The sequence below is a fragment of the Papaver somniferum genome, chromosome 8 (assembly GCF_003573695.1).
Source record: "Papaver somniferum cultivar HN1 chromosome 8, ASM357369v1, whole genome shotgun sequence".
Lineage (NCBI taxonomy): Eukaryota > Viridiplantae > Streptophyta > Magnoliopsida > Ranunculales > Papaveraceae > Papaver > Papaver somniferum.
Window position 1 is genome coordinate 25,541,402 of NC_039365.1, and position 72,089 is coordinate 25,613,490.

Consider the following 72,089-nt stretch of genomic DNA (forward strand, 5'->3'; position numbering starts at 1 on the left):
GCAGGGTATAGATTTTATAAACCTTGATGTATATATGGTGTGAATCATGGGATTCCATCTAATAAACTCCAAAATATGGAAAGAACCTGAGTGGATTAGTAGTATGTTGGGGGACCACCTGTATAGAGTTTGGTTCTGCAGCTGTTGGGGGTGTCCTCGTGTTAGCTAGTCCAAACTGGTAGCTAGGATTATCTTTTAAATTTCTATATGGTAGATTGATTAGTCCTATTTTGGCAAACTACTGCAATGATATTCAAGTGGTATAGGGTAGGAGTATCGTAGCTTGTGGATTGGTTCCTTGTTTGTCTTTAAAATGCGGAATACTGCGAATGTCTCCATAGAATATGATGGCTGTTACGGCTTGGGATGGATGGTTTTTATTTCAAATACAAAATAAATTCCATTGGGTACTGATGATAAGCTAGGAATTCTTCATGTTAAATGGATTGTCTCCCAAATTTATTTAAAATGTCAGAGTGTCTCTTTTGATTGTGTATACTCTATTTAACTTGTAAATCTTGTTTTCTAGATTTAGACCATCCTCATCTTAACGTACATTTTTAATATCAGGGGTTTGTTATATGTGACCTAGGATGCAATTTATAAAGATTGGCAATGCGAAAACTCGTGTTGTCTGGCTGTTCCTAAAATTATACTTGGTTATCTATGAGCTTTGGTTTATTTCATACTCAAACTGATGCATAATGGTCGATTTTGCAGCACTTGGGAACTGTAATCAAGTCTCGCATCCCAGGCCTCCAGTCGATAATTAATAAAAGTATTGCTGAACTAGAGGCGGAATTGAGTCGTTTTGGCAAGCCTGTTGCTTTTGATGGTGGAGTAAGTCTAACTTAAATCTCAGTCTTCAATTCAGAGCCTATTGTCTTTAGTCTTCAATATGCACTTATGAGAAAACATGCACTCAGTTATGGAGATTTGTCGTCTTTTGGCCTAATCCACTACTTGTGGTTTTTTGCAGGGTAAACTGTACCTGATTATGGAGATTTGTCATCTTTATGATGGAATTTACAAAGAACATCTTGACGGCATGTATGTAGCTGGTAGATTGGAATGTAGCTGGTGTTACTTTCGGGTAGATTGGAATGTAGCTGCCCCTGCCCACACATGTGAGTTGACAACAAAACTTGAACCTCCTTTTGTGATTTGATTTTGAGTTTTATCTGTTGCCTTAGAATGATCTATCTGTTCCCCTGTGATGTCGTTACTTACAAAAAATAAAAACACATGAGTTTCCAAAGGATTCAACCCATTTCTTTGTATCTGCCTTCGATTTCCCTGTCAGCTACAGATATTAATTTTGACTAATGATCCAACTGTTGTTTACATGATCCTTATACCTTGAACATTACATTTATGGTATTGGTGGTTGGTGTATGTTGCAGGAACGACGTTCTTTGTCGTATGTGAACCAGGGACACAACACATGGATGCTCTACTTGATATCATTTATGAAGTATTGGCTAAGTTCATCGTCATCGGAGGATCTTATGGTTTTGTTGTTTAACATGTTGTTTTTAGCTTATTGTCTATTAGTTTAGCATCTTGTTGTTAGAACTTATTAGCTACCTAGCTTGGACATGTTTTGTATTGAGCCAAAATTTCATCTTTTTTGTGTAATTTTAAACCAAATGGATAAAGTGAATGAATGTGGAATTCTCAAGTTTGAGTTTAAATTTGGATTTCATTTGAGTTCCATTTTACTTGACTTGACTTTTTTTGAGTTTCATTTGACTTAACTTTGAGTTCCAGTCAGATTATTTCAGATTTAGCCATTCAGGCATTTCAGCAAGTCTGAATTTATATTTTTTTTATATTATAATTTAAATCTGAGACTCACGGCTAAGGGTCTGTAGCTCGTAACCCTTAAAATCCGTCGTTATTTGAGACCCACGGTTAAGGGTCGTACAAAACAGCGGCGCTTTATCAGAGACCCCAACAGAGACGGTTGGAAATGGTCGTATAACTCGTATATATGACATGTCCTGACGGTCGCGGAACATCTGTTTTCCACTAGTGTATCAGACCTTGCATGTCGAAATTAAGCTTAGGAAAACTAGGTAATTAAATTCGTCATGGATTAGTGGGCGCAAAATCTTGCTCAGAATCAGAAAACAAGAAATAAAGGAGCCGCGGAACAGAAGCAGCAGCAAAGGGAGGCGTGGCCATGCCTTAGGCCAGCCGGCGCCATTTGCCATTGGCCACGCCCCATGTTTCCAAAACCATCCTATTTCCCTCGACCAATCAGGTCGCCTTAAATCCGCCACACACATATAAGTTGTGGCTGGGCCCATACTTGCCGGCCATGTTTCCCAATGACCAATCAGGTCGCTTTAAACTTGCCACACCCACGTTAGTAGTGTGCCCACTCCCATGCTTGGACGGCCTCTCTTATGTTGACCAATCAGGTTGCTCTAAACTTTCCACAGTATTAAAAGAGGCAAAAGTGCGCCAGAGGGTCATAAAGCCAATTGGCTTCCCAAAAATCGCACCAACATGCCAATGGCATGCCAAACGTGCCAATGGCATGCTAAATGCACCATTCCGTTCCGCATACTAATGGCATGCCAAACATGCCATGCCGAGCCGATGCACTAAACGTGCATGCAAAAGGTGCTACTTTTCCGCAGTAGCAAGCCAAACGTGGCAACATACCATAAATAGTGCACCAACGTGCCAACACATCTTTTGTTCGTGGCCAACGTCATAACATACTTCAATGTGGTTATTCTAACCAGAAACATGACCTTGCATGCTCGAAACCCTAATTTCCAGTCATGGCACAAATTATGCCACTTTGGGCCCCACAACATGCCACGAGCCGTGCGGGACCCAGGAAACCCTAATAAAGACGCCATATCATAGCCACCCGTGGCAATCCTTGCTCCTGTGGCCGTTTCCATATGATGGCCTAGTTATGGTTCCTTTGGCGTGGCTGTGGAACCATTTGCACAAAATGTCGATGCGCCACGGCCACATGCCGCACCTCGCATGCCGTATGCACTAATTAGGGTTTCGGCACGCCAAACCCTAATTTAGGCAAAATTGCTACGCCAACCAAGGCAAGTAGCATTTTTGAGAGCATTAGGATTGATGTGGCAACATGGTCAATGTTGCCGGAGCCATATTTGGGTCTAACACCAATATGCCATAACAACTGCCGCTATGTCATGGCTACGCCAGGCGCCACCTTGCCAATTATTGACGCCACTTTTCTATATAACAAGATGTGGCCATAATCAAAACAACAAGATAAGATCACACAACTACAGAGAAAATAGTTGGGTCTGGCTTCACAATCCAAATGAAGTCCTCAAGTCGTTAACCTACAGGGTTTCGTGAAAAACTTAAGGTTAAAGGAGAATCGACTCTACTCGCAACTAGTGTCACACAAGAGGTGTGGGGATTAGGTTTCCCAGTTCCTAGAGTTCTCCTTTATATAGTCTTCAAATCAGGGTTTCAATCAATGTTACCTTGGTAACAAAGAATTCAATATTCGTCGTTAGATGAAAACCTTATTGGACTCAAGCTAATATCTTTCAACCGTTAGATCGAACTTAGCTTGTTATGCACAAATGAAATGTAACTTCAATTAGATATGAGTAACCGTACCTAAACGTGTACACCTTGTTGGCTCAAAAAAGTTAACCAATCAGTCATATGAACACTTTCATATCAACTATATTCATCTTAACCATAACTAGTTCAAATGACTCAAATGAAACTAGTTTTTTAGTTGTTCAATTGTTTATATTATCATAGAAGTATATAAGAACAAAATTGAAGCAAAATCGATTTTGATTCACTCGAATGAAGCCATGAACATTATAGCCACGTTTTTCAAAAGATTGCATTCCTTATTATATAAATGTATTAGTTCATGAACAAACCGATTTTCAAACATCATCCACTCAGGTATGAAAATGGGTACGCATACCTTAGTGGTCAGACTAATTTGGGTTCGCCAGTATGAGAACAGGTACGCATACCTCCAAACTCAACAGAAATTCACAGAACTAAAATTTATGCCAGTACGCGTACCGGTATGTGTACTACGTACTTGGACTTTCACAAACCAACCGGTACGCATACGGGTATGCATACTATGGTTCCCGGACATGGATTACATATATGGAAGTACGCATACTATGCTTATATCCAATTGTTCTGAACTCTATTTTAATCATTGAAACATTCTTAGAGGATGACAGTAGTTGTTTTCTCTAATTATTAGCATCAAAGCAATTTTCAAGTTATTGAAATAATCAATACGAAACATTCCAGGTCTACATCAAATGATTGTGTCACACAAATCATGTAAGATGTTACCAGGCGATTTTCACATGATCATCTTTTGACTTTCGTCAAGAATATAAGATGAACTTGGTTAAAGCGAGAGCTTACCAACACATATTCCGAGAAATATGTAAGCGAGTTAAACTCAGCTCGAAATATCAAATGTGTATAGTTGAAGTCTATATAGATATACGACTTTTGTCTCAAATAGGAGATAAAGTAGATAGACTTTTGAGTGATAGATGAGTTCAAGTATCCACATACCTTTTTGTAGATGAATTTCCACAAGCTCCCCTTAGTAGTTCTTCGTCTTCAATATATGAACGCCGTGAAGTGTAAGCTCAATAACTCTTTCTATCCTAATCCGAGACTTAGCTATAAGTAAACTAGAAATCAAGACTTATAGTTTTGGCAACTAAACTTGACAAACAAGGTTGAGATAGAAACGCTTGCGAGTTCGACCGAGCGGTGCTCTAATAATTTCATTTGGTCTAATAAAATAAAAAATTTAGACTTCATAGAAGCCAGATTAGATAGAGCCCTTGCCAACAATCAATGGTTAAATTGCTTCCCCGCTGCTCTCCTCCATCACCTACCTCCAATTGCCTCTGATCACAGTCATATTATTGTATATCTTCCCCCGTCTGTAAAGATGGTGCTAAACCTTTTAAATTTTTTGGATTCATCCTCGAAGATCCTTCCGTTTTGAGGTGATTGAGGAAGATTGGAATATTGAAATCCAAGGCTCCTTTGCTTTTGGTCTAGTCAGCAAGCTAAAAAATGTTAAACAACTGATAAAGAAATGGAATCGAGATTATTTCTGTAATATCCAACATCACATTGAAAAAACCACAAAAGAAATATAAGTCGCCAAAAACACTAAGAAATTACCTGATAATTCGCCCATCTTAATTTAGATGAATTCAGAACTTGAAAAATGGTGTAACTTTGAGAAGGCCATTTAAAGCTCAAATCCACTGAAAACTCTATTAGATTAGGTGATCATAGGCTTCTTCCACTCATCGAAAAAACAAAACTATAGGAGGCTTAGAATTGACATCCTGAAAGACAAAAATGATAATTGGTGTAAGGACAGAAAGGAAATCTCTAATGTGTTGTTCTCCCATTTCCATGAGATGGCAACTTCTGAGAAACAAAAAATCCCCACACATATCCTTAATTTGGTTCCTAAAAGTATCACATAGGAAGACAACATTTAGCTGATGTCCTCACCCACCGAAGAGGGGATTAAATTTGTCTTGTTTGGAATGCACCCAAACAAGGCCCAGGGACCAGATGGTTTCCCTACCATTTTCTTTCAAAAAAATTGGAATCTGATAAAAAAATGATCTCATGTCCGCCATCTCTGATTTATTTCAGGCTAGGTCTCTCCTTAAAGAAATCAATGCCACTTTCATCAGTCTCATCCCCAAAATTAATTTTCCCACCTCTCCGGAGGACTTTAGACCCATGTATTTGTGTAACACTGTCTATAAGATAATTTAAAAAATCTTAGCAAACAGGTTAAAACCTCTCCTAGATAACCTTATCTCCCCTACCAGTCAGCTTTTGTCCCAGGCAGACAGATTTCTGACAATGTCATTATTGCTCACGAGATTATCCACACTATGAGGAATAAAGGAAAAAATAGGCTATATGGGTTTAAAAATTGATTTGTCGAAGGCTTTCAATAGAATATAATGGGAATTTCTTCTTCAGTGCGTAGAATCTACTTCTGCGGCAGTCCTAACCAACAGATCACCAACACCCTTCTTTAAACTCTCGAGGGGATTAAGGCAGGGAGATCCCCTATCGTCGTATCTCTTCATTATATGCATGGAAGGTTTGTGTATGGTGATTAAAAAGTCAGAGGATGATGGAAAAATCCATGGGATTAAGGTGGCAACTGGAGCCCCACCCATCTCTCATCTGTTATTTGCAGATGATTGTCTCCTTTTTGCTAGGGAAACCACAAAGGAATGCAAAACCTGATCTTCATCCTAGATTCTTTCAGCAAAGGATCCGGACAACTGATAAATTACCATAAATCTGGCATATTCTTTGGCAAAAGTGTGGGTAAAAATGAAGCTAGGAAAATCATCGAAATCATGAAAATAAGGAGAATCAAACTCGAAGATAAATATCTGGGGGTGTCACTCTTCACCCACAGATCCAAAAATGAGTGATTTGAACCTATTCTTGAAAAACGGAAATGGAGGTTACCAAGCTAGAGGGGTAAGCATCTTACCCCAGTTGGTAAAGCAATCATGATCAAGCATGTTGCTGACTCTTTGGCTACCTATCAAATGACATGTTTTGTCATATCGAAAAACATCACAAAAAAATGGATGATCTTAATAGAGCTTTATTTTGGGGTCATAAAGTTGGGAAGGCACGAGGTTGGTGCCCCAAAAAATGGTCAAAAACGTGTTCGCCCAAAGAGTTGGGTGGTCTAGGTTTTAAAAACTACTCTGAGTTTAATTTGGCACCTTATCCATAACAAGTATTGTCTATGGAGGAAAATAATGAAGTCGAAATATTTTAAATGGGTCTCTCATCTTCTTCTTCTCAACAAAAAACCTAGCAAAAACAGTTCTTGGTCGTGGAGGTGTCTTTGGAAAGGCCTAAAAGTCATTCAGAAGAACGTTGTTTAGAGAGTGGGAAATGGTGAGACTATTCAGACTTGGAGTCATAACTGGATTCCTCTAAATCACCATAATTCCATAACAAAAGAAGATATAACACCAAAAATCCAAAATACTTTGACTACTGTTAGTCAACTGATCAACTTCATCTCTAAAGAGTGGAATGCTAATCATCGATCAAATGTTCCACCCTATTGTTGCTGAAAATTTAAAACACATATCATTAGATTACCATCAAAATGATAGGGACCAGTTAGTTAGTAAAGGTGGCATCTCGGTAAGAAAAGTATACAATTTCTTGGTTAAGCCTAACTCCCAATTAGAGACTGAGGAGAGTAACCCTGGTACTTGGAAAAGAATCTGGGGTTTGAAAACTGCTCCCGGAATCCAAATTTTCATTTGTAAGGTCCTTCATAACATTTTGCTTGTCAATAAAAATCTGAATAACAAGATTAAGGATATAGCTCCTCTCTGCATCATGTGTAGAAGAGGTGACGAAACATTAAAGCATATCTTTCTCAATTACAATTTTAGTAGAGATGTTTGGTTTGGAATAGGAAATCAACAATGGTATAACCAAAGATTAGATTGGACTATATAAAGTTGGTTTTTATTTTGGTTTGAACAAAACCTTCCGGGAAACCAAATATGAGATGATTTCCCGGCCTTATGTGCTACATATGCTGGTGCATTTAAAAAGCGAGGTGTCTGCATTGTTTTGAAGGGGTCAAGCCAAATCCCCAAACAACCATGAATCTGGTCAAACATTACCTAGTGACGCAACAAAAGTCCCTTCAACATTTTTTACCTGTTAGAAACCACACTATACAACAGAGAAATGAGTTACAATTACATGTTCAAAAAAAGGAATGCAAGATACATATCCACACTACCATCGACACTAAAGATCGTCTGGATGCAAGAATCTTAACAATAACTAATGAAAATGATGATGTTTCAGCTATTGCAGGAGTTCTTTACAACACAAGATGCTTCAAGGAATCCCAGTCAGTAGGAGTGCTAGCTGCTATGTTGATATCAAGGAGAAGAAAGATGAAGGAACTTACTGTGACAGTTGAAGACACTAAAGTTGGAAGAAATTTTCTAAAGCAGGTCCAGAAGAGAGAAGAAACTACTGAAAATGTGGTTTTAAACTCAGTTAAAAACTTATTTAATTATTTCACTTTACTAAGATGTAACACTTCTAACAGGCCAGTAAGGCCATACCTACCTAGAACGTCATGTTTCTCAACTCTCCGATTACTAGAGTCATATGGGAACATATGATGCCGAGAAATACACTGTACCTAGTTTGTAATGCTAGGTGAGAATTTTTCTATCCCACTTACACCTTGTTTGTTTGCAGCTGACTCGGCGTCTGGGTCTGAGTCAACCCCTGACTCACGCCGAGTCGGTACTCAGGCTGTTTGGTTTGTAATTTGGTAACCCCTGACTCGGCACCTGAGTCAGATCTAACCCCTGACTCGGGCCCTATGGAGTCAGGCATAAAAACTTGGTAGGCCTCAAAGATGGTTCCCGGCAAATTATCATGGTATCTACTCTATAAATGCAAGATGGTTCCCGGCAGCGGCGCCAAAAACTTGGTAGGCCTCAAAGATATTATATTTAAATGCAAGATGGTCCCCGTCAGCGGCGCCAAAAACTTGGTGGACCCGGAGGAGTGTGTATAAAATTAAAGCGAAATAAAACGCGGGCCTACAGTAATACCGCAAGTGCACGGTCGTCAGTTGTAGCTCGTGCAAATACGGGTCGATCCACAGAGACTGGGTGTGTTTGGAGTTTCTAGCTATTTGGGCTCTAAATTGTTATTGGGCTCTAAATTTGCTTTGGGCTTAGTGGGTTTGTTTGTAATGATGAAGTGCTTTAGGCCTTGGGCCTTTGAATTGAACTGAGCCTTGGACTCAGTTGGTCTTAAAATGAATTGAACTGGGCTTGATAATGAACAGTTCACTTGTGAACTGGGCTTGGTTTCAGTGAACTGAACTTGGGCTCAGTGTTGAAGTGAGCTTTGGGCTCAGTTGGCTTGTATGAGGATATGGGCTTGACAGTGACAGGCCTTAGGCCTTAACCTGAACTGTAGTCTTTGCTGAGCCAAGCTCAGTTGCAGCAGCAGCAGTGGGAAGAGGAAGGAAAGCAATGCAGCAGTGCAAGGCAAGTGGAAGAAAACAGCAGCAGCAGCAGTACTGCACAGCAGCTGCACAAGCAGTGGAAGGGAGGCAGCAAGCCAAGGGGAAGAAAAGGCAGCAGAACAAGGCAAGGAAGAAAACAGTGGGAAAACAAGGCAATAAAGCAAAGGCAATGCAGTAAATAAAACAAGACAATGACTAAACAGCAAAGAACTAAACAACAACAATGGAAGTGAACCAAGGCCTAAGCCAAGGGCAGGGGAGATGGTGAAGCTAACAGTGGTGACAATGCAAGGCCAAGGCAGTGGCTCTAGGCACACAAATAGAATGGAAAGAGAATTAGCTTGCTATGAGCACTAATTTCTCCCATTGCTCAATCAAAACAGTGCATACTAAGCATACAAATGGAATGGAAAGAGAATTAGCTTGCTATGAGCACTAATTTCTCCCATTGCACAATCAAATCAATGCTTCAAAGCTCTAACCTAGCATTCCACTTCTTGACAGTGAATTAAAACAACAGTTGAGCATTTAAACTAACATTAACATTAAACAGAATTAAAACATGCACATCAACAGGAACATAACAAACATGAACATCAACAGGAACATAACAAACATGAACATCAACAGGAACATAACAAACATGAACATCAACAGGAAATTAAAACAGGGAAAGAAACTAACATGCAATAAACTGAAATTGAAGCAGGAATTGAAATTGAAAATTAAATTGAAACAGAAACCCTAAATTGATTTTGAAATTAAAAACAGAAATTAAAACTAAGGTATCCCATATTAGGGGGTATCTCGGCTAACCCAAGCACACCCTGAAATTGCTCTACACACTCTCTATTTATAGCATACAAATACCCAATTTTTTCAAACCCTAAAATTAGAAATTAGGGTTTTTCAATTCCTAAAATTTTTCACCTAAACTTTGAATTGACGTCGACCCATGTCTCTTTTCTTCTCTCTCGGTCCTTCTCTGCCTCCAATTGCGTCAATTGCTCCCTAATTCGAGGTGTTTTATCAACCCTCACCTAGGTCAGTTGGTGAGAGGAGTTAAAGCAACTCGGCTAGGGGGATGGTGTGGTGTCGGGTGATGATGGTGAAGAAGTGATGGCGCTGCAGAGGTGAGGTGGTAGAGATGGTGGAGCAGGTGGTGGCAGGGATGATGATGGAGTTGCAGACGAGGGTCGGGAGAAAGAAGAAGAAAGAAGGAGGAGAAAACGATTTGGGTTAGGGTTCTCTCTTTTGGGGTATAGGGTAATTAATGTTTGGGTGTGAGTCAGTTTCATCAAACTTCTATGTCTTGCGATGTTTAGCCGTGGGATGTGTAGATGAAGAATGATCTAACAGCCAAAAGTGAAGAGGCTGGCAGAGACCGTTGGATGCAGATATACAACGAAATTAACGGCGCCAGATGGAGTTAGGTGTTGTAGTGTTAAGCGGAAGTATCGAGGTTTGATGCGCAGGCAAAGAAGCGACCGTAGGATCTAAATGTGATCTAATCTGAAGGCTTGGAATTTAGGCACTATGGTGTTTTGCAGGAGCTTCAGATTTTGATGCGCGATGAAGGAGCGACCATCGGATGATGAGATGGATCCAATCCGACGGCTGAAGATGGAGGCGGTTTTGGTTATAGAAAATGGGTTTGGGTAAGGGTTTTGGGCCTTGGGTATGCCAAGCCCATATCTTCTTTAAGAACAATTCTTCCTTCTTGAGCCCATTCCTAGCTTTTGGACGTGCGCTCCATTCTTTGCGGCTTCCTTGCGTAATTTCTTCCGGCTTTCACTACTCTTCAGCTCTTTTCCGCTCCGCAAGTCATCCAGACTTTATTTATTACCTAAAAATGCAAAATTAAGTAAGAAAAATATTTATTCTTGAAAACAATGAAAATAAATAGATATGGGATAAAATGTAGAATTAATGCACAAAAGATGAGTTAAATGCCAAAAAAAGGGATAAATATATACATTATTTGGCACTCATCAAATACCCCAAACCTGAATTTTACTTGTCCTCAAGTAAAACAAAACTAAGGAAATCCTAACTATACCACTGTCGCTGGTCTCTCGAATGCATTTAGCGTATGCACTAAGCCTTTTAAACCACTAAGTGTCCCTAGTGGACGAGTTGAAGTCTCGTGAAGGTTTGCTTAGAACGTACCTACAAAGTTCTAGGTCAAAATATAAGCTCAGATTCCATCAAATGTGACATGTGCAAAACAGTTTAAGCTCACAGCAAAATGGAGATGTCAATCTAGCTATCGAAGGCACAATCCTAGCACTGATAACAAAAAAGACATGTGATAAGAGTGTAAAGTGTATCTACACATGTGTAAAGAAAGATCTGAAGTTATGACTACTAATCACCAAGAGATAGTTTCTCAGGCTAAGAACCAAGGTCGAAATCTAGCTAGCTGTCCGGACTTTACGAGAATTGTGAATGAGTTGGAGGTATTTCACAATTACTCGCGTTGTACATCAATGGCATACACCCTCCTTGCTTATTACAATGAAACAACAAAATGACTATTTACATGACTCTTATTTACATTGACTATTCTCTTTTATTTTTGGAACAAGAGATGATGGAATTGATAAATACTTGATTTTTTTGTATTTTTCTGATTTTTTTTTTTTTTTTTGAAAGGAAACACTTTTGATACATATACAAAAGGAAACAAAAGATTACATGACACTTTGCAAGAGGTAGCCCTTTTTGATGCACCCAGTTAAATTCGATGGTTGTCTTTCTTAATGTAACCTCCACCTTCTATCCCAACCAACCAAAGAACAAGCTAGTCAAGTTTCGTTCAGTATTCTAAAGTGATTGGCAATCGTAACTTCCTATCAAACACCTTGAAGATCGAGGCCATACATGTATTGGTAGATCGTGCGCGTGCAAATTTCTTATCACTATGTGAATTGTGCTAGAATCAGGGTGCCTAAATATCTAGACTAAGACTCCTAATAAAATACATATTTGCACAAGAGTCAACATTTCAAGGTAAATGAGCTCCATTTTTATGATTTTTTTCAATTTTTAATTTTTTTGAATTTTGATTTTTCAATTTTTTTGGAATTTTTCAATTTTTTTCAAAAAGAAGAAGGAGTTCGTTTTCAATTATGGCAAATTATCATGGTATCTACTCTATACCCCCAAACCTAAACTAAACATTGTCCTCAATGTTTCAAAATATGGAAAGAATTAAATGCAACATATGGAAAGGGACATGCTGAGTAGAGTAAAAGGAGAGAGAATACCCGATTTCGGCGAAAGCAGAATTAAAACTCCGTTATTCAAGGCAAAAATCCAACATATTTCAGCCGAGATCATATTGGATTAGCAAAATATATACAAAAGGAACAAAAGGGTTTTTAAGAAATTTATCTACTGGATTATATACAAAAATTCACCATACACCAAAATCTAAAGAGTTGAGGATCAACCCAAAAGAAAAGTGTAGGTTTCAACAGCTTCACACAATATAACAGGAAAGAAACGCAAGTGAAACTGTGAAACAAAATGAGCTACCCCCAAACCTGGATTTTACAGAAGATAATTTTGAAAACAAAATCGCGCAGTTTCGGGGGTTCATCATGCAAAGGTCTAGCTCGAAATGAACTGTGCTAGGGACGGGCAAACATGCAATTCCAACTGTGGTTCCTCAAAGTATTATACTTAGAAGCAAAATAGTCCAAAGGACTTGGGAAGCACACAGTTCCAACCTAGATTAGGAATTTCAGAAAAATTGGTTTACAATATTGGTACAAACCAAATCTAGGTTGGGTGGAAGGCCACAGATTGTGACTCATGTAGGAGAATAGGTGCGTCATTATTAATCAAATCAAAATCTCCTAAATCATCTACACATGTCACATCATGCTCACAATCAAATCAGTTTAGCAAGTTCACACTCAGAATCATCAACATCATCAACAAATTTATTCTCATGCATCGGCAAATCAGGAGAAATATCACAATGTGACCTAGGTAGAGAATCAGACACATCAAATATATTTTCATGCATATTAGTGTCTACAGAAGATTCAACTATTCCTATGTCATGCTCATCTTCACAGAATAATTGTACGAATCCCATGTCAATATCAAAATCATATGAATTACAATGAGTATTAGAAAAAACAACATTCATGAAGGTCGAGGGCGAGAAGCCATATGTTTTGAACCAACAGGTTCCACAATATTTTCATGTTCTTCTAACATATCATCATAATCATCATAATCATCATCATGGTAGCATGCATATTGGTCCTCATTAACAGTGGTGGTGTCATTAGTCGATTCATGTTCCTCTAAATTAGGTTCATATTCAACATTATTTACATGAATGGGACTAGACACTTCATTAGGGACAACATACATTTCCTCATGAATTTCCTCCTTTTGTAGGTGAAGCAAAATCTGATCTAAAGTGCATGAATTCGTGATGTAGATCTATCATAGTCTTGCTCAGAGTCTAAAGCTTCTGTGGTGGAGTCTAAATTCATGGGAGTACAAAATTCTTCATGTTCAAATTGTGGTGAATGGTACATGTGTGCATGGTCATTAGGGTTTACAAAATATTGATCGCAACCCTCAAAGGATTGATTATGGTCCCAATGACTACCATTCTCACAATTTATGGGCATTTCATACATTGGATTTTCTCTAGATTGCCTAAAATTATGCAAAATATGACAATTCTCAACAGGGTGGTCTAAACTACCACATGCGGGACATGCATAGATTTCAGGTTGCCTAAGAAAATTAGATGTGACAGATTCCTCATGTGATTGCATTTCTAAAGCTGTGATTCGAGCTTCTATTTGATCCATAAGTGATGATTGTGTGAGTGAGGCACTAGCAAAATGTTCATTTTCACGTTGCGATGAATGATGCATGTATGAATAGTCATTAGGGTTCATGTATTGCGGCTCGGGACTTTGAAAATGTCCATAATAATTCCTATGACTATTGACATCATGGTCCGTGGAAGGTTCATAACGTGGCACATGCCCATAAGCAAGTTCTCTAAGAGTTTTATTTCCATCCCCAGGAGCAGACCAAAATCCAGACATGATTGGCTCAAAAGCTAAGTAACTATGTTACAAAGCCCACTATTTGGTTTTAATGGGTTTGGATTTTTGGGAAAATTTTGGTTTTTGATGGGATATTTGAAAATTTGGTTTTGAAATGGGAGTAAAATAAAACTTTTGGTTTAAAATGGGAGCAAGTAAAATTTGGTTTTTGGATGGGAGAAAAGTAAAAATTTTGTTTTTTATTATTTTTTTTTTTTAAAAAAAAAAAGAAAATAAAATTTGGTTTTTTTTTTTGAATGGGAGCAAGCCCACTGTGCAAGCCTTTTGTGTTTGCTTTGGCTCCGCTTGGTTGAAAACTTTTGGTGGAACTGAGTCCAAAATCTCGGCCTAGAATTTGGGTACTCGGCCCACTAACGAGTTCAACTAGCGTGATCGGTTACAAGCTCAGCTGGGTTTAAAAACCCAGAATACAAAATACAAGTCCAAATTAAACAAGCTCACAAAAATTAAATACAAGCCCACAAATTAAACAAACAAGCCCACAAATAAATTATTACAAACCCAACAGAAAATAAGAGAAGCCCAAAAATTGGCTTTAATATTACATGCCCACAATTAAAAAAATTGGAAGCCCACAATTCGGGTTCTCTTAAATGGGTTACCTTTTAAGCACAGCCCAGCTGCTCTGATATTGTTGCAAAAACCCAGTTGGGCTTTGGTTCTTTTCCTTGGTGGCGTCCCAGCAGAGGAAAAAAAGGTTCAGAACAGCAGGTCCAACAGCAAATGAAGTGAAGCAGATGCAGATGCAAATGCTATGCAGTGAAATGCAAAAATAGCTAATAAAACAACAAGAAAAACACAGCACCAATCCCCGGCAACGGCGCCAAAAACTTGGTGGGCCCGGGGAACGTGTATAAATTAAGTGAAATAAAACGCGGGCCTACAGTAATACCGCAAGTGCACGGTCGTCAGTTGTAGCTCGTGCAAATACGGGTCGATCCACAGAGACTGGGTGTGTTTGGAGTTTCTAGCTATTTGGGCTCTAAATTGCTATTGGGCTCTAAATTTGCTTTGGGCTTAGTGGGTTTGTTTGTAATGATGAAGTGCTTTAGGCCTTGGGCCTTTGAATTGAACTGAGCCTTGGACTCAGTTGGTCTTAAAATGAATTGAACTGGGCTTGATAATGAACAGTTCACTTGTGAACTGGGCTTGGTTTCAGTGAACTGAACTTGGGCTCAGTGTTGAAGTGAGCTTTGGGCTCAGTTGGCTTGTATGAGGATCTGGGCTTGACAGTGACAGGCCTTAGGCCTTAACCTGAACTGTAGTCTTTGCTGAGCCAAGCTCAGTTGCAGCAGCAGCAGTGGGAAGAGGAAGGAAAGCAATGCAGCAGTGCAAGGCAAGTGGAAGAAAACAGCAGCAGCAGTACTGCACAGCAGCTGCACAAGCAGTGGAAGGGAGGCAGCAAGCCAAGGGGAAGAAAAGGCAGCAGAACAAGGCAAGGAAGAAAACAGTGGGAAAACAAGGCAATAAAGCAAAGGCAATGCAGTAAATAAAACAAGACAATGACTAAACAGCAAAGAACTAAACAACAACAATGGAAGTGAACCAAGGCCTAAGCCAAGGGCAGGGGAGATGGTGAAGCTAACAGTGGTGACAATGCAAGGCCAAGGCAGTGGCTCTAGGCACACAAATAGAATGGAAAGAGAATTAGCTTGCTATGAGCACTAATTTCTCCCATTGCTCAATCAAAACAGTGCATACTAAGCATACAAATGGAATGGAAAGAGAATTAGCTTGCTATGAGCACTAATTTCTCCCATTGCACAATCAAATCAATGCTTCAAAGCTCTAACCTAGCATTCCACTTCTTGACAGTGAATTAAAACAACAGTTGAGCATTTAAACTAACATTAACATTAAACAGAATTAAAACATGCACATCAACAGGAACATAACAAACATGAACATCAACAGGAACATAACAAACATGAACATCAACAGGAAATTAAAACAGGGAAAGAAACTAACATGCAATAAACTGAAATTGAAGCAGGAATTGAAATTGAAAATTAAATTGAAACAGAAACCCTAAATTGATTTTGAAATTAAAAACAGAAATTAAAACTAAGGTATCCCATATTAGGGGGTATCTCGGCTAACCCAAGCACACCCTGAAATTGCTCTACACACTCTCTATTTATAGCATACAAATACCCAATTTTTTCAAACCCTAAAATTAGAAATTAGGGTTTTTCAATTCCTAAAATTTTTCACCTAAACTTTGAATTGACGTCGACCCATGTCTCTTTTCTTCTCTCTCGGTCCTTCTCTGCCTCCAATTGCGTCAATTGCTCCCTAATTCGAGGTGTTTTATCAACCCTCACCTAGGTCAGTTGGTGAGAGGAGTTAAAGCAACTCGGCTAGGGGGATGGTGTGGTGTCGGGTGATGATGGTGAAGAAGTGATGGCGCTGCAGAGGTGAGGTGGTAGAGATGGTGGAGCAGGTGGTGGCAGGGATGATGATGGAGTTGCAGACGAGGGTCGGGAGAAAGAAGAAGAAAGAAGGAGGAGAAAACGATTTGGGTTAGGGTTCTCTCTTTTGGGGTATAGGGTAATTAATGTTTGGGTGTGAGTCAGTTTCATCAAACTTCTATGTCTTGCGATGTTTAGCCGTGGGATGTGTAGATGAAGAATGATCTAACAGCCAAAAGTGAAGAGGCTGGCAGAGACCGTTGGATGCAGATATACAACGAAATTAACGGCGCCAGATGGAGTTAGGTGTTGTAGTGTTAAGCGGAAGTATCGAGGTTTGATGCGCAGGCAAAGAAGCGACCGTAGGATCTAAATGTGATCTAATCTGAAGGCTTGGAATTTAGGCACTATGGTGTTTTGCAGGAGCTTCAGATTTTGATGCGCGATGAAGGAGCGACCATCGGATGATGAGATGGATCCAATCCGACGGCTGAAGATGGAGGCGGTTTTGGTTATAGAAAATGGGTTTGGGTAAGGGTTTTGGGCCTTGGGTATGCCAAGCCCATATCTTCTTTAAGAACAATTCTTCCTTCTTGAGCCCATTCCTAGCTTTTTGGACGTGCGCTCCATTCTTTGCGGCTTCCTTGCGTAATTTCTTCCGGCTTCTCACTACTCTTCAGCTCTTTTCCGCTTCGCAAGTCATCCAGACTTTATTTATTACCTAAAAATACAAAATTAAGTAAGAAAAATATTTATTCTTGAAAACAATGAAAATACAGAATATGGGATAAAATGTAGAATTAATGCACAAAAGATGAGTTAAATGCCAATAAAAAGGAATAAATATATACATTATTTGGCACTCATCACTCGCTGCAATTGACGAATTTGGCCTCGACCCTTTATATCATTTTCGTCTCTTTTTCTTCGTTTCTTCCGTCGATAGCATAAGCAGAAATGGGAGAAAACCCTAGATCCCCTTAATATCTCAAATGATCTCGTTAATCTCCTAACTCATCTCTGCTTCTCCTTAATCTCAAACTCCTAGTGTCACATGGTTAATCATTTTGGGTTTTCTTTTGGCTGCTTAATTGTCATATATTGCCAACGAAAAACTTCGTTGGTTGCAGGTAATGAATGACTTGGATACTGAATGTTTTGTAATTTCGGTATGATTATAAGACTTGGGTTCTGCTTAAAAGTTGAATTCGGATGTGAAGGAGTTAATAAAGGAGACGAATACAACAAGGAAAACGCCAACAGTACTGCACATGAGTTGTTTGATATAAGGCCTCAAAGAATGGGAAATGGATGGATTAAGTGATTGTGTCTGATCACTTGAGGTAATGTCATTTAGACCGTAGTTTCCTTATGTAAATAATGGATTATTTATTTGGATGATTTATTTGTGTAGTTAATGATGGGAGGAACATTAACTAATTGGTTAAGTTGATAGTTATTGATTCATCCATAATATGTATTCTTCATTTTAGAAAAATGGGTTCCTTTTTTTTGAGTTCTGATTTGATATTAGCATATAATTATCTCGTGTAAGAAGTATTTGATTTGAGCCTAATGTTCTCTTAAAATGGTTAGAGAAATTTTAGTATAGACTTATATCTTTAAGGTAAACGTCATACAGGTTCCATGTATGTTTCATTTGTTGGCCGTAGCTAACCTCTATAACAACCTTTGAATTTGTTGTGACCTATTTGGAGGGTGGATTTTGCAATCCATGCGTGATAGAATGAATGTTTAAAGCAATGTCTGAGTTGACAGTGTTGATTTACATGAATTGTTGTGAGTGGCGGGAAATTAAGCGTATTTACTGTATACCCGTAATTCTTGTGTGTTAGTATTTGGAAATGTTAAAAGTGGTGTTTGAGGCTTATGACTCATGAGAAGCTAATTTGGCAGAGAAAACAGAGACAAGGGCACTGATGTATAGACGGTGTATAGAACTGCATCTAAAAGCATTCCTTGCTTCTATAGTAGAAAGGTATATTGCATGATCTTTGGTTGCTGATAACTTTTGCAAGCCAGTGTTGACTACATGTTTGTCATTTGAGATTTATGAATTATGTTTTCAAGGCAATCAAATAACATGGTTGCAGGAGAGTTACATCCATGGTGACTCCTACACATCTCTGTTAACCATTGATTGCAATTATGTATGCTGTAATATTCCAAGTTGTAATCCTTAGGTAGACTCTGATTTCATCTTACTACTACCGTGGTAGTTTTTTTCTTTTTGTTTTTTGTTTACATGTATATATAAATCTCTTTTGTCCACAACTTGTTTTTCAGTTCAATCTTATTACTGAAGTGAGCAATAAAAAGTTAACTCAGTATACCTAAGGGTGTTTTCTGTCCAAACATTATCAGTCAGCTGAGTCAGGTCTGACTCACAAAACAAACATATTTTCTGAGTCATACCTTAGTGAGTCAAATCCAGATAAATCAGGTGATTTGACTCAGATCCAGACGACTTAGATGAGTCAGCTGCAAACAAACATGTTCTTAGTCGGTTTTAATGCGTCATTTGTTCAAAAAGAATATAGATGTTTTTCCTTCGATAAAATAAAAGTAAAAGTAAGTTTGTAGGCTTGTGTGTATGAGTTCTTAGTGACATTCATCTATGAGTTGATGGACGACACAAATTTGTTGGCCAATGTGTATGGATTCTTGATGACATTCATCTGTGAGTTAATGTATGGCGCGTGCCTCTTATAAATTGTGGGGTATAAGAAGAAATAGAGAAAAACGAAAAAAAAAGATAAAAAATCGGTGAACAATTTGAAGTGATTGTTGTTGTACAGGGCCAGAGGCAATACTGAGACCGTGAGTTTTGTGGTGCAGACTAGCTAGAGGAACACAATGTGCCATTTTACATCCATGAAAGTTGCGGTCTCGACTTAAGGGTGTGATACCTTCCATGATCCGTATTGACCCCATGTCTCACCGTAGGATAGAAATCCTCAACAACAACAACAACAGATTGTTTTGTGACTTTTGTCTTACAAGGACTACAAATCCCATTCCGAACATTTGAGCCCCTAGAACAATTCTCACCAGAAAAGCCAACTCCAAAAATTGAGATTCTTAATTTTAAATGATAAAGTGGAAGTGCGTTCACAGCTTCATACTCCTAGCCTAGGAGTACATCAAACCAATATTTTGACAATCATATGTAAACCACAGCTTAGTTGTGGTCACGTCTTAATATAAAAGAAAACAAAAAATAATTGTCAACTACCATTGCCTTATCAATACAAGTAAACTAATGCTATAAAAAGAATTGAAATAACAAATTCTATCTGATTGATATTCGTATCCTCTAAGGGTTATTTGCATTAAAAAAAATTGATTGGTTCATTTCATATATTTCTTAAATTTGTCAAATGTACCTTTGTCGTCTCGGACTCAGCAGTCAGCACTCTCACCAAAAATTGCTGCCAAAATATTGGCCTAGAAGGACCGGCCTACGTGGGTATCACTAAGGCATAATGACTTACCATCACGTTTGTTTTTGTCAAATCAAAATGTATACATTGGTGCAGTATATAAACACCACATTTGTAACTCAATTCATACCAAAACCACTTCTTCACTGTAGGATCCCAAATATTTTCAATCTCCCTTTCTGAATACTTCAGCATGGCTTTCTCATTCTCCTTCCACTCGTGGAACTTCATCAGTTTCTTATTTATCATCATCAGCTTCAGTTTGATGACCATGGAATCAACAGTTACCCAAGCTGCATCTTATGGTTCCGTCATTCAGTTTCGTCCTTCCTCATGGAAACTTGCCCATGCTACATTTTACGGCGATGAAACTGCTCGTGAAACAATGGGTATGCAACTGAGTCATATTCTGCTAATTAACCTTGTCTATGTAGTTTCATCTAAATCTTATTTGTACGTTTTTTTATCGTCAATATTGTAGGTGGAGCTTGTGGTTATGGGAACTTGTTTGACAGTGGATATGGGACTAACACTGCAGCATTGAGCACAACATTGTTTAACAATGGCTATGCTTGTGGAAGTTGTTTCCAAATGAAGTGTGTTAATTCTAAATGGTGTTATAAATATTCTCCCTCTATAACTGTTACTGCCACAAACCTTTGCCCTCCTAACTGGGCCCAAGATAGTAACAACGGTGGATGGTGCAACCCGCCTAGGAGCCATTTTGACTTGGCCAAACCAGCTTTTATGAGATTTGCACAATGGAAAGCCGGCATTGTCCCTGTCATGTACCGCAGGTACTTATCTCTCGAACTTGAGCACATTGGTAGTTCAAATTTAATTACTACTTTCCTCCTGCATTTTGCTTAAAATATCTGTTTACTGAACATAGTTATGTTATTGTTTTGTAGAGTACCATGTGCGAAGCCTGGAGGACTCCGATTCAAGTTCCAAGGAAATGGGTACTGGTTATTAGTCTACGTTATGAATGTAGCTGGAGGGGGAGATATTTCAAAAATGTGGGTGCGTGGAAGTAAAACAGGGCAATGGATCAGTATGAGCCATAACTGGGGTGCATCTTACCAAGCATTTGCAGTATTAGGAGGACAATCTCTTTCATTCAGGGTTCAATCTTATTCCACTAAGGAAATCATTACAGCTTCGTATGTCGCACCTTCCAACTGGAACACCGGCATGACATACAAGTCTAACGTCAATTTCCATTAAGGGAAGTTAGTACGAGCAAGTAAGAAAACAAGAAATCTCCCTTTAAGAAGAGGAGTTGGTCTCAAGTAAGAAAACAAGAAGTCTCCCTTTAAGAAGAGGAGTTAGTCTCTATCGTGGTTAGGATTTTATATTGTGAAGAACGCCCCGCAGACGGTCGACCTTATTTTTACGACTGTGTTCTGTTGCGAGCTTAGAACATTGCAATGCGAATAAGCAAATGTATGTTGTTTGTAGTCGGTATTATTCTGCCTGTATGGTGTAAGGGAAATACTGTATAACTGAATCAAAATAATTGGAATTATCTTTTGTTATTACGGTTAGGTTTGCTTTCTTTGATGTAGAAAATATGATATCAAAGACTTAATGAATACAAAACGTAACTCAAACAATTTTCTACATTGATGTAAATGATCTCATGGCTCAATAGCCTATTTATAGTTTAACAAACTTGATTCTCAAGCAAAGACACTTTCCTAACATATCAAACTCTAATACTGGTAAACTTGTTTCCCAAGTTTACTACACGTTCTCAATAACGCGTGACAACTTGTACTATTTGTTTCCATACACGACATCAACTTCCACTGGTTGCTTCCACTCAGACAACATTAATTCTTCTAGTTACTTCACTCAGACAACAGCAACTCCACCTAGTTGCTTCCACTATACCACGTCAACTTCTCCAAGTTGTTTCCACTCATCAACATCAACTTCTACTAGTTTCTTCCGTAAACCATATCTTGGTTTAATCTTCAACATCCTCCCTTAAAATAAGATATTCTTTACTAATCATTCCAAGTTTTCCACGCAAGTAGATGAAGGTATTAGACTTCAAAGACTTGGTGAAAATATCTGCTACTTGATTTTTACTTTCACAAAACTCCATAGCTATTTCTTTGTTATTGACAAGCTCTCTAATGTAATGATACTTGATGTCTATGTGTTTACTCCTTCCATGAAGCACAGGATTCTTTGTCAGTGAAATTGAAGACTTATTATCACAAGCTATTGTTGTAGGTGTTACCTGCTCATGGAAAAGAGATTTCAGCATCATTCTTAGCCATGCTGCTTCTGTATCACAATTTCCAGCAGCAATATATTCAGCTTCTGTTGTAGACAATGCAACCACCTGTTGCTTCGTTGATGACCAAGAGAAAAATCTTGTTCCTAAATGGAATGCATAACCTGAAGTGCTCTTTCTTCCTTCAGTATCTCCAGCCCAATCACTATCTGTACAACCAACCAACTTTGGATCTTCTGAAACTGTATAGAAGATACCTAAGCTAGTTGTTCCCTTAACATATTTCAAAATACATTTTGCAGCTTGCAAGTGAGACTGTATTGGTGATTTCATAATCTGCTAACTAACCCAATTGCATACATAATGTATGGTCTTATAACAGTTAAGTATCTGAGACATCCAACAAGACACTTAAAATCTCTTGAATTCACAGGTTCTCCTGATCCATCTTTTATTAACTTCAACCTCTCTTCTACTGGAGTTAAAACTGGATTACAATTATCCATCTTGAATCTTTTTAGTATTCCATCTGCATATCTCTGCTGACTAATAAAGATACATCTTTCTGTTTGTTGTACTTCAATACCAAGAAAATATGACATTAATCCAAGATCTGTCATTTCAAACTCCATCACCATATCCTCCCTGAATTCGTTGATCATCTCTGAGCTATTTCCTGTGAATATAAGATCATCCACATACAAACAAACTATAATATGATTTCCAAGAGAATCAGCTTTCAAATACGGTGTATGTTCATATGGACATCTTGTAAAACCTTTCTCAATAAAGTATGAATCTATTCTTGTATACCAAGCATGTGGTGCTTGTTTTAAACCATACAAAGCTTTATTTAGCTTGTATACATGATTCTCCTTTCCTTCCATAACATAAACTGCTGGTTGTTCAACATAAACTTCTTCTTCTAGTACACCATTCAAGAATGCACTCTTCATATCCATCTGAAAAATCTTCCAATGATTCTGAGAAACTAAAGCAATGATCATACGTATTGTGTCTAATCTTACTGGTGCAAACACTTCTGAGTAATATATTCCTTGTTTATGTCTATATCCTTTTGCAACCAATCTTTCCTTCAATCTCTCTACTTCACCATCTGATTTGTATTTTGTCTTGTAAACTCATTTAACACATATTGCTTTCTTTCCTTGGAAGTTCAGTAAGTTCCCAAGTATTAATAGACTTCAATTCTGCATCCATAGCTTGTATCCGTCCTTGTTCTTTAGAAGCTTCTTGATAAGCTACATGATCACAATCTCCAAACAATGCAAAATTAATCACTTCATCATCAGTATCATCATCATCTCTTGTTAACACATAGTTATTCGTTCTTGCTGGTCTTGTATTTTCTTCTTGTTGTGGTGCAGCTTCAATTCTTACTTATTCTTGATGCTCTACAACATCATTCTGAGTTATTACTTCTTCTTCAACTGTAATTGGTATCGTTCTGGTATTTTCTTTTGTTGTTGTGGCATTCGAATCCCATTGTGAGTCTTCATCAAAAATCACATCTGTGCTAATAACTATTTTCCATGTTTCTGGGATTATAAAGCTTATATCCTTTGGTTACTGAGCTAAAACCAAAAAGAATACACTTTTCACTCTTATCATCCAACTTATTCCTAAGTTCTTTGGGTATATGTGCACATGCAATACACCCAAAAATTCTCAGATGTCTTACACTTGGTCTTATACCTCTCTAAGCTTCTTCTGGTGTTTTATTATTCAAGCTATTTGTAGGACATTTGTTTAGTAAATACACTGTTGTCAACTTCATAACTCTAAAAATTCTTAGGTAAATCCTTTGTTCTTCTAATAGTTCTTGCTATATCCATTATAATTCTGTTTTTTCTCTCAACAACACCATTCTGTTGAGGTGTATATCTAGCAGTTAACTGATGTAGAATACCATGTTCTTCCATAAAACTGTCAACAACAGTATATTTTGTTCCTCTATCAGTTCTTAATATCTTGATGCTCTTACCAATTTGTTTCTCAGCATATGCTTTAAAACTTCTAAAAGCATTAAAATCATCACTTTTTTGTCTAAGCAATTACACCCAAGCCTTTCTACTAAAATCATCAATGAAAGTTATGAAATAGTTATTACCTCCATGTGATGTAACTTCAATAGGACCACACAAGTCACTGTGTACAATCTTCAAATGTTCTTCAGCTCATCTAGCTTTATTCACTGGGAATGGATATCTATGTTGCTTTCCAAAAATACAATTTTCACACCTTGACTCTGGAAGTTCTATAATTGGTAGACCTGACACCATCTCCTTCTTAGATAAAACTTTTAAAGTATTAAAGTTTACATGACCTATTCTCTTGTGCCATAACCGACTGTCATTATGCACATGAGTACTGAAACAACTTTCCTTTTGATGTTGTATATTCAAAGGAAATAATCTGTTTTTGGTCATCTGTACTTTTGTTATTAGTCTTCTTCGTCTATCTCTGATAAAGCAAACACCATTGTAGATATTCATAGAATATATCTTCTCTCTGATAATTGTCCCATGCTCAGTAAGTTTTGGTGTAAACCTGGTACATAAAATACATCCATGATGTATGCTTTTGAACCATTTTTAAGAACAATTCTTATTCTTCCTTTTCACATGACTGGAATTGTAGAGAGCTATTACCAAACTTCATTGTTGATCTTACAGACTCATCAAGATTGTCAAATAAGTCTTTTCTGCCACACATATGATTACTACAACCTTTACCTAAGTACCACTTAAGATGAGGTTGTTCTTCAGCTGTATGACATGAAAGTAGCATATTTTCTGCTTTCTGTTCTTCTTCTTCTACTTCTTGACTTTCAGTTATATTTTCTTTGAAGTTTTCTTTGTAGTTATTTTCAGTTGTGTTTCTAGGTTTTGGACACTCAGAATTAAAGTTCCCAAAGTCTCCACAGTTGTAACACTGAAACTTAGATCTATCAACTGGTTTTCTTCCCTGATAACCTCCATTATTAGGTCTTCCTCCAGTGTTATATCTTCCCTGATAACTTCCATTATTAGGTCTTCCTCCAGAATTAGAACTTCTTTGATTTTTAGTCCATCTGACTTGACTTTGTAGTGCTTTTTCTACTGTTTTTGCAGCAGCTGCTTTTTCAAGTAATCTCTGTTCATAAGCCTGTAATGATCCTAATAACTCATTATGAGTCATAGTTTCAACAGTATTACACTTTTCTATAGCAGATACTTTGGATTCAAACTTCTCGGGTAAACTTATTAAAAATTTCTCTATTATTGCAGGTTCTTCTATTGTATCACCATTAACCTTCATCTCATTGATAAGATTTAATGTCTTTGAGAAAAACTCTGATATAGTTTCAGTAGTTTCCATCTGCAGCAGTTCATATTTTCTCTTCAAGGTTTGTAATCTAACCTTCTTCACCTTGTCAGATCCTTTGTAATGGTTTATCAAACCATCCCATGCTCTTTTAACTTACTTTATATAAATAAATCTATCCATGAGAGATTCATGAATACCCTGATGAAGAATATATGTAGATTTAGATTTCTTCTTTCTGTTTTCAATTAAAGTTGCTTGCTGAGCTGCTTCAAGTACTGCTCCTTCTGCTGGTTCTGCATAACCATCTTTCACAATATCCCACACCTCTTGATATATGAAAAATTCTCCATCTGTAACCTCCAGTGTTCAAAGTTTTTTCCTTCAAACACCGGCACCTTTATTGAACTTAAACTTGTCATCTTTTTATTCTCAACAACTCATACCCACAACCCTAGAATCTGATACCAGTGCTCTGATACCATATGTAGAAAATCTGATATCAAAGACTTAATGAACGAAAATCTGATGTCAAAAAATTCTCTCTATTGATGTAAATAATCTCATGGCTCAATATCCTATTTATAGTTTAACAAACTTGATTCTCAAGCAAAAACACTTTCCTAACATATCAAACTCTAAAACAAAGACACTTATAGAATATTCTAAACTCTATACGTAATTAAACTCTAATACTGGCAAACTTGTTTCCCAAGTTTACTACATGTTCTCAATAACGCGTGAAAACTTGTATTAGTTGTTTCCATAAACGGCATCAACTTCCACTCAGACAGCATTAACTTCTTCTAGTTAGTTCACTCAGACAGCAGCAACTCCACCTAGTTGCTTCATTAAAGGTAAATAAATCCTTGATGGCGTTCTTATTGCTAATGCGTGTGTGGACAGCAAGATAAAGTCAAATAAACCTGGTGTCATTTGCAAAATTGACATGGAAAAGGCATTTGATAATGTTAACTGGCATACTCTTTTTGTATTTTACAAAGGCATGGATTTGGTGAAAGATGGATTTCTTGGATTAAATGGTGTATTTGTCAAGCACACTTATCAATTCTTGTTAATGGTGCTTCTACTGAAAAGTTTAAGCCTCAAAAGGCTTGAGACAAGGGGATTCTATTTCTCCTTACTTGTTCTTATTGGTGGTTGAGATTCTATCTAAACTAACGAATGATGCTGTAGAAAGAGATCAAATTCATGGTTTCAAGATAGTAGACGCTGGGTTAATGAATGATGTTGTAGAAAGAGATCAAATTCATGGTTTCAAGATAGTAGACGCTGGGTTGATGATTCCACACCTACAGTTTGCAGATGATACATTGCTTTTTATAGATGCTGATGAACATGAGGTAACTAGAATCCTCATTATCTTAACTATTTTTGAAACCTTAACTGGTATGATATTGAACTTAGAGAAGAACACTATGATTAGTGTTGGAGCAGATGATACTATTCATTCTCTAGTTAAAATCTTAGGATGTAAGACAGAAAAGCTTCCTATAAAGTATTTAGGAATGCCAATTGGTGCACATTTTAGAAATACCAATATGTGGGATTATGTGATTGAAATAATGGAGATCAGACTTGCTTCATGGAAGAAAAGATTTCTCAACAAAGCTAGTAGACTTATTCTTATTAAGGACTGTCTTTCTAGTCTACCTATTTATTATTTGTCTTTGTATCACTTACCTGCAAGTATTGAGAAGAAAATGATAAAGTTGATGAGGAATTTCCTTAGGGGAGCTGTTGAAGGAAAACAAAAGATTCATGGATTTCTTGGAAGAAGGTGACATTTCAAAGAAAAAGGGTGGTTTAGGAGTTAAAAATTCAAGAAATACCAATAAAGATCTTCTAGTTAAATGGGTGTGGAGATATGTTGCTCAAAAGGGAGCTTTGTGGAGAAGAATATTTCAGCAAAAAACCAAAGTGAATGAATATTTATTGCTTCCAGCCGATGATGCTACTGCTCAAGGAGGGAGTTTATGGAGAAATGTGGTTAAACTGGTTCCTGACATTCACAATCATGTTACTTTAACTCTTAAAAATGGAAGATGCATTAGATTTTGGCAAGATAAATGGGTGGATGGGGGATGTCTCAAGGACCTTTTTTCTGTTATTTACAAAGCCTGCAAAAGAAAACAAGCCACCATTGCTGAGATGATAAATGATGGGAGATGGGAAGGAATTTTTAAAAGAAATCTCAATGCCAACGAACAGATGGAATGGGATATTTTAAGAAGAGATTTGGGTGCAGTTGCAGTTGCATTTCTGGTAGACGAAGACGATGACTTCAAGCTTATGGACAGTTTTAGTAGCAAATTTTGTTATGAAGCGCTAGAGGAACATGCTGAAGATTGCGGATTTGAGAAATTCTTATGGAAATCTCAAGTTCCTAACAAAGTGATCTTTATCCTTTGCGCTATATTTTACAATTCTCTCCCAACAAGGGATGTGTTAACTCACAGAAGAGTTCAAATTGACAGTGAAGCCTGTGTTTTTTGCGGTTCTGTCAGGGAAACTACAAACCATCTGATGCTGCATTGCATATTTTCTTTTCAGATCTGGGATTACTTCATTAAATCGTTTCATATTTCATGGCCACTTCCTGATTCTGTTATCCATCTCTTCGAGGCCTTTGATAACAATGTTCTTGCAGGGAAGTGCAGAAAACTATGGGAGATTACACACAATGTAATTGTTTGGATTATCTGGAATGAACGTAATGGAGTGGTTTTTGGTGCTAGGAAGAAAACTGTGGATGAAGTTATTACTCTAGTCAAGCAGATTCTTATGCTTTGGACTCATGAGGAAGATGTCTTTAAATTTGTGGATTGTAACAGTGTACTCCGTAACTGGGAGAACGTCATTCACATGTAATTCTCTCTGTTTTCTCACCTATTTTGCAACTTTGTAACTCCTGTAACCGGCCTGCCTGACTATCTTTTCTCTTTAATATAAAATTTTCGAATGCGAGAAAAAAAAACTCCACCTAGTTGCTTCCACTATACCACGTCAACTTCTCCAAGTTGCTTCCACTCATCAACATCAACTTCTACTACTTTATTCCATAAACCATATCTTGGTTTAATCTTTAACATTTGAGTATGTCTGCTCCAGTTCCTATTATCGTGCATTCTCGCTAACTGTGTTTATTTTTTGGACTCAATCTCCGATATAATAACCATTAGGTTCCAAATGAACAACTTGATTTCTCAAGGAAAATCGACAACCAAAATGACAAAAATTCTTTCCGGGCATCCCTATATGGTTTCCTTTGGAAGAAAGTTAAGGTCAACACAGATGATTGCGGTCGATTTTTGTTTGCCGGCCAACTCATTAGATAAGAAAAAGAAAAATGGGACAAATTTGAAATTTCTGAAGAGAGCAGCATGTCCAATTTATAAATAATTTGTTTGGATACTAAAAGTACAAGTGTTTCTGTTTTTCCAGAAATAAAAGTCAGTTTAAAAATCTTTTGCATCACAAAAACCTAGACTTTTGGTTTCTGTAAGTCATTTTGAAATAATATTACCAAACATATACTTTGATTTTTGATTTTTTAGCGGATCTCTCCCGACCCACACTGTTTGTGGGGCCCTTCCCTTAAAACCAATCCCTACTAGACCACAGTTCAAGGGGTATACCACCCAGTAGGTCAGGAGTCAAGACAGGCCGCAGAATCCACGACTACATTAAGTCTCGTTAAAAGTGGTTTTTTTTTTCTTTTTTTTCGGAGTTCTTTCTTTGCCTAAAAATAAGCAAAACGAGAAAAGCAAAAGATTTGAGTACACTTTTGTCAGGCGAAGATAGCATATATTTGCACCATGCTCGCCTTTTGCAAGCCTCCGCTCACTTAAACTATTTATTTGCTTGTTCAGAATCGGCTTTCTCAGCTCGTTGATGACACATAAATGTGTAATGAACTTGGGTGGAGTTTCTAATTTAGTTAGTAGTTAATTACTGTATTCTTGTCCATAATTTCGGCTGCAGTTCTTCTATATTATCCGTTATTTTCTTATGGGAGGAGGGGGTGCATTTAGACACTTAGAGCATTACTCTCACGTCTTCAACCAAAAAACTGAGAGCATTAGTGTTGAGGAGACAATTCATTTTTTCTTTCAGTTCCACAATATGAAGTTGTTATTCTCACGTCTTAGACGTCTATAGTGTATTTTCTTCTTTCCTCTTACATGTCTTTGATCAGACTTAATCATTTCTTTTCTAAAATTTCCAAGATTCATTTGTCTAATTCGCCTATAGCCCATCATAAATGTCAACTCATGCGGGAATGGGAATTAGGAAACAAAATTTTCAAACATATTGAGCCACCAACACTACCATTGTACTTTTCTTTGTAATTCTCGTGAAATTTGATAATCCCGTTGGTTTACTAGTTTTGAAAATGTTCACCACTGGAAAAATGTCGACAGTTAGTTTTACAAATTTCTATTTAGGGAACTGCATATTAATTATAGAAAATGACAGATGACGATGGGAGGACGTATGTACGTACGTACCGTTCGTGAGGGTCACTAAGGCCTCACGTATTTATAAGTCAAAGCATCTGACTAAAAATGGGTGCGTTAATTATATAATAGAACCAACATTTTGTAAAATCGTTGCATCGAAATCAAGTTTTGTAAGCTTATTTTGGTACCTTCTGACTTTTGTTTTCGAAACCATGGCTGCTTCCATTCAGCCATGGAATCTCACTTTCCTTTTCATCACAATAAGCTTCTCTGTGATGATGATCATGGAATCAACCGCGTTCCAGACAAAACCATGGTCGTATTCTCATGCAACATTTTATGGCGATGAGACCGGACGGGGAAACTATGGGTACGTGTACCTCATCGATTTTTCTCATGTGCACAAATTTTACTTTCTTTTGTTTATATTTTCAAAAAGTTACTGCTAGCTAGAATATACCTCTTTTTGATCATTCGCAACAATTCTAAAACGGCTAATTAACATTCGTGATTTTTGAAACTATGTCAGGAGGGGCTTGTGGATATGGAAACTTATTTGCCAGCGGATATGGACTTGCTACTGCAGCATTGAGCTCAACACTATACAAAAATGGCTTTGCTTGTGGTTCTTGTTTTCAGATTAAATGTACCAACTCTAAGTGGTGTAATCCGGGCACACCATACACAACCGTTACTGCTACAAACCTTTGCCCTCCTAACTGGTACCAAGATAGTAACAACGGTGGATGGTGCAATCCTCCGCGAAACCATTTTGACATGGCTAAGCCTGCTTTCATGAAAATTGCTCAATGGAAAGCTGGTATCGTTCCTGTCATGTATCGCAGGTACTTACCAAGTTCTTTTCCTTCTAAAAAGTTATAAGCATTGTTCTTTAATTTCATTGGATTTGAATGGTTGCAGAGTTCCATGTGCGAGGAAAGGTGGAATGAATTTCTCATTTCAAGGAAATGGATATTGGTTACTGGTTTATGTCATGAATGTAGGAGGAGGAGGAGATATATCACAAATGTGGGTGAAAGGAAGTAAAACAGGAAAATGGATCAGTATGAGTCATAACTGGGGTGCATCATACCAAGCATTTGCAGTTTTGGGTGGACAAGCTCTTTCATTCAAAATCACTTCTTATTCTACTAAGGAAACTATTATAGCTTACAATGTTGCCCCTCCTAATTGGAGCACCGGTATGACTTATAAATGTTCCGTCAACTTCCGTTAGTAATCTAATCGGAGAACAGATATACAGAAACTTCATTTACTCGTAGAATTTTCATGTAGAAAATATTTTAACATTTTCTTTAAACGAATGTTTCGAATGGATACCTTACTTCTTGTGTTGTTTTTCGTTGTTTCAGTCTTCTTTCTTTGCGTTGTGTTTCCTATATGTTTCTGTTGTAATTGTCATTGTGCAATGACTTGGATAGAAATGTGAAATCTAAACCCAAGTAGCCTATTGATACAGATAGATGCTCGACTTCGTTAAATAACTTAAGATCCATGTCGCTTCGACAGATTACAACATTTCTTAGCTCCGCATTAACAGCATCCATACCCAACCACTTACATTTTTTTGCATATAGTATCAAAATTATGTACATACGTCGATTTTGGACAAGCAAGAACCGCTCACTCAAAGGTGGGCTCCGAAAAACAGCACTGCAAGTCCATTGAAGAGCGGCCCTATATTGTGTGTGTGGTTTTTGGCTTGTCCAAAAAAACAAACACAGTTTGTTTAGAAGGATTGAATAAACATCACTTGTAGACCTGATGTAGGGGCGAGCCGTTTTTAATAGTCCGGGTGAAGAAATTGGTTTTTGATTTCTGGAAGCAAAAATGTCAGAAGTTAGTTTGGATACACGATAATTACTTCTATAAATAAAAAAAAAAAATAATAACTTTTTGTGAAGCTAAAACATTTAAGTTCTAATATCCAAACAGGCTATTAGCTTGCCTTTTGATTTGACTCGAAAGAAAGAACTACTGGACATTTGATGGAAAAGAAGCAATTTTTCATGTACTTTTTGAAGTCAAATACAGACTACACAGATGCTTACTGGCTTCATTTGCTTCTCATCCAATCTTTTACTTCTCTTTAAATGGTGGTAGGGAACTGGCAATCTTGGTTCACTGATTATATATATCCATATAATTTCGAGGTTTATAAGCCTTGTAGTGAACCTCAAGTTAATTATAACCTAAAATGTTAGAGTGGAAATGAAGAGTTTGGTTGTCAATTGATCATGACTAAACCAACATTTTTCATCTTCCTTCGACGTTATACGTTATTAAGTGCAGCTTGAAATCTAAACCAATTTCTGTAATCATTCCTTGAATTAGCCATACGCAACATCAACAAATTTTAGACATGGAATCCAATATGTGAATGTTTTGAAATGATTTCGAGTTTTGCATGAAAAAAGTCTCTTGACTAGATGATGCTAAGTCGAGGCACTGGTAGACCGGAGCTCTGCATAACTTTTGCCTTGTTGAAGCAGAATCAACCCCTCCTTATCTAAAGAAAAGACCATTCGAATACATCAATCAAATATGCAACCCATAAATGGGACCAAAAGTGGGAAACAGTTACGAACACGCCCAATGTTTTGCACACCAAACAGGGGAAGAAAGAGGGGTTGAAATCTAATTTGTTTCTTAGGCACGCTTATGAATTGTCATCATACGACCCAAATCATAACCCCTACCAACTGTTAAACTTTTTTTCTTCCTTTAATTGAAAATCAAATATTAAGAAACAAAATAGGATTTATTTTGTTTTTGGTACTCAATTTTTGTCCAATTTTTGAGTTTGGTCTAACATTTGACCAGTTTGGTGTTTGGTACTTGGAAAAGACGTTGACCCGTATTGACTCAGTTATAGCTTGACTTCTTTTAATATTATTAAATAATTTTTTAGAAAATGGTAAAAATATAATTATTAGATGAGTTTACTATCATACCCATCACTTTCTTAATATTTACATTAGATCCAACGGTTTTAATAAACCCATTTAGTCTACGGTCGTGATCAATCTATTAATCCTAACTTTTTATTTTCATTTCTTCACTTCGTTTATTCCGCCTCTACTGTTAACTTCAATCAAAACAGAGTAAATCGAGAACAGAGAGAGATTGAGAGAGGGAAGATTTATGATGAGAAATCGAGTGGAATTATGAAAGGAGATCAAGAACAGAGATTAGCAGGGAGATTGAAGCTGTTGTTGGTTGAATGAAGATGAAATTGAAGAACAGAAGATAAGAATCGAAGTAACAAGAAGATACAGGTGGTAATAATGATGGTTTCTGCAATCGAAGAACACAGAGAGGAGATGGTTGTAATGGAATCGATTATAGGTTGTCGGATTTAGTTCTACGGAAAGAAATTAAACTCAACAGATGATTCTTGAAGTTACAGAGCAGAAAAGTGGGTGTTTCTGAATCAATAGGAAGAATGAAGGTTAGGGTTTGTGACGAATTAGAACATGAAATTGAGATCGGGAAGAACAAGACGCTGGTGTTGTTGATTAAAAAATTGGGTTGCAGATTTGATTTTGGTTTGTGTGTGATTGATTTCTGAAGGGTATTGGTGCTGGTAGTAGTATTGCAGAGGTGGTCTAAGTAAATTTGCCCGATGGTGCAGGTGAACTTAAGCTGCAAATGGTAGTGAGTTGCTGTTGTAATTTGGATCTCGATTCAATTGTATTTTTTTGCTTTAGGAGTTGAAATTTTAAGTTTTGATTTTTGTTTTGGGGATCTTGAATGTGTTAATTGATTTCCTGAAACGACTGTGAGATGGGTGATGGTAGGAATGATTTGGTAGTGATTGGTAGGGTTGTAACTGAATTTTAGTATGCCTTAAAAGGTTTCATTATAACTTGATGGTGATAATTGCGGTAGAGTGGTGGTGGTGGCGGCGGCGGAGGCGGTGATGGGATGGGATGGCGAGAGGCGGACGACACATCATGTAAACTCGGTGGAAACATATGGTAAACTTTACTCCCCTTCAGTTTAAAATGAAGAGCATAATAGTAAATTCAGTCAAATATTAGATTTTATATTAATTTTAATAAATCTTAAACAAAAGTCAAGAGTCAACGTGGGTCAACGTTATTTTCAAGTACCAAGCACCAAGCTGGACAAATGTTAGACCAAACTCAAAAACTGGACAAAACCTGAGTACCAAAAACAAAATAACCCAATAAAATATTCTACAAAATGCACAAAATAATCATCTAATATGGCTCTTGTGGGACAACAATGATCATTTGACAAGAGTCAAACCCTTCATTTTTAGCCATTGATTTTATGTTTCAACGGTCTCGATTCATCGAACCGTTGCCGGTTGAAGTCCTGTAAGCATAACAAAATCATGATCCACTGTTAAAAGATGAAAGCATGCTAATCCCAAGCACTCAAAAACCAACTAAATTTATGTTCACTCCCAAGTCTCCCAACTTCATACAAAATTTAGAAACGATATCAATTGTTTCCTTTCTTGCTTTGCTTTCCTATTTTCCTCATTGTTTCAAAGATTTCCAGATTTCAATCCTTTATCTCTTCTCCCCTTGCGAAAGATTTTGGATTCTACAAAACTCAAATCTCAAACAATCGCAAACCATTATTAGAGTCGCGTGATAAAATTTTCATCATCTCAAATGGGCACATTGTTTGCCATCAATATAGCTATTCTCTTCATGATTTCTTGCATGAATTGTGTCGATTCGACGGATATTAGACCCGCTCTTGATCGAGTTCTTGGGGATTATGCTTTAAATTATTACAACAAAGTACTTCGCAAGACGGGCTCTTTATACACGATTAGTTTACCGAAGGATCTCTCGAGTGTGAAAGCCGATATGGTAAGGTTCAGGTGCGGCAGTTTGAGAAGGTACGGTGCAAGAGTTGAAGAATTTCATATTGGTATGGGAATTGCAATTGAACCATGCATGGAAAGAGTGGTTTTAGTTAGGCAAAACTTGGGTTCGAATTGGTCTGATATCTACTATAGAAATTACAATATTTCGGGTTATAATCTGGTTTCACCAATTCTAGGCCTTCTTGCGTTTGATGTGAAGTATGACACAAATTCTACGGCAAACTTACTAGAAGTTGGAATCTTCGCGGAACAAGAGCCTATTTCCATTGATTTTTCAAATGTTACAAAAAATGTCAAGAGCTCTATCAACAAACCATTATGTGCTAGTTTTGGTAGGGATGGCAGGGTTAGTATATCTGATCAAATTTCTTCGAATATTTGTTTAACGGGGAAAAATGGGCATTTTGGCTTAGTAATTGAAACGGCGACGTTACCGAAGACGGGTAAGTTAAGTGAATGGAAAATCATAATTGGAAGTACAGTTGGTGGTGCAATTGGTGTATTGCTGTTAGGATTGTTGTTTGTTGCTATGATTGTTAAGGTGAAAAAAAGATCTCAAATGGTTGAAATGGAACGAAAAGCTTACGAAGAAGAAGCGTTGCAAATCTCAATGGTTGGACATGTTAGAGTTCCAGTTGCACGGCCAACAAGAACTCAGCCAAATCTGGAACATGAGTATTCTCCTCCTTGATAACTCAAGAACTTGATTTTAGAGAATTGTAAAAAGTCATTCAACTTTTTTTTTTCTTGTATAATCTTTTTAGAATTCAGTCCAGAAAACTTCATGTGCTATATAATTTTCCAATTTCGGTGGAATTCATTGGATTATATGAATTGGTATCCCTCCAAACTTTTGGCATTAACCTTTACGGGGTCAATTCCCTGTGAATTTCTGCACCGCTTTAATTTTGCTATGCATATAGCTCTTCTACCTGTATCCGCAAGTTTAGTTAAAAGACAACCCTTCGCCAGGGGTTGCCTTTGGTAACTTTTTTCCCAAAAGTTCCGGCAACAATTGCAGTAGGTAGGATTAATCCAAATAACAAGCTTCTGCGAAGTTGCTCTTTGGAGATTTCTTTTTTTTAAAGCATAGAGTTTATTAAGAAACTAAATTGCGATTAGATTAGACGACGGTATGTTGTGCCCATGGAGTCATTCATTATAAATTGGTTGATACATGTGGGAGTTATACATCATAGTTGATATAGATTTCCTACCTAGCTAACGTCCACCGCGTGATTTTCCAATCCGTCGGCCGCTTGGTTTCCTTTCCATTAGTTGTGCCGGATAAAGTATTGTGGTATTTGTTTGAGTCTCAACCTAATATCAGAGATAATCCCTTCCAGGTACCATGGTGGTTTGGACACGGAAGTTAAGAATGTGAGCAGGGTTTTCGAGTCTGTTTCAATTGTATCTTTGACCAACTTCGATCTGTTGTCATTTTATGCTAAGAACATCGCCCAGGATCCAACTGAAAGTGTTTTGGTGATATTTAAAGGTTACGGTACCGCTAAAACGGTTCTGGTATCTGCGTGTTTGTATGTGAACCCGATCCCCTGTAATTCCGAGGAAGCATCAAGTCATTCCATCCGTGTTGATCTTGACCTAAACTGGGCTAGCTCTGGTCCAGTCCACCTGTATGATTGTTGTCGTTCTTGAAAAAGCGGGGTATAACAACCACACCTAATATTTTATTCTGCAATATGTATGGACTAATTCCAATATAATTCCATGAGCACCAGCTTATAAAGCGAGCTCAACCAAGAAAGATATCAAAGAGTTATATCTCTTTTTCTCAAATCAATTAGCAAATCAAACAGATAGAAATCTTTGAGTCTGATTGATGTGAGAAATACTTGGACGGTATCAAAGACCAATGCCCAAGTGTCAATCAATTTATATCAACAAACAAGGTTGGATTTACCAATTGATTGAACTACGCACAACCTGTGATATTTCAATTATATAAACAAATATAATGCGGAAAAGAAATAACATAGACACCAGAATTTTTGTTAACGAGGAAACCGCAAATGCAGAAAAACCCCGGGACCTAGTCCAGTTTTGAACACCACATTGTATTAAGCCGCTATAGACACTATCCTACTACAAGTTAGCTTCGAACCGGAATGTAATTGAGCCCTAACCAAGTCTCACACCGATTAACGTACAGTCGCGTTCCTTATGCCTCTAGAACCACGTCGGATTCTGCGCACTTGATTCCCTTAGCTGATCTCACCCACAACTAAGAGTTTATAGGACCCAAAGTCGGAAACTTATAAACAAATTTGTCTCCCACAGATAAGTCTAAGTATGTCTCCCACAGAAGTACCTATGAAGTTTTTGTTCCGTCTTTTAATAAATCAAGGTGAACGGGAACCAATTGATAATCCGGTCTTATATTCCCGAAGAGCATCCTAGAAATATCAATCACCTCACAATAACTTAACTATATGGTAGTAGAAGAAGTTATTATAGAATCACAAAGAATGAGACTAAGAGATTTGTGATTACTTTTTATATCTTACCTATTGGAAATAAATCTCGAGCAAATCTTAAAGAAGATAGTACTCAATACGATAGAACAAGTAAAATCAGAATACGCAACTACAGAGAAAATAGTTGGATCTGGCTTCACGAATCCCAAATGAAGCCTTCAAGTCGTTAACCTAATATGGTTTTAGAAAAACCTAGGTTAAAGGAGAATCTACTCTAGTCGCAACTAGGACACAGAAAAGTGTCGGGATTAGGTTTTCCAGTTGCTAGAGTTCTCCCTTATATATTCTTTTAAATCAGGGTTTCCTTCAATCAAATCTAAGATAGCTTAGTAATTAACAAAGCATTCAATATTCACCTTTATATGAAATCTTGATTTAAGATTCAAGCTAAGTTTTCTTAAAACCAAAGCAATATCTCCACCGTTAGATGGTCTTAGCTTGTTACACACAAATGAAATATACCTTCATTTAGATATGGGTAACCGTGCATACCTAAATGTGTATACTTAGTTGGCTCAATAACACTTAACCGAAGTTAGCCATAAGAACACTTTTGTCTTAACCACATTCATCTAACACTTCTAGATCAACTATGATGATCAATAAATCATGAAAGATAATCAAATGAATCTAATTGTGTTTCACATAGAGTTGTTCAATTGTTCACTATCTCATACAAATATATATGAACCAATTGAAATAAAATCGGATTTATTCGTAATTGTACAAAGTACTTATATGAGAATCAATTCATGAACATTATGCCACAGTTTGGAAATATTGCATTCCTTAATTTATAAATGTATTTGTTCATGAGTATGAAAACATACATAACCGATTTTAGAACTTTAACCACGAAGTTTGCAAACTGGTACGCAAACTATAGCCTCTGAACTTTGGTCTTGTTCAGGCATTTGCGAACGGGTAAGCAAACATCCATCCCAGACCTAACTCAGGTATAAATGTCTGCATACTAGGTATGGAAACAAGGTTCCCATACCTGAATCATACCAAAACAGTTTGCATACTAGGTACGCATACTGTTTTGTATCCAGACAAAGGTTTTTGTTCTAAAGTCTCATTTCAATCATTGAAACATCCTTAGAAGACGAAAATAGCTTTCTCACAAAAACTATTATCTTATAAGTAATTTTCAAGTGATCGAATGATCAATACGAAACTTTCCAAGCCGGCATCAAATGATTGTCTCGCACAAATCATGTAAGATGTTTCAAGGCAATTTCCACATGATCACCTTTTGACTTAGTATCTAGTTTCCAACAAATAAATTATTTCCAACTAAACTCATCAAGAATAATGATGAACGTAGCTAAATCAAAAATCTTCCAACACATATTTCGAGAATTAGATAAGCGAGATAAACTCAGCTCGAAATATCAAATGTGTATAATATAAAAGTCTATATAGCTATACGACTTAGTCTCATTAGGAGATAGAATATAATAGACTTCTGAGTGATAGATAAGTTTTAGTCTCCGCATACCTTTTGTTGATGAACTTCCTCCAAGCTCTCCTTAGTATATCTTCGTCTTCAACCGATGAACGTCGTGAGTCTAAATCTCAACTACACATTCTATCTTAATCCGAGACATATCTATAAGTAGAATAGAAATCAAGACTATAGTTTTAATCATCTAAACTTGGCAAACAAGCTTGAGATAGCGATGCTTGCGAGTTCGACCGAGCAATGCCCTAACAATCTCCCGCTTTGTGAATTTTAGTGACAAAACTATCAATACATATGGATTACAAAATAAATAAACTTTGTAGCTTCTCATCCAAATGCTTGATTTTCTTGGTTCTTCAACATTACTCGAAATCTTCGCTAGTCCAAGTACTCCAACGATTCTGAACGTGTTCAACTCAGCATCATTGTTTTTGAAGATCCGTAGCCATAACAATAAGAAAACATATGAAAAACATTTGTTCTCAATCATTGTTATACAGTGTCATAGTATTATTACACAGCATCAAAGTCCAATTGTATCACAACTTTGACAATAATACTAAGGTGAGATTGAGTCATACGAAACTCTTACTCTCCAACAGCTTGTCAATGTTGTAGAGATTTATTCATTTCTAGCGGGTGCAAAACGTATCTCGTTCGTCATTGGTGGTTTTGTAAACAACGTACCAACAATTGGCAAAATCCTTTTTGTGATTTCCAAAGACTTTGATGGATTTCCAAAGTATTGCATTACTAGTTGTATACTTTAGAAAACTCTTTGTGAATATATGTTATTCGTTATATACTTGTAAAATCTCTTTCAAAGTTTGTGTTACTTGTTATAAACTAGAAATTTAAAAACTTTGCATGCTTGCCAATTTTAAGACTTTGAATGACTTTTATGTGTATATTTGCCTTGATGAAAGTCTTGCAAAATATGAAAGATTTTGGAAGACATATAAAATATTAAAGTTTAATATACTATCTTTTATTTTCTTTGATATAATTTTTTAAATTTATGCCATAAATTAATATACCATCAAATTTGTTATTACCTTGTCGTACTATTCGCACGTTCTACACATGGTGATTAACTCCTTACTCTCAAATTACCATTTAGACTAGAATCATTTCCTCCCTCCTTGGTGGTACTAGTATGTTAATTAAATATTTGACCCGTGAAAAATATGATTGCATACCATAAATAAACACATGTACGTGTAAATATAAATATAATGATACTTGTATACAACAATATCAAAAAAAAAGTGTGCACTTATTTTAGATTATGATTACCACTCAATATATATATTAAAAGGTGTACTTATTTCTGATTTTAATTTGCAATCAGTGTTTCTCAAGAATTATTTTTGATCGAATAAATTTTAAATTTATTAGATAAACTTGTCGTGTTAGGTTGTTATACAATTCTATAGAAATTTTGTTTTCATAAATTTTTAGGACTCTACAAATCTCTTTAAGAATTGTGCCAACTCTGCAAAACTCTACAAGTATTTTCCAAATTCTGTAGAACCTATGAAAGTTGTTATTTTTCATGACTCTTTTTATATCTATACAAACCTAGAAAAGTATTTATTGAGTAAACCCCCGTAAGACTCATCTCCAAATCATTGTTTTTTATCTTTTCAGGCAAGTACAGGTTTTCAACCATTAACGGGGAAAGAATATTATACTAATGGATCTGGCTGGTATTATGCTACCAAGGTTATGCAGAAGTGGTATAAGTCTGGAATGAGTATTGAAGACATTGTCAATGTTGTTCAAGAATCTATCGCATATGCATCAATCAGGAAATCGACTTGTGGAAGAAAGTTTCAAACAATTCGTATAGAGAATCTTGTTCCAAATGATACAAAGCCTAATCTGATTGATCAGTTGTGGAATACCCATCACCCAACTCTTGTGTCCAAGAAGCTCGAATTAGTGCTAGAATTTGCAAAGTATTGGTTCACTAGTTACTATATTGCGGATGCTTGGGAGAACATCTATTACGTTGAACCCCATCTTTTCCAATGACTCAACCTTCTATTCCTAGACATAGGAAGAATATAATGATAAAGAGAGAGATTAACATATTTTTGTATGCCTTTATGGATGTTTTTGTTGGCTCAATTAATCTAATGGATGGATCCCTTTATGAATATTCTTGTGTTGTATTTATTTGAGATCATTTCTATATGTTGTGTTCAAAATTTTATTTATTTGAGATCATTTCCATCTGTGGTGTTTAAAATTATGTTTTTGCAAGAAGGTAATTGTTATCATAAGTAATTGATATCATGTTTCATATTCAGATCTCAATTTCTTTTGTGAAAGGAGGGGGTCTAACAACCACACCCAATATTTCGTTCAGCAATCTGTATGGACTAGCTCCAACATAATTCCGAGATTGTCTCATGTAAGATGTCTCAAGGCAATTTCCACATGATTATTTTTTGACTTAATATTTAGTTTCCAACAAATAAATTGTTTCCAACTAAAGTCGTCAAGAGTATATGATGAACATGGCTAAAGCAAAAAGCTTCCAACACATATTTCGAGAAATTGATAAGCGATGTAAACTCGGATCGAAATATCAAATTTTTATAATATAAAAGTCTATATATTTATACGACTTAATCTCATTAGAATATAGAAAAGAATATACATCTGAGTGATAGATAAGTTTTAGTCTCCATATACCTTTTTTGATGAAGTTTCTCCAAGCTCTCTTTAGTAGATCTTCGTCTTCAATTGGTGAGCGCCATGAAGTCTAAATATCAACTACACTTTCTATCCTAATCCGAGACATAGATATAAGTAGACTAGAAATCAAGTATATAGTTTTGATCAACTATACTTGACAAAAAAGTTTGAGATAGCAACGCTTGTGATTTCGACCGTGCAGTGCTCTAACAATCTCCCCCTTTGTCAATTTTAGTGACAAAACTATCAATACATATGGATTACACAATAAATAAACTTTCTAGCTTCTCATCCAACATGCTTGATTTCCTTGGCTCTTCAACATTCCTTGAAGTCTTCGCTACTCCAAGTACTCCAGCGATTCTGAACGTGTTCAACTCAAAATCATTGTTGTTGAAGATCCGTAACCATAACAATAAGAAAACATATGAAAAACATATGTTCTCAATCATTGTTGTACAGTGTCATAGTATTATTACACAGCATCGAAGTCCAATTGTATCACAACTTTGACAATAATACTACGGTGATATGTATCACTCCCCCTTAGTCAATAGTTCCATCTCAAAATGAAAACCACTCCCACTTACATAATGATCCGTAAATCGTATGTATGTAGTGTAAACTACCAAATAATTCTCCCTCTTTTTGTGAATATAAATTGGCAAAGGTACGAAAACTACGCGATCATAATGAAATTCTCAAAGAGATAATTCATGACTAAAAGAGAACATATCAACTTTGTTTTGATGATTTCACATAGTCGAAACTTAGTGAATTCATCAAGGAGTTTATGAAGATACAATAAAACTCCTACAGTATTCCACAACTGCACTTCCAACAAAGATTTGGCAATTAAGCACAAGTTCAATTAAGAACCCATAAAATGTCATTCCCGAAAGAACAACAAGAGCGTCCTTACTTTTGCGAGAAAAGAAGGGTTTCCTTGGACATTAACAAATTACATGAAACGTGAATTTGTATCCAGAAAACTCGAATAAGATAATCACAAGATTATTGATTAATTTAATCGGAAATGCTCAACATAAGAAAACTTACGGAACCATACAGTACTTTCACATAAAAGTGGATCAGGGAAAGATCAATACTGCGGAATATTTCAAAAGTTCATTTTATCTTTCATCAATATTTGCATAAAGACACAACAGACTTAATTTTTGAGCATATATGAGATGATCATACTTCACGGACGTAAACACACATATCCTATAAAATATTTTTGCAATATATAAAACCAATAAAGATTAATACTGCAAAATCATCTTTGAAATAATTTTGAATTTAAATAAATAAATCTAAAAACATTGCAAGATGAAAATCATTGGCAATAGCTATGTGTAATCACAATATTTGTTATTCCAAACCCTAGTTATCCTTCTTAAACACAATAAATTCTTATAAGAAGTTTTCTAGACAAAATCAAAATAGAATCAACTCCTAAATTAATACTTAAAGACTTAGACATAATTAGCAACCAAAGATCGGACATCAGCAAGATCATCAGTTGCTTTATTCAGTTCAGTCTTCAGGAAATCAAGATTCTTCATTGCAATTTTAAGTTGATCACGAACAACTTCAAAATCACGGAGAAGATTCCCTACCAAATCGGATGACATCTGAACATGTTATGGTAAGAGGATCCTTATTAAACTCAATAACCTTTTCATCTTCTATTTTGTCTTCCTTTTTGCATCCATCCATCGTGCAGTTCATGATATCACAAGAAGTTTTCTTGAGGTTACAGAACATACATATATCAAAAGAAAGAGAAACTTTGATATATATATATATGTGTGTGTTTCATACGAAAAACCTATGGACACAAATAAGTTTTTCCAAACACGTCAGTGTTGGAACCACATGTTCGGTCATGAACCTGGTGCATGAATCGTTCGTGGTCATGAAAAAATCAGAACCAAGGAACCAATTGAGCCTATGTTGAAAACATGTTTTGACAGATTATCAAAGACAAGTTTTTAACTTTTGATAGAATATCTTAGCTCAAATAAATTTGAACATAAGATTTTTTGTTGAAAAACAACAAATTAACTGTCTTAAAGAAAAAACCAAAAAGAAGCTTCTCAGAGCAAACAACAAGGAGTATTACTTCAAGAGTTATTGATCATTTATATTAACAAGTGTAATAATTAACAGGACCAAAGCTAAACAGTAAGATGATCATTATTTTTAAAAGAAAACAAACACAACAAAGACCACTTTGTCAAGAAGAAGGTGTCTTCTTGAAAATCATGTGCATCCTCACCCGACCTCAAAGAGGACGCACAACTGTAAGCAGTCAAGTTATAATATGATGAACATTTTTCACATCAAGGGTGTTGACACTCTCTACCTTTCTTTCATGAAAAAAATCAGAGAAATCAATAGAGTTAGTCTCAACGTAATCAATAGAAGGATGACAAGAGATACCTGATGTTGTTGTCTTCCTTTCCTTCTTAATCTGCGCTTGAATCTATTTATACTGTTCTTGAGTTCTGAAACATGACTATTGATATGAATGTATTCAGGAACGGTTGACACTTTATATCCAAAAGTTCTTCAGCCATGAAAGGGGGGTTTGAAGATTTTTTCTTTCGCAGAAATTCCTTTCTACTCATTGGATAATCAAAATAGCCATCTGTCCTTATAACATTATTCTTTTTATGAAAAGGTTTTGGGTTGTATTTACAAGCAAGAATTGGCTCATCACAGCATTATCCTTGCCTGAAAGATGGACTTTTAAAACCAGTAATATGAGAAACAGGTTTGATTACTTCCTTGGACATCCAGAAAAGAATTTTATGAAGTTTTTCACTCCGCAAACGAAAACGGCATCTCCTTTCAAGGTGACCTTTGTTTCAGCAATAATAACACTTGAATGGAATGTTATTATTTGTTCTCATATGAGCTGTTTTTGGAGGTTGACTGCCCTTGTTCTTTGAAACTTCTGCCGCTGAAAGTAAATTTTTACTTTTGCTATCAGTGAGATTTCTCTGCTGGAAATTGCTATTAGGACCAACAAAATCAATCTTACTACTACTTGGAGCGTCTATTCCTTCATAGCCCAAACCTTGGGTATCACCATGTTTTTTACAAGCTCCCAGCATAGTGGACAATTTTGTTGAGCTAACATTAACCTTATTCAAGTGTTCTTCCAATAATTTGACCTTATTGTGAGCAGCAGTTAGGTTAGCCTCCAATTGTTTTTCTCGAGAGAGAAAAGCATTTTCTATGTCATTAAAACAACTTTGTTGAGAGCTACATCTTGCTTCAGATTCTGCAAGTTCTTCTTTCAACACAAAGAGATTTCGACGAAGATTTTTACATTCAGAATTCTTTGAACTCACATCTTCTTCACAATATTTAAAAGGGGATTTAATATATTATATCCACAATCGTAACCCTTAAATAGTTTTCTCATTTATTGTTTTCTTGACAGAGAGGAGTCAAAAACTTAGTTAAACACGATGTTGACTTCTTCTTCTTTATGACATTGTCAAAAATCTTGATGTATTGTGAGACTTCCTCATTAACATCTTTTCCTTAATCTGAATCACTTTTATCTGAAAGATCATCTAACTGTTCGTCTAGGCGTGTTTCCCAGTTATACACAGTTTCGGTCAATGGAGAAGATGTGAGAGATTCCTCATGAGAATCACGGCTTTGAACCACGTCAGAACGTTTCTTAACTGGTGATGTGTTGTTTAAGATAGCATTTCTGTCCATAGAATCATATTGCTACAAACACAGACTTATGAGGTCTTAGCGTGTTTGCCTGCTCGGATACCAATCGAAAAGGCGAGGGTATAACAACCACACCTGATAATTCGTTCGGAAATCTATATGGACTAACTCCAATGTAATTCCGAGAGCACGAGCTTGTAAAGCAATCTCAACTAAGAAAGACATCAAAGAGTTATATCTTTTTTTCTAAAGTCAAATAGATAGAAGTCTATGAGCCTGATTGATGTAATAAATACTTGGAAGGTACCAAAGACCAATGCCCAAGTGTCAATCAATTTATATCCAACAAACAAGGTCGAATTTACCAATTTATTGAACTATGCACAACCTGTGATATTTCAACTATATAAACAAATATAATGTGGAAAAGTAATAACATAGACACCAGAAGTTTTGTTAACCAGGAAACCGCAAATGCAGAAAAACCCCGAGACCTGGTCCAGTTTTGAACACCAAACTGTATTAAGACGCTACAGACACTAGCCTACTACAAATTAACTTCAGACTAGAATTTAGTTGAGACCTAACCAAGTCTCACACGATTAAGGTCCAGTCGCGTTCCTTACTCCTCTAGAACAACGTCGGACTCATCGCACTTGATTCCTTAGCTGATCTCACCCACAACTAAGAGTTGCTACGACCCAAAGTCAAAGACTTATAAATAAATAAGTCTCCCACAGATAAGTCTATTCTGATATATATATATATATATATATATGTCTCCCAAAGAAGTACATATGAAGTTTTTGTTCCGTATTTTGATACATCAAGGTGAACAGGAACTAACTGATAATCCGGTCTTATATTCCGGAAGAGCTGCCTAGAAATATCAATCACCTCATAATAACTTAACTATATGGTAGTAGAAGAAGTTACTGTGGAATCACAAAGAATGAGACGACAAGCTTTGTGATTACTTTTTATATCTTACCTATCGGAGATAAATCTCGAGCAAATCTTAGAGAATATAGTGCTCAATACGATAGAACAAGTAAGATCAGAATACACAACTACTGAGAAAATAGTTGGACCTGGATTCACGAATCCCAAATAAAGTCTTCAAGTCGTTAACCTAATATGGTTTTGGAAAAACCTAGTTTAAATGAGAATTGACTCTAGTCGCAACTAGGACACGGGAAAGTGCAAGGATTAGGTTTTCTAGTTTCTAGAGTTCTCCCTTATATAGTCTTTCAAATCAGGGTTTGCCTTCAATCAAAGCTAATATAGCTTAGTAACAAAGCATTCAATATTCACTGTTAGATGAAATCCTGATTTAAGATTCAAGCTAAGTTTGCTTAAAACCAAATCAATATCTCTCCACCGTTATATGGGCTTAGCTTGTTACACACAAATGAAATATACCTTCATTTAGATATGGGTAACCGTACCTAAAAGTGTATATTGAGTTGGCTCAATAACAGAAGCGAAGTTAACCATGTGAACACTTTTGTCTTAACCACATTCATCTAACACTTCAAGATCAACTATGGTGATCAATCAATCATAAAAGATAATAAAATGAATCTAATTGTGTTTCACATAGAGTTGTTCAATTGTTCACTATCTCATAGAAATATATATGAACCAATTGAAACAAAATCTGATTGATTCGTAATTGTACAAAGTACTTATATAAGAATCAATTAATGAAAATTAAGCCAAAATTTGCAAAGATTGAATTCCTTAATTTATAAATGTATTTATTCATGAGTGTGAAAAACATACATAACCGAGTTTACAACTCTAACCGCTAAGTTTGCAAACTGGTATGCAAACTATAGCTTCTGGACTTTGGTCTTTTCCAGCCGTTTGTAAACGGGTATGCAAACAGACGTCCCCAGACCCAACTCAGGTAAAACCTTTCGCCTACTAGTATGCAAACAAGGGTCGTACTTTAACAGTTAAAACAGTTCGCATACTAGGTACGCAAACAAGGTTCCCGGACCTGAATCATACCAAAACACTTTGCATACTAGGTACTCAAACTGTGTTGTATCCAGACAAAGGTTTTTGTTCTAAACTCTTATTTCAATCATTGAAACATCCTTAGAAGACGACAATAGCTGTCTCTCACAAACTATTAGCTTATAAGTAATTTTCAAGTCATTGAATGATCAATATGAAACTTTCCAAGTCGACATCAAATGATTGTCTCACACAAATCATGTAAGATGTTACCAGGTGATGTTCACATGATCATCTTTTGACTTATTACTTAGTTTCCAACAAATAAATTATTTCCAAATAAACTCGTCAAGAATAGATATATAGAAAAAAGTCGTCTGGTAACATCTTACATGATTTTTGTGAGACGGTCATTTGATATAGACTCAGAATGTTTCGTATTGATCACTCGATCACTTGAAAATTGCTTTGAAGCTAACAGTTTGTGTGAGACAGTTATTCCCGGCTTCCGAGAATGTTTCAATGATTGAAATGGTGTTTAGAACACTTAACCATGATTGGATAAAGTATAGTATGCGTACTTGCATATATGTAATCCAAGTCGGGGAACCATAGTATGCATACTTGTATGCGTACTGGTTGGTTTATCTAAATGAAGTCACTTTTCATTTGTGTGTAACAATCTAAGTTCGAGCTAACGGTTAAAAGATATTAGCTTTAGTCTAATCATGTTTTCATCTAACGGTGAATATTGAATTCTTTGTTACCAAGGTAACATTGATTGCAAACCCTGATTTGAAGACTATATAAGGGAGAACTCTAGAAACTGGGAAACCTAATCCCCACACCTCTTGTGTGATACTAGTTGCAACTAGAGTCGATTCTCCTTTAACCTAGGTTTTTCCTAAAACCATTAGGTTGACTTAAAGACTTCATTGGGACTGTGAAGCTAGACCCAACTATTTTCTCTGTAGTTGTGTGTTCTGATCTTGTTGTACTCGATCATATTGAGTATTATATTCTGTAAGATTTTCTCGAGATTTAATCTCCGATAAGTAAGATAAAAAGTACTCACAAACATCTTCGTCTCATAGTTTGTGATTCCACAATATCTTGTTTCACTACCATACGATTAAGATTATTGTAAGGTGATTGATATTACTAGGCTGTTCTTCGGAATTATGATTCCGGTGTATCAATTGGTTCCTGTTCACCTTGATTTATCAAAAGACGGAAGAAAACTCATAGATATTTCTGTGGGAGACATATTTATCTATTCAATAGACTTTTATGTGTGAGACAAATTGGTTTATTAAGTCTTCGACTTTGGGTCGTTGCAGCTCTTAGTTGTGGGTGAGATCAGCTAACGAAATCAAGTGCGCAGAGTCCTGCTGGGATTCAGAGGCGTAAGCAACGCGACTGTACCTTGATCAGTGTGAGATTGGTTAGAGCTCAACTACATTCCAGTCTGAAGTTAACTTGGAGTAGGCTAGTGTAGTTGAGCCCTAACCAATCTCACACTGATCAAGGTACAGTCGCGTTGCTTACGCCTCTGAATCCCAGCAGGACTCTCCGCACTTGATTTCGTTAGTTGATCTCACCCACAACTAAGAGCTGCTATGACCCAAAGTCCAAGACTTGATAAACCAATCTGTCTCACACATAAAAGTCTATTGAATAGATAAATCTGTCTCCCACAGAAATACCTACGAGTTTTGTTCCCTCTTTTGATAAATCAAGGAGAACAGAAACCAATTGATACACCAGAATTATATTCCCGAAGAACAGCCTAATAATATCAATCACCTCACAAAAATCTTAATCGTATGGTAGCGAAACAAGATATTGTGGAATCACAAACGATGGGACGAAGATGTTTGTGAGTACTTTTTATCTTTCCTATCGGAGATTAAATCTCGAGAAAATATTAGAGAAGATAGTACTCAACATGATAGAATACAGCAAGATCAGAACACGCAACTGTTAATACCGGATTCTCGTTAGGTTCTACCCGTCCTAGTGTACCAAGATGACCTCACTTTTCTTAGAATAGTATGAGAGAGAGTTTTCTTTCCATTGGACCTTGTCCTTTCTTATATAGACTTTCCAAAAGCCCTTTTTTTTATGACATCTTGCCATGTGTCCTAAACCTCCTTAATTACTATTAATGCCATCCTTTTTCTAATATAACCTTCTTCTTTCTTGTTAATTCCTTCATTGTCCCTTCCATCTTATGGATACTTCTTTGGTGGACTTGGGTCTTAGTCCCCATGTTTTGTGTGTGGCCTTTCCCCTCTTTAGGGCACCCCATCCTAGTTAAGGGAAATTATTTTTCCTGTATCAACATTAGTCCCCTGACTATGAGGTTAATCGTAATATAACCTTATAGTCATTATCTGGACATCTTCCCTCTTGACGTTCGTGGGCGACGTTTGAACTCCTCCTATAACGACCTATCTAGTTCCTTATCAACTATCGTGTTCTTTTGTGCAACTGCCGCCTTTATGCCTTCAGATTCCTTATATATATGAGCCCTCCAATTTACTTGTTTCTTTCACTTCTTTCACCGTTTAACTATTTTCTTACACACTGCGCCCACACACGCGCCATGTCTTGTAGTTCTTCTGATGATAATTCTTCTAGTGATTCCGACGAGTCGGAGAAAATAATGATCAATGGCTCGAAGGAGAGCGAGTAATCGGAGGAGCTAGAGCTCCACTTACCTCCCCCTGTCGATGGTGAGTTTGCAGAGTTCACCGGGACGAATTAAAATTAAAGGAGTTCCGAGGGGAAAGACGCGTGATTCCCCTGGATGATAATCTTGTCTCCCGTCTCCTGAACCCTCCAGTATTTCCTTACCCAAAAAACCCCGGGTGGATTATGTACCCCGAGCCGGCTGACACAGCTACTTATCCGTTCAAACGGGTTCCCCGTATGGCTATCCATCGTGGCGATTATGAGCTTCCTGATATCGACAGCTGTTTTGTATCAAAAACTCCGGCGATATGGACGCACTGGGTGACTTATATACGTGATAATCTCAACCACGCGACCACGCTTCGTAAGGACAGAATTAATGAGGCCATAGATTCTTCTCTCCATCGGGAAATAGAGAGATGCCAGCGCGATACTAAGCGACTTTTCTGCCGTTGGATCCCTTCTGTCCATACTCTCCTTACATCCTGGGGTGAGGCCACCGTGGTTTTGGAAGATGTCGTCGCACTTACCGGTCTGCCTCTCCATGGGACCCATTCCTACGATGAGGTTGTCGTTTATGAAGCTTTGACCCCAGACGATTGAACGTTGTGGGCTTATCTGTTAGACTACAAGGATGCTTCTCGTGTTGAATTAGTGCGGAAGGAAAAGACATCGGCCTCAAAAGATCAAACGCGAAAAGTCGTCACCGCGGGGGGAAAGACTATCGACACTAGTAAATCAAAGTTCTTGGGTGTTGTTAAAGGGAAAGCTAAGCTTATTAGGGACAAGAAAAGGAAGAAAACCCGGACTCCCTTGGGGAGCGTCTCCTTAGTAGTTCTTTCCGTGCTTACGAGTCGATTCATGGTCCCAATTCTTCGGCTGTTTCAACTGACTCTAAAGGGTTCCCCAAGGATCATAAACGCGCGTTGTTTCCTCTTTGGCTTCGGTTCTGGGCTCCACGGCTTGTAGGAGGAAAGGTTCTTCCCCCGGAGCGTCAGGAGACGAACCCTCGGGCAGAGTTGGTTGCCTTCATTCTTCTTTGGCTCTGTCACGACGTGTTTGAGTATAATCCCCAGGATACAATAAAGAACGAGTTGATTCCCATGGCGGTGTTATTGTCTCGCGGGGTTTCCTTTCCTCTTGCTCTTATGTTCCTAGGTGGCTTATACCGTCTTTTGGATTTGTTCTGCCAAGATCTTCAGATAGTGTGGTCTTGGGAACATATTCTTCCATACTCCCCTGATCCCCACGTCTTGGAGGTTCACCGCAAATAAGATGTTAATCAGACCGATGGTTCGGTGAGGAAGGTTCCCGTCGAGTATAGTTATCCTCGCATGGCCCTCTGGCGCAAGAAAGGGAAGGTACTGAAGGGTGATATAGCAAAGTTCTTAGATGTGGCCAAGGATTTAGAGCCATGCCACTATCACAATGGTTGATATGGTTCGTACCACCATGATTTCATAGTGCCTTTCAACACGGATTTAGACTTGACGTAATTTTTGTCCGAATCATATTTTGACGCGGTGATGGTAGTATTACATGGACACCTTCCTGTTTTTCATGCCGATAAATTTATAGCCATGTCTTACAACCCTGAACGTGCGGATATCCAAATCGGGTTTGACCAAGGAGTCCCCCTTAGATTCCCTCTCCCGGAGAGTATAAATACTTCAGACATCATTGTTAGTTTTAATCGTTATATTTTTAAAGGTCCGATGTGCTTGGATGATCCAGGGGTTAATTTTTCGTTTAAGCATCCTCTTGTAGGTCGGCCCTCGGGGGTTACCGAGGGTGCTCATGACTATCAACTTCTGACACGATGTCGCGCCTTGAATTTCTTCCTACGGGACCCGGCCCCTGCTTGAGATTTATCACACGCGGATCTTGAGGCACTTAATTCCTCAGGGAGGATCAAACTTGACAACGTCATAGCCATGGAACATCATCTCTCCTCGGGTACTAAAGGTCGTCCTTTAGAGCTTATCGTGACTTCCTGGGATCCTCCCGAGGGTTGTGATCCTATCCGTCCGAAAAGGGAGACAGAATTTTCCAATCGCAAGCCCCTTTGTTTGAACGTACCTCGATCATCTTCAAGCCCTTTGGCGATTCAGGTATTAATCCTAGTCCTTTATATTACATAGATATTGTTTATTATTATATTTTTTTTTATATTGAGTCTCCTGCGCCCCCCTCTCTTTTTTCTTAAAACCAACCCGGTCGTTGATGGGCCATTGGCTCGACTGTCCCAGGGTGCTCCGTCTTCCATTTTTGTGGGGTGTAAGGCTCCTTCTTATGTAATGGAAGAGTATTTAAACATGCCTGAACGCGACTGGACCGAGAAGAATCTTGCTAAAAATGTTAAACGTGAAGCGACCAAGTTCTCGGATCTTCCTATGCACCATTGATCCTCTGCTAACATTTCCCCTTTACAGTTTGGGAAGTCTCATCAAAGAGGTGCGTCGCAGTCTCTTCATGGTGTTGTCAAAAATTCGTCTCCCTCCTTTGCCGATCAATTACACAATCTCGGAATAAGTTTGTCCGAGGGTGGTGGCGGATGGGTTTCTCCTCACCTGAAGGTGTTGTCAGTCAATCCTCCTCGGGCACAGACTGTTCATGTTCGAGGTGAAGTTCCTATATCTCCTAATGTTGTCCTGGAATCAATGAGACCATATGGGTCTAACCGATCAGTGTTTAGTGGGTCCTCAACCCACGTGGCGTTTCCTACTGGGGGCTTTCAAGGTAACCAATTACTCTGTCTTGCATTTTTGAATGTTTCTCCTCTCTTCCCCTTATTTTTGTTATAAATTATCGGGATTTTTTTATCATGTTACTCACTTTTGGATTCTCAGGCGCATCTAGCAGTCCAAGCTCGTCATCTGGTTCTTCGGTGTCCCGCGACAAAAAATATCAATACATCACAACGTCAAGTCGCATCTAAGGTTAGGAAACAGGGCTAATATTTTTACTTTATTTTCCATGAACCCATATCTATATTTATAATTGGTTTTATTATTAGACTATGGGTAGTAATCGCAAGGGAGGGAGCAAACCCGAAATCCCTGGAATTGATGTTGGCCGGCGCGTAATCGCCAGCGGTGATAGCGTCTCCAAGCGCCCTCGTAAAGATGACGGTGAATTTCAAGCGGACGTGCAGCTTCCCAATGTCCAAGTAGCAGTACCTCACGTAGATACGGGTGCGTAGCTCCAATTCCCCTTGGTGGTGGAGGCCGTTGCGGCCGAGGTCGACCCTTCCACTCATACTCTGGTTTATAGGTTTTGGGTTCCATCCATTTTCGCTGCCGTGTACAAAGATATTGTTGAGCGCACTGGTGACCATATGGTTAGTGTCGGCCTATTGGATATAAGGACGCTATGCTACATGACCAAGAATCTGTTGGAGGTTGCCGACGAGCTTACTAGGGTGGGAAGTTGAAAAAGCGGGGGTCTAACAACACCACCCAATATTTCGCTTAGCAATCTGTATGGACAAACTCGAATATAATTTTAAGAGAATCAACAAGACTCAATCAATTAAAAGTATATCAATGATTTTATATCTCTCTCTTTATTTGATTTACTCAAGCAGGAACTGCGAGTTCTAATCAAAAGCAAGGAATAACTTGGATGGTACCAAAGACCAATATCCAAGGATCAATCAATATCAATCGACAACCAAAGGTAGGATTTCCAATTGATTGATTCAAACGCACAACCTGTATTATTTCATTTATAAAGATAATACAATATAATGCTGAAATTGAAATAACACAGACACCAGAAATTTTGTTAACGAGGAAACCGCAAATGCATAAAAACCCCGGGACCTAGTCCAGATTGAACACACACTGTATTAAGCCGCTACAGACACTAGCCTACTCCAAGCTAACTTCGGACTGGACTGTAGTTGAACCCCAATCAATCTCCCACTGATCCAAGGTACAGTTATGCTCCTAAGCCTCTGATCCCAGAAGGATACTGCGCACTTAATTCCCTTAGCTGATCTCACCCATAACTAAGAGTTGCTACGACCCAAAATCGCAGGCTTTAACAATAAACAAATCTGTCTCACACAGACAAGTCTATCAAAGGATCAATCTGTATCCCACAGATAAACCCTAAACGTTTTGTTGTGTATTTTGATATAATCAAGGTGAACATGAACCAATTGATAATCTGGTCTTATATTCCCGAAGAACATCCTAGAGTTATCAATCACCTCACAACAATCTTAATCGTATGGTAACGAAACAAGATGTTGCGGAATTAAAAACAATGAGACGAAGATGTTTGTGATTACTTTTTATATCTTGCCTATCGGAGATATCAATCTCAAGCCAATCAATCTTATTGTACTCGTACGATAGAAGATGCAAGATCATATCACACAACTACGATAAAAAAGTAGTATCGGTCTGGCTTCACAATCCCAGTGAAGTCTTTAAGTCCTTAACCTGGTTTTAGAAGAAGAAAACCAAAGGTTAAAGGAGAATCGACTCTAGCACACAAACTAGTATCACACGTAAGGTGTAGAGATTAGTTTTGCACAACACTAGATGTCTCCTTTATGTAGTCTTTCAAATCAGGGTTTGCAATCAATGTTGGCTTAGTAACAAATCGTTCAATATTCACCGTTAGATGAAAACCTGATTTAGATTCAAGCTAATATTTCTCAACCATTAGATCGAAAACTTAGCTTGTTACACACACTTGACAATGAACGCTTCTAGGTTTGTTAACCATACCCAAATATATGCACTTGTTGGTTCAACAAAAGTTAACCAAATGGTTAGCCATATGAGTATTTCATATCAACCATATTCTTCTTCACCATAACTAGTTCAAATGACTTCAAATGAACTAGTTAGAGAGTTGTTCAATTGCAATGAAATCTTATGTACTACACAAAACACAATTGAAGCAAAGATGATTTGATTCACTTGAATCGGTTCATGAACTTTTATAGCCATGGTTTGCAAACTGCATTCCTTAGTCTTTTTAAGTTTAAGTTCAGAAATCATCTTCATATATATAACCTTCTAAAGTTCGCAGACTAGGTTCGCGGACTTAAGTTACGGGGCAGAGTTTACAAACTCCAGCAGAAATTCTCGGGTATGAGAACTTCGCCGGTTTACGGACTGGGTTCGTGGACTGAGTTCGCGTACTTATCTTCACGCAAGTAGTTTTTCAACTCCAACAGAAATTCTCGGGTTTGAGAACTTCGGCAGTTCGCGGACTTAGCTCACGCCATTCTTCCGGTTCTCTTGATCAACAAAGTTGGAAAACTTTGGTTCAAGGAATAATACTTATACATAAATATGTTTCCACAACAATGCTTATATCCACCATTGGTTATGTAATCTAAACTCTCATTTCAATCATTGAAACATTCTTAGAGGACGTTATATAGTTGTTACACCATTTCTCGTCAAAGCAATTTTCAAGATGATTGAAACATATCATGACTTTTGTCACATGGTAAAGATAAACTTGATCGAAGCGAAAATCTTACCAACACATATTTAGAGATATAGATAGGCGAGGTATGCTCGGCTAAAAATACCAAATGTGTATAATCCAAGTCTATATATATAGCATACGACTTCTTGTCTCAAAGAGTAGGAGATAGAGTAGATATACTTTTGAGTGATAGATAAATTCAAGTCTTCACATACCTTTTGTCAAGAAGTTCCACCGGTTCCTTGAGTAGTTCTTATACTTGTATGATGAATCGCCATGAAGTCCTTGAGCGCAACTACACTTTCTATCCTAGTCCGAGAGTTATCTATAATAGACTAGAAATCAAGACTTATAGTTTTGATCACTAACATTGACAAACATGCTTGAGATAGCAATGCATGCCAGTTCGACCGAGCAATGCTCTAACAATCTCCCCCTTTGTCAATTTTAGTGACAAAACTATCAATACATATGGAATACAAAAAAGATAAAGAAACTTTAGTAGCTCCTATTTCACATGTCTAATCTTCAACATTCCTCGAAATCTTCGTCACTTCTAAGTACTCCAATGATCCCAAAGGTTGTAAGTTTAGCATCACCGCTTTTAAAGATCCGTAGCTATAACAATGAGAAAACATAGTTCTTGATCATTGTTATACAGTGTCATAGTATTATTACACAGCGTCAAAGTTCATTGGAATCACAACTTTAACAATAATACTATGGTGATATGTATCATTCCCCCTTAGTCAATACTCCATCTCACATGGAAACCACTCCCCCTTACATAATGATCCGAAAACCATATGTATTTGTAGTATGAACTACATATTAATTCTCCCCCTTTTTGTCAATAAAATTGGCAAAGGTACAAGACGGGATCATAATGAAATTTCCCAGAGAGACATTTCATGACAAAAGGAAAAAAAATACATACCAACTAATTTAGATGCAATCATAAAGCCGAAGCTAAATGCATTCATCAAGGAGTTTAAAGATACAAGATAACCCCTCTAATATTCCACAGCCGCACACCCCTCAAGATATGACCATTAAGCACAAGTTTAAAAGAACTCTCCCCCATTTGATATCATTCCCGAAAGAACAACAAGAGCGACCTTAATTTCAAAAGAAAAGAAGGATTTTATTGGACACCGAAAACCATGAGAATGATTTTCTATATCCAAAAAATTCAATCAAATTAATCACAAGTAAACCCATGATTAATTTAATCGGAATACGCAATCAAATTAAACACAAGAGGTGATCAATTAAATTGATTATGCTCAACATAAGAGAACTTATGGAGACACGAAAATACTCAACTAGATTAATTACAAGAGAACCCATAATTAATCTAATTGGAATACACAACCAAACTAATCACAAAAGTAATCAATTTAATTGTCGTTTTTTTTGCTCGACATAAGAAAACTTACAGAGCAATAACTAAATAACCAAACAAGATGATTAATTTAGTTCAATATGCTCGACATAACATAGCTCACAGAACACCAACTAGGTTAATAAATCAACTTGGTTGTATAGTGCTCAACATAAGATGCATTACGGAGCCTCACAGTAATACATAAAAATATGCATCAGGGATGATCAATATTGCGGAATACACAAGGATTCATTCTATCTTCAATCACTATTTGCATAACGACAATTAATAGACATAATCCTTGAAAACAAAAGATTTTAACTTATCTTCCATCAAATGGTTGACAATATAAGCTTAACTTTTGTGTTTGTCAAAAGTCTATTCATTCTTTTACCAGTACGTGAATACCGATCACAAACGACTTTACTTTTGACAGAGTATGGGACAAACATAGTTCACGGACGTAAACACCAATATCCCATAACAAATTGCAATATATCAAATCATAAAGATTAATACTGCAAAAACATCATCCTCCAAATATTTTTAGAATTTAATACCAATAAACCTAGAAAATAAGAAAATGAAAAATAATAGCTATGTGTAGTCACAATCATTGCTATTCCAAGCACTAGTTATTCTTCCAATTAAACCAAAAAGAAGACATACTAGGCAACATTTGAATCAGGTTTCTTTGACCACTTCATACCTTTGAAAGGGACCATCAAAGTAAGTACCGTTGATATCCTTGATCTTCTTGACAGTCGAAACACCATGTTCAAGAGTTAAAACATTAGTTTTTCGGTAAACAATGCGGGAAAGATGTCTAGCTTTGGCGCAGTCAATGATAACTTTCTTCTGATTCCTGATTAAGATATACTGATTCCAAGGATTTTTGCTTGTCCATCAATAAGCTGGTTTATCTGCAATTGAAGGTTAGCAAGTTCGTTCTTAACTTCACTTTGAATGAGAATTAAATCCTTGACAGATTCTCCAATCCAAGAGTTATACTCTTTTTTTTCGAGCATCTTTTTCAGAACATTTTAAATCTTGAGTTGGATCACATCCTTTTAGGTCTTCCTCCATTGTAGGGTTTACTTCTTCTTTAGGAACAGTTTCCATAGACATCCTTTTCGAAGATTAAAAACACATATATGAGATATATATATATATATATATATATATATATATATATATATATATATATATATATATATGTTAAGTAGTACACCCTAGACAGAAACCCTAGAGTTCCTTGAGGAGATATAGACGTCCGTGGGCTAACCCGAACGTATGAACAAAAAGGATGGAACAAACAGGGAAAACTGCATATTGTGACATTTTCAATGCTTATGAACAGGTTAGAAGAGTCACAATGAAGAAATATTAAAAACTCACAAAGAAGCTATCAATGTTCTGTTTTTCACCTGGATGTCTGACCTCAGTATTTCTTGTCTTCCCTTGGCTGTTTTCAAATTTAGAGAAATTTCTCACAGCCCTTCCTGAAAGCTCAAGAGAAGAAGCTTTCTGATCACTGAGTCTAGGACCTCTAGAAATCGGTTCTATAGAATTTTCCGAAATGGGTCTCCATACTCTAGACTTAGATTTACAAGAGTTGTTCTTATAAACACAGGACATGCTTTCATTAGAAGCACAAGAATTTGTATCACTAGAATGCACAAGGGTCCTGTAATGATTTCTAGGGAAGATATCATTCTTATAAGTTGTATGGTTTCTTGTGGACATAAGGTTCACTGCTGTAGTCGACTGACTATTGTTCTATTGACAGCGAAGCGAAGCAAATTCCGAAGTTTAGCAATTTTTTTCCTTCTGGTAAAAAAATGGATATCATAGTGGTTCCCTTTTCACAGAAAGTACAGGTTCGTGGAGGACAAGCAAAAAACGGCATCTGTTTTAACTTCACAGCCCTGTGAGAAGATGGTAAGTTATGTAAACTTTTCTTGACACAATCTTTTCTTGGAGCATATTTCTTCATGTACTGTACGTCGGGAACAGTTGGAACAGAAGAATTTTTCCTTAAGACAGAGTTATCCTTTTCCAGGGACTTGCACTGTTCATGGGCTACTGAAAGGGATTCTTGTAGTTTCTCTTTTTCAACACGAAGTCTGTCAAGATCAGATGAATGCGTCTTGATCAAACATTTTTCTCTAATTGACCCTTCTTTGACAATCTTTTCAAGATCACAAATCTTTTCATGTTGTATATTATTTTCTTGAAGAAGTTTCTCAATATCCTTAGAGGATGACTCAATAAAGTTATAGAGTACACGTTCTTGATCAATAGACTTTTCAAATTCATCTATGAGTTGATTATGATTATGAAGATCAACAAACTCAGTAGAATTTTTTAAGATTCTGGTGAGCTCCATTTCATCTTTTGCCACTGTGTCCAATGTCTCATTGGAGGAAGAGTGATCAACACAAGATGAAACAATATTCCTACCTCAGGATTCGGAAGAATCAACTGAGGAGAAATCCTTTGAGGTATTCCCGAGACAGGTGACATAGTTGAAAGCTTTAGGAGGAATCTTGGTATGCATAAGAGATTCTGTCCTCAGACTCAGATTGCTACAAACACAGACTTGTAAGGTCTTGAACGTGTTTGCCTGCTCTGATACCAATTGAAAAAGCGTGGGTCTAACAACACCACCCAATATTTCTCTTAGCAATCTGTATGGACAAACTCGAATATACTTTTAAGAGAATCAACAAGACTCAATCAATTAAAAGTATATCAACGAGTTTATATCTCTCTCTTGATTTGATTTATTCAAGCAGGAACTGCGATTTCTAATCAAATGCAAGGAATAACTTGGATGGTACCAAAGACCAATATCCAAAGATCAATCAATATCAATCGACAACCAAAGGTCGGATTTCCAATTGATTGATTCAAACGCACAACCTGTATTGTTTCAATTATAAAGATAAAACAATATAATGCGGAAATTGAAATAACACAGACACCAGAAATTTTGTTAACAAGGAAACCGCAAATGCGGAAAAACCCCGGGACCTGGTCCAGATTGAACACACACTGTATTAAGCCGCTACAGATACTAGCCTACTCCAAGCTAACTTCGGACTAGACTGTAGTTGAACCCCAATCAATCTCCCACTTATCCAAGGAACAGTTATGCTCCTACGCCTCTGATCTTAGCAGGATACTGCGCACTTGATTCCCTTAGATGATCTCACCCACAACTAAGAGTTGCTACGACCCAAAATCACAGGCTTTGACAATAAACAAATTTATATCACACAGAAAAGTCTATCAAAGGATCAATCTGTCTCCCGCAGATAAATCCTAAAGGTTTTATTCCGTCTTTTGATAATAATCATGGTGAACAGGAACAATTGATAATCCGGTCTTGTATTCCCGAAGAACAGCCTAGAGTTATCAATCACCTCACAACAATCTTAATTGTATGGTAGCGAAACAAGATGTTGCGGAATCACAAACAATGAGACGAAGATGTTTGTGATTACTTTTTATATCTTTCCTATCGGAGATATCAATCTCAAGCCAATCAATCTGATTGTACTGGTACGATAGAAGATGCAAAATCATATCACACAACTACGATAAAAGTAGTGTCGGTCTGGCTTCACAATCCCAATCAAGTCTTTAAGTCGTTAACCTGGTTTTAGAAGAAGAAAACCAAAGGTTAAAGGAGAATCGACTCTAGCACGCAGACTAGTATCACACGTAAGGTGTGGGGATTAGTTTCGCACAATACTAGATGTCTCCTTTATATAGTCTTTCAAATCAGGGTTTGCAATCAATGTTAGCTTAGTAACAAAACATTCAATACCAAATGTGTATAATCAAAATCTATACATATAGCATACGACTTCTTGTCTCAAAGAGTAGGAGATAGAGTAGATAGACGTTTTAATGATAGATAAGTTCAAGTCTTCACATACGTTTTTGTCGAGAAGTTCCACCGGTTCCTTGAGTAGTTCTTCTACTTGTATGATGAATCTCCATGAAGTCCTTGAGCTCAACCAAACTTTCTATCATAGTGTGAGACTTAGCTATAATAGACTAGAAATCAAGACTTATATTTTTGATCACTAACATTGATAAACATGCTTGAGATAGCAACGCATGCGAGTTCGATCGAGCAATTCTCTAATAGAAGTGGTCCCATCTCTGCAGCTAAGATTAGTGGCTGGGAAGCGTCCATGCGAACATCCATCAACTTGAAGTTGCCGATAGGTTGGTTGGAGGCATTGCTAGTGCAGGTGAAGAATCGTAAAGACCCGCGTATTCAACCTACCGCTCGGGTAACCAAGCTCGAGGAATAATTGGAGAAGTGTTCTGGGGTAACCAAGAAGAGGAAAGAGGTGTTGGACCAGCTTCTTACCCAGGTGGGAGTAGCGAGCAAAGAGATACTTCGTGCAGAAACTGCGGAGAAGGGTGCCCGAGATGCTCTTGAGCAAGCATAGCAGGAGTTGTCCTCCCTTCAATCAATCTGATGCACTTTCTTTTCCTTCTTTTTCATGAATAATTTCATCTCTCTTTTCCCCGCTATCTAATCTTAAGTCGGGTTGTTTATTTGTTTTTGTTTTTTTAGACTTTTGACGTTATTTAAGTTAATGGTGTTTGAATCTTTTGATTGTGTGTGCTTCTATTCCTGCTTTGTTGTTTATTTTTTTGAAAACTTCGTACTTGCACGTCAACACTGAAGATTGCGTATGGTACGAGGTGGACATGCCCACTCCCCCCTTTATTTCTATTAGGTGGGGTTAAGGGGAACGCGCCTGCTTGGACGGGGCATAAGATGAACGTGCCTATTCCCCCCTTGAATTTATTTAACACCTTGAGGTGCAGGTGGGCGGGGCATAAGATGAACGCGCATACTCCCCCTTGAATTTATTTAAAACCTTGAGGTGTGGGCGGGTGGGGCATAAGATGAACGTGCCTACTCCCCCCTCTTTTCTCTCTTTTTTCCATTGGTCGGTCTTGGCCTTTCCGTTATTTGTTAGTTGAGCATGCGTCATTGGCGTTCCTACTACCTTTCATCAGTCGACCGGACGCCATTGGAGTTTTTGCAAATTTTCAATCGATCGTGCGCCATTGGCGTTCCCGTATTTTAGTAAATTTTGTCGGCCGACCGGGTGCCATTGGCGTTCCTGCAACTTTAGTAAGTAGATCAGATGTCATTAATAATCCGCCATCTTTTGTCAGTCGATCGGGCGTCATTGGCTTTCCCGCAACCTTTTGTCAGTCGATCGGACGTCATTAACGTTCCACAACCTTTTGTCAGTCGTTCGGGCGCCATTGGCTTTCCCGCAACCTTTTGTCATTCTATCGGATATCATTAACGTTCTGCAACCTTTTGTCAGTCGATCGGGTGCCATTGGCTTTCCCGCGACCTTTATCAGTCGATCGGACGTCATTAACGTTCCACAACCTTTTTTCAGTCGATCGGGAGCTATTGTCTTTCCCTCAACCTTTTGTCAGTCGATCGGACGTCATTAACGCTCCGCAACCTTTTGTCAGTCGATCGGACGCCATTGGTTTTCCCGCAACCTTTTGTCAGTCGATCGGACGTCATTAACGTTCCACAACCTTTTGTCAGTTGATCGGGTGCCATTGGATTTCCCGCAACCTTTTGTCAGTTGATCGGACGTCATTAACGTTTCGCAACCTTTTGTCAATCGATCGGGCGCCATTGACCTTCCCGCAACCCCTTTTTTTGTAATCAACTCTATAAAGATTTTTTTTTCAAAATTATTTATAAGGGAAAGACATTACAGATTATATTTTTCTTTACCCGTTGTTCGCTATCACGCTTTTCCATTTAGCTCATCGGTTTCCTTTGTTCTTAATGACGCGGGAAAGGGTGTTGCTCGATCAATTGTCTTGCTGCCTCAAGCCCTCCGGACTCGCGTTTTCTTTCAAAAATGCTTCTTATCGCGATACATTCTAATGTCGGATGTCCCATTCTCCTATAATAATGGCAATACCTTGCAGCATCCTTATTCATTTTGTTGACATCCACCACCGTCGGCGGCAATTGAACCTCACCCTCGGCTACCCATTGGTTGAGGAGCCGAACAGTCTGTTCTCTTCCATACAGTAGTAGAGGAGGAGGTGGTCTTGAATCCTTTCTAATCCATTTGTTTTTCCTTTGTATGAGGTCCCCCCCTCCCCCCTTGTTGTCGGCTTATGTTTCCCTCTTTGTTATTAGGCTTGTAGGGGACTACGGATGTGGTACTTACAATATGACGCCAGTTAACGTATGCGGGTAACTCTTCCATGCAGTCAGCAATTCTTTTGGCAGCTTCCTCTAGGTCGACGAAGGTTTGGAATCTGAAGTTGATCAAACTCCCTTTGTAGGACTGAATCATTCCCCGTACGCATATTTCCACGAGTGCTTCTTCACTAATGTCTTTATGGCAATCCAGTGATGTACGTCGGAACCTTGCTATATATGTCCCTATTTCTTCACCTGTCCTCTGTCCGCTTCTGCTCAGGTCTATGAACGTAACTTTCCGCTTGGCTGAATAGAATTTACCCATAAACACCGAGTACATAATGGGACAAGAGTCTATGCTCTCTGCCTTTAGGTTATCGTACCAAGTAAAGAATGTTCCTGTCAATGATTTGGGGAATTCTCTCAGACATAGTTTCTCGTCGGAGATTCTATCGGTCATGGTTGAGAGAAAACGACTGACATGTTCTCGCGCATTTCCCTGTCCATCGTAAATCTTAAACTTGGGAGAAACATAGTCCTCGGATTACTGATATTCCCGGACACTTAAAGGATATGGGTTGTTTGTTTGATGGTGGTTATCTTGCTTTGTGATATGATACCTATGCTCCAGGTACTCCGTCGTTTCCTCCTGTGTGATTACTGCGGCCTTGGTATTCTGATGTTTTTCCGATTCAGTTGGCTCCCCAGGGGCACTTTGGCCTGCAATCACAGCTTTTGATATCCATTCTTCCAATGCTTGCCTCTTTTGTAATCGCTCTTCTAATTATTTCTGAATACTTTGCATGCCTGGGGTTGCAGTCTTTGATTGTCGAACTATTTGTACGTCTTCTTTGCGCGTGGTATTTGTTCTCCATCTTGGTAAGCGTCTTCAAACTGTTTGTCTGTGCTTTGATGTGGTGTTTCTTCCTCGCTATCCCCTTCTTCTATGATGACCTCGTCGAGGTCGACATGGTGGGTGGCTGGTTGGTTTCCTACCGCACCAGGATTACTGCTATTTGGCTGCATCATGGTGGACTAGGCACGAGCCTCCGGGTGTGGTCGCCAAATTTTAATAACGGAATTCTCGTTAGGTTCTACTCGTCCTAGTATACCAAGATGACCTCACTTTTCTTAGAATAGTATGAGAGAGAGTTGTCTTTCCATTGTACCTTGTCCTTTCTTATATAGACTTTCCAAAAGCCCCTTATTTTTATGACATCTTTTCATGTGTCCTAAACCTCCTTAATTACTATTAGTTCCATACTTTTTCTAATATAACCTTCTTCTTTCTTGTTAATTCCTTCATTGTCCCTTGCATCTTATGGATACTTCTTTGGTGGACTTGGGCTTTAGTCCCCATGTTTTGTGTGTGGCCTTTCCCCTCTTTGGGGCACCCCAGCCTAGTTAATGGAAATTATTTTTTATGTATCAACAGCAACTACATAGAAAATAGTTGGGTCTGGCTTCAGAATCCCAATGAAGTCTTTGAGTCGTTAACCTATAATAGTTTTAGAAAAACCTAAGTTAAAGGAGAATCGACTATAGTCGCTATTAATATCACACATGAGGTGTGGGCATTAGGTTTCCCAGTTGCTAGATTTCTTTAAAATAAGAGGGTACCCAAATATACCTCAATCTAACTTTTCCGCCTATAAGTTCTTTCTCCGAAAGTGATTGTCTATGGACTGAGTCGAGACAATACAACAACTAAGTATGTTTACTTGATAAAAGGTTCGGACTTAACCAAACACAATAGGATTTCTTATCAAGTAAATAGGAATTAACATTTGTGTAATTTACTTTAAATCATAAGAACAACAATTATAATTGCGGAAAATAAAAATAAATGACACAGCAAGATTTTGTTAACGAGGAAAGCGCAAATGCAGAAAAACCCCGTGACCTTTTCCAGAACTGAATACTCTCAGGATTAAGCCGCTATACAAAATCAAACCAACTTCGTATAGTGGATACCAAGCAACTAAACCTATATTTCACCTAGTTCCGTCTGTATTCCCACGCCTCCGACCTATAATAAGTCACGTACTTGGAATAATTATTTTGGTTCGTATTCCAAATAGTAAAGGAACAACAAATTTGTTTGGATCAACTCTTTTCAACCAAGTGATATGAGTTCGACAAAGGCTCTTCTGTTTATCTTAATAAACTCCTTCATCAGGTTCTTAGATCTATCTTATTATCAACTACCGAAGTAATTGTTAAGATTTGGCAATCAATACTTTTAATCACAAAGAATTTTATTGATGGCGATCTACACAACTAATCAATCTAATCTACCACAAGGATAAACCGATTATAATTGGACCTCTTTTACCGAAACAAGTATTGTGCACACAAAAGATTATGAATCCCAAATCAGAAATCTTCAAAGTCTTCTTTGTCTTCAAATCTTCTTAGATATTCAATAAAAACATGCACACAATCAACTTGAATCTCTTGTGATCAATCATGCACAGAACGGAGTCTGTAAATATGGATTATCACAAGACGTCTTTAGATCTACAAACAGTCTAAAGAACCCCGTCGAAACTTCGATCTAGTTTGAGTGAATCTTATATATCAGAAGAGAAGATTCTCAAGCATAAACAAACTAGGTGCAATCAAAGTTCAACCACCGTTAGTCAATCAAATCAATCGAAAACAAAAGATAAACCGCAATTATCTAGTTTCCCACCAACGGTACTAATAGAGATTCTCAATCCCAAAGAAGTATTTAAACTGAGCGGCCGTTAGAGATTTCGTTTAATTAGGTTACTCTCCTCTCCGAATAGGCAGCTTCACCAGTAGCAGCACAACTGAGATAGTTCTCCTCACCATTAGTTTGTCCAAATAATGACTGAAAATCTCTTGGAAAATATCCAACTAGTAAATGCATTCATTTTCCTAAAATAAAATTAAAAACCTTAAATAAAAGATTCTCAATTTATTTTATTCGATCTGGGATTTTCTTCCTTTAGCTATTAAGGAATAACTTTGAACAATTAAAGATAAGCGTTACTGCACATGTTGAAAGTATGTCAACATCCTTACTTTATAAGTCCTCTTTCATACTTACAATCTTGAATCCGATTTTCCACACTTACAAACAAGTTTAGAATTGGTTCATCTGACTTTCAAGAACTATGTGATTGATCAAGAACACTCAATCACAAATCATGGTTTTCATGGTTCTACCAAAACAAGTTACGGTTTTACCTCCATGTGAGTATTGTGCATAGTCGCACTAGATTTCCAAAATTCGGTTGACTAGGTACTAGGATCGGTTCCCCACATATATATGGTATCTAACTTGTACTTGCTGCACATGTCCATAGGATTAGTTCCCCTTTGCCTAAAAACGTGTTGCACATGTCTAAAGGATCGGTTCCCCTTTCTGCTAAAAACTTGTTGCACCTCATACAAGGATCGATTCCCCTTTATGATAGGTTGCACCTCTTACTAGGATCAGTTCCCCTTTACCCAGAGTCGATCATACTAATAACACAAAATCGATCATACCATCTCAGGTGATTACTTAAGATCGGTTTCACTGATAAAATTCATACCAATACAAAAGTCAAGTCTTTGTGAATAGTTTTACCAAGAACATAAAAAAGTCATGAGTGGTTATACTAATCACACATATTGGTAGTTCAAAAGATATGCAATGAATAACAATACCAATAGCGCCTGGAGATTTCTCTTTCGATTCACAAAACAAGTTCATGAATTACTTCCTTAAAACAAATGTAAAACATTGTTTCCTAGGATGAAATCTTCACCTTATACCCATACATAATCACAATAGAATTCAAACGATTATGTCGATGTCTTATATACAAAGTTTAATGGTTAAGCAATAAACCTCGTATTGTATTACTTAATACTATGTCTAACTAGTATAATCATTCATGCTTCGCAGTTTTGTTTTCAATATGCACGACTTGAAAGATACGTTTAGGGAATGAAATAGTTCAAGTCAAATGTGACTAACCTCAAGTGGAAGGATGATGTTGTCATTTTAACTCCTTACCTCTTTACTTCTTCAAGTCTTCGCAATACTTGTAATGTCTCATATCCTAATACTTTCAAGCTAACCTATACGAAGTTGACTCTAGTACATAATCAAGCGACTCTTAAATGAGTTTTGGCTCACTAAAATATGACAACCAAACTTGACATACCAACGCTTGGTAGGTTCAACCGAGCTATGCCCTAACAATCTCCCCCTTTGTCAATTTTAGTGACAAAACTCTTACATCATATGGATAAACAAATTACAAGAATTCATTACACATAAGCTTGATTCCCGAATTCAACAGCACAATAACCTGTATGCATTCAATCCTTAAATACTGTTGTTGACATTATAATAACAAAGTTAATACTCCCCCTAAAGGTAAGATAGGTATATTTTATCAATCCGCACGTCTTTGTTATTTCCTTTGTAGTCCATATAACTACAAGTATATGATATGTTACTCCCCCTTAGTCTATGCTTTTACTCTTTCGTTAGATAAACGTTTAAGAACTATGTCCTTTCCCTTAGTGATACCAATCAATATAAATCAATACCAGTATCACTTATTTACTCCATATATTTCTCCCACTTTTTGTCACAAAATGACAAAGAACGAAAAAATAAAGGACAAACCGAAAGGATCTTACAAATCTCAAAATAGATTTGCAAACCTATAGAGTTAAGCACGAGGGTTCCACACACCATTTTTCATAACCAATATCAAAACTGAAACTACAAAGTAATTTTATTTTGATATGTTACCAAGGAAACAATTGCCCGAAACAATTACAATAACAAAGCTAATACTCCCCCTAAAGGTAAGATAGGTATATTTTATCAATCCGCACGTCTTTGTTACTTCCTTTGTAGTCCATATAACCACAACTATATGATATGTTACTCCCCCTTAGTCTATACTTTTACTCATTCGTTAGATAAACGTTTAAGCACCATGTCCTTTCCCTTAGTGATACCAATCAATATAAATCCATACCAGTATCACTTATTTACTCCATATATTTCTCCCATTTTTTATCACAAAATGACAAAGAAACGAAAAAATAAAGGACAAACCGAAAGGATTTTACAAATCTCAAAATAGATTTGCAAACCTATAGAGTTAAGCACGAGGGTTCCACACACCATTTCTGATAACCAATATCAAAACTGAAACTACAAATTAATTTTATTTTGATATGTTACCAAGGAAACAATTGCCCGAAACAATTTTCCTTAATAGTTTAGCAAACCAAAAATCAACTAAGCACCTTAGTTCCTTTGCTAAACCGATTGTACAAATACAATCGCTTGTTCGATAAGACCAAAATAAAGATAACTCTTTTTTTCTCATCAGGTTTTAATTATCCATATAACTTAGACCTTTAAATTTTAAACAAGACAAGTACTAGGTTAGTTAACCAGCATTTCTTGTTAAGGCATTCGATTAGACTTGAATAACCGAAACCTCCACTTTGATAAGTTTAACTAAGATCATAATTAACTTAGTTTCTCTTATCCGGAATCGAATTGGACTAAACAATTCATCCCGTAAACCTTTTCTTTCCTTAAGCCATAAACAATTCATACAAACCAAATAAATCAACTTGCATAATTATTCACCTCAACCGGAAGCAATTGAAACAACATGGACATTAAAGCACCACAATTGCACTGAAAATTTGTAAGCCTAAACGATTGATACCAAACAATAAAGCAAGATAACAATAGTTTTTCTTAACCGGAAACAATTGAATCACACACACATCCATACATAAATAATGGAATAAAATATCAATTGTATCGAAATTTTGTTAAGAAAAAGCAATAAATTTACGAAATAAAATCAAGCTTTTCTTAAACAGGAAAACAATTAACTAACAAGATTGTTACCTCAAATTTCGCATCCATTTCTCCAATATGTTTGCATCTTCTTCCAGGGAGAATTGATATCCAAATATCATTATGTTGTCATCCTTATGCAAAACAAAAGAATAACAACAACCAACCTTTACCATAGAAAGCTTGAAAACCGGTTTTTAACTATTGCAAGCAAAACTTGAAAACCCCGAAACACATATGCTTTTATGCTAAACCAAAACCGATTCAACATATTATGACTTTTTCACATATTGTTTCTATCAGAACCCCTCATGATTCTTTGATAAATCCTACCAACATGGGTTGGAACTTAATCCTGCTAAATCAAAATGTCACCCAAACCATAAGGGTTCACAACATTATGAGATCGAATATCAAGGTTATAAAACTGAAATCAAACATCCTATAAACATACATAGCAATAACATAAAGCATTCAAGCACATGCTACGTAAATCAAAAAATATCACGAGAAAAATTATAAATCAAATAATTTTATTCATAATAAGATAGTTTTAGTCATAATAGACTTAACACAATCATTGAAAGAAATCAAAAATTGATGTTTATTTTTATGGATTAAGTATTACAACATATAACTTAATCTCTAGAAGAGATCCCATTATTTACCGAAGATTCCTCGGTGTTTTGATTCTTGAGTCTTCTCTTCTCTTTCAGATGATTGAGTCTTTGTTTCAGCAGATTCAATTTCATAATCGACTTCAAGAGATTTGACTCGAGCAGTTTTTCATTCACTACTGCAGTTTCCAAAAGATCACGAGCGACTTCAAAATCTCCCATTAACATAAGCATAATCTCAATAGAAATATGATTCTTTTTATGTTCGTTTGAGAAGTAGCACTTGAATTCAACTGGAAAGGTTTCAAGTTTTCGAAGTTGAGATTCAATGTCAATAGTATTTTCACCCATCATTGACCGTAGACAGAACATAGAAGGATATGTCCTGTAGATGGTTTATATAATAATTCAAACATGGTTTCCAAGAATGAGATACCTAATCACGATATTTTATTTGTGAAAATATACACTTTCGGAAACAACATAAGAGATTTTCTGAACATGACCTAGGAGTTCTGAAAATAATTTCGAACTTCTCTCATGGACTCTCCAAGGATCGTAAGTATTTTTCTAAAAATAGAAAAGATATTCCAAGTATATAAAAACACTTTTAGATATTCATGGTATAGAATTATGCTTTCTTCATATTCTCATGCTCCTTTTAAGAACTTCCCTTTTTATTTGAATTGAGCACCTCTAGGGAAATTCTGAAAACCAACATCATTTGTTGGAGTGATCTAGTGATAGCTTAGAACTTGTGGAACATGATCGATCATGATATTTTTGAATATCTATCCTTTTGGGATTCTTCCAAGAATAAACTTATTTCACTGTGTCACACTTGGAGTGATCTGATTTAACAGAAAGATCAGTTCGATGATCAAAATCATAAGTGTAACTTGAAGTTTTTTGAGTTGTGAGATAAGCAGAACTCTTATATCGACCCAGGAATTCCTGGGAATATGACAACATCATTTGATGATATTGTTTCCTGGATTCTATTTTAGACAGTTGATCAACAACAAAGCAGCATGATCTGAAATCATTTGTTTTTGTATACATGAGTTGATCTTTTTCTCTGTTTAAGAGATAATCATCGTTAGACGATGTTGATCGGATACTAGTCAAAGGATTATCCCTTAAAACACATCTATCTTAATTCTTGTAAGTGGTTAGACTATTATAATCACGATGTCGTATATTAGTTAAGAGAGTCTGGAGATTAGAATCACATATCCTTGTTTTAACTAATATACCCCTTTTGTCTTGAACAAAATTATTTTTTTTAGATTCAGCATCTTCATGAATCAATGATTCTCTTACGAGCTTATCCGCAGATGGATAATATACATTATCCTTTCTATTTTTCAGCAAGCTTTATGAAAAAATTAATCTCATTACTGTCTTCTGAATCTGACTTGTTTGTCACAAGTATTTGTTTTCGTATTAACTCATCGTGGTTAATATTTCCTGAGATGTGTTCTACCAGAGAACTAATAGTGTTGATTTGTTTATCAGGTTTTGAAAACAAACATCCTTTCTGAAGTATATCATCTTCTTGCTCTACGTTAACTGAATCCAACATAGACTCAATTTCGTATAGGTTGGATCGCACCAAATAAAAATTGTTAGATATTTTCGTGTTTGCCTGCTCTGATACCAATTGAAAAGACGAGGGTACCCAAATATACCTCAATCTAAACTTTTCCACTTATAAGTCCTTTATCCGAAAGTGATTGTCTATGGACTGAGTCGAGAAAATACAACAAATCGGTTCACACTTCGTGTGATCGTCTATGGATACGAGATCGAGACAATACAACATTAAAATATGTTTACTTGATAAATGGTTCGGACTTAACCAAACGCAATAGGATTTCTCATCAAGTAAATTGGAATTAACGTTTGTGTAATTTACTTTAAATTATAACAACAACAATTATAATTGCAGAAAATAAAAGTAAATGACAAAACAAGATTTTGTTAATGAGGAAACCGCAAATGCAGAAAAACCCCGGGACCTTGTCCAGAATTGAATAATCTCAGGATTAAGCCGTTATACAAAATCAAACCAACTTCGTATACTTGAGACCAAGCAACTAAACCTATAGTTCACCTAGTTCTGTCTGTATTCCCACGCCTCCGACCTGTAATAAGTCACGTACTTGGAACAATTCTTTTGGTTCGTATTCCAAACAGTAAAGGAACAACAAATCGGTTTGGTATCAACTCTTTTCTGTTTATCTCAATAAACTTCATCGGCAGGTTCTTAGATCTATCTTATTATCAACTACCGAAGTAATTGTTAAGATTTTGCAATCAATACTTTTAATCACAAAGAATTGTATTGATGCTGATCTACACAAATAATCAATCTAATCTACCACAAGGATAAACCGATTATAGTTGGATCCTCTTTTACTGAAACATGTATTGTGCACACCAAAGATTATGAATCCCAAAT

At 37.0% G+C, this 72,089-nt stretch overlaps 2 protein-coding genes, 1 long non-coding RNA gene and 1 pseudogene across 3 annotated transcripts; all 4 read left to right on the plus strand.

Annotated features, from left to right (window-relative positions):
* The first annotated feature begins 17,528 nt into the window (after positions 1-17,528).
* LOC113304848 lies at positions 17,529-18,972 on the plus strand. Its single transcript, XR_003338445.1, has 2 exons — positions 17,529-17,971; positions 18,546-18,972. It is a non-coding gene; the product is annotated as an uncharacterized LOC113304848 (long non-coding RNA).
* Positions 18,973-20,239: 1,267 nt separating this feature from the next.
* LOC113301871 (putative expansin-A30) lies at positions 20,240-21,563 on the plus strand. Its single transcript, XM_026550715.1, has 3 exons — positions 20,240-20,481; positions 20,574-20,889; positions 21,004-21,563. The coding sequence occupies exons 1-3, from the start codon at positions 20,286-20,288 to the stop codon at positions 21,317-21,319; spliced, it is 828 nt and encodes a 275-aa protein (XP_026406500.1). The 5' UTR covers positions 20,240-20,285; the 3' UTR covers positions 21,320-21,563.
* An 8,793-nt stretch (positions 21,564-30,356) lies between these two features.
* On the plus strand, positions 30,357-31,388 carry LOC113302285 (annotated as a pseudogene).
* A 3,234-nt stretch (positions 31,389-34,622) lies between these two features.
* Positions 34,623-35,847, plus strand: LOC113301593. The gene has a single exon (XM_026550367.1). It carries the CDS (start codon positions 34,822-34,824, stop codon positions 35,731-35,733), a length of 912 nt encoding a protein of 303 aa, XP_026406152.1. The 5' UTR covers positions 34,623-34,821; the 3' UTR covers positions 35,734-35,847.
* Positions 35,848-72,089: the final 36,242 nt, after the last annotated feature.

Bases quoted from the DNA above. Each gene is read 5' to 3' on its own strand.
- LOC113301871 (XM_026550715.1), top strand. From the start codon at position 20,286: ATGGCTTTCTCATTCTCCTTCCACTCGTGGAACTTCATCAGTTTCTTA. The intron at 20,482-20,573 runs GTATGCAACTGA...TCAATATTGTAG, and splicing joins AACTGCTCGTGAAACAATGG to GTGGAGCTTGTGGTTATGGG. The intron at 20,890-21,003 runs GTACTTATCTCT...ATTGTTTTGTAG, and splicing joins GTCCCTGTCATGTACCGCAG to AGTACCATGTGCGAAGCCTG.
- LOC113301593 (XM_026550367.1), top strand. From the start codon at position 34,822: ATGGGCACATTGTTTGCCATCAATATAGCTATTCTCTTCATGATTTCT.